The following is a 71,760-nucleotide window of genomic DNA, read 5'->3' as shown; positions in this document are numbered from 1 at the left end:
GAAGATGTTCATTTCCTGAGGCTGGGTGAGTGTACTGAACAGTCCTTTTTTCCAGCATAAAAATGGAAATGTAAAGGTTAGAACACTATGGTTAAGAATGATTTTAAACAATATTTTATGGCATCTGAAAGAAACCCTTTTATCTCTTACATCTTCACTTTTTATTGTCTGGACTTTTATGAGCTGTGTGCTTGAACTAGACTCAAATCCTGGGTGCCACACTCAAAATCATATGGTACATCTGTTTCTCTGGCCGAGGACGTGGTGGGATTCTGCATATCAAAATCTTCCCCCCACCGTGAAATCAACACACTCACATTTGGTGGAAGAAAAAGAAAAATGCTCATGATCCATGCCTGTGTGAAGAAGGGAAGTCTTATTCAGCTCTATGTGGGCAGAGGACAGGGAGGATATGGGCGGCCACCAGGAGGACCCTTGATACCCTGTTTAGTGCCCAGAACTTCCTGCATGGGCACACATGTTCCAGAGGAATCCCCAACAGTGCTGAGCACAGAACCCTAGCATTACCATGTTGCGGACCTTGAACCTGACTGCACTCTCTGGGCAAAAGGAAATGCTCCATCGATATTTCAAAAATCAACCTATGTCCAAAATTTGAGATGAATTCTGTTCTTTCACAGTACCAAAGAATTGTGTCTGTGTGTGCGTTACTGCAGATCAAACGCAGAATCTTGCACGTGCTAGGTAAATGCTCTACCTCTGAGCTACATCTGCAGTCCCAATGATTTTTAATAAAAACATTATTATTTTAAATTAGCAGAAAGTCAAGGGGGACCCATGTGTTGAAGCAAGAACTAAGTCGGTAGGGTCATGCTCTTTTGTGTGTGTGGAATGCAGTGAATGAAGTGAACTTTGCCTGGTAGAAGCAGGATTCTCTTCCAGAAAGAATCTGTCTTTACAAAACAATTTATTTTACTAAAAGTGAACTGAGAGCTGTCACCTGTGTTTTAACCCAGTGCATTTCAGGGATGTTGTCCAGAATTAACCTAAACCATACCACGGTGGCTGGTGTGGAATCAAGACACAAGAGATTGGGGGACGGAAATGGAACCATTTGAGAACGGTGTAGTTGGCATGTAGGGCCAACTGAAAGAGGTAGTTGGCAATTATAAAAGAAAAGTATGTTAGAGTAAAAAGAGGAAAGACATCAGATGTCACGCTTTAAAAAAAGATAAGTCTAGAATTAATATTCTAAACAACAGGGAGTCATTGATACTTGTGAGCAGATCAGTCACTGGAGTTCACAGGTGCTGGGCTGCCTGCCCCTTAGAACTTTAGCGAGGGTCTGTGGGCTCACCTGTGATGAGACAGAGCAAGACCTGCCCCAGCTTCAGTTGCCTTTCCTGAACTGGCCGCCATGTTGCCTGGTGAACACCTGCAGGAGATGTTCAGCTTCTCCTGTTCACAGCGACATAGGACACTGTGCTTTTATCCTCTGCCTTCTGCTGCACAGCAGTGTGGGTTTGCTGAGACCATGTAGGTCTTGTGGCTCTCAATGACTTACTTCTTCCATTTGGAAGTTTGTATGATACTAGCTTTGTGGAGAAGGGCTTGGGGTGGTGATTGGCTAAATGACCATTTTTCCTCCCTGCCCCACCGGCTTTGTCTCTTTCCATCCAGGTGTTCTTTTAGTATGAGGGAGTTTGGAACCATCTTAAAAGGAAGCATCCACTGCCAACGTCACAGAATCTAGAACTGAGTTTGGCTGGGTGAGTGCGCATGTGTGCAGAAAGCAAGGAAATGGGTGAACCCCACATCGGTCTGATCTTCAACAGCATGTAGTTATGAGAAAAAAATAGAATGATAAAACAGTACACTTTAAGCATAAATTCAAAGAAATGAAGAGTTCAGACCTAGAGAGGCCATGAGGAGCGTAGCCCCCGATGAAGAACAAAGGGCTCTGTGAGCTCTCTGGTTCAGTATGGCCCAGAGCCCCTGGGGAATGATGGCTGTCCCCCTGGTGATGAGGGACAGTATTGTCTCTCTGCATTCCTCTCCTCAGTTTGTCCTGAAGACTCCAGGAGAGAGAGCAGCCAGTTCTCATGGATGCTTCCTAGGGAGGAGACTGTGGAGTGAAGGCTAATGACATGTGAACAGCCAGGAAAACGGGGGAGTTGGAAGGACCAGCCTTCTAACTTGTGAAATGAATTCCACAAGATAAAAAATGGCTGTGTGCATAGGACTGACTTGGAAGGGAGCCCTCGTTTGGGAAGGTAGTGCCTGGAGACAGAAGGTTATTAGAGGTGAGAACGCTGGGAGAAAATCATGTCTTACAAAGCAAAATAACATTTTTTAAAATATGAAATTAACAATCTACATCAATACTACTGAGTTCATTCATGAAACAGAAAAGCCTATTATATGCCAGGCACTTAGGACACCATGGTTCCCAAGGGTCAGCAAGATGGCCAGGAGACCACAGTGAAGCTCCTGACCAGTAACAGAGACTGCAGTTCATCCTAAAACTCTCCACCTAGACTATTTTTCCACTTAAAAAGGAAATGCTATATTGTTTAAATAATTTGCTTTCATTACTTAAGAATTGGAAGATACATATAAATGAAGCAAAGTACTATCTGAACCAGACCATGTAAATACAACCACTATTAACCTTTTAGTGTTTTTCTATCATTTTTCTCTCCTTTGTTATCCTAGCTTGTGAAAATACTCATGGCCCATTAGAAAATACAGTTTTATTTCTTATGACTACAAGGTAATCACATTTATCTTGTTTTTATTTTAGAAAAGCAGAAAGTACTTCAAACCCAAAGTATAGAATAAAAATCACCCAAAACTTGTTGACCACAGATAACTACCACTGCTATTTCAAATGAATCCAACCTTGCTTCAAACTATAAACATGACATTTGCTGATGGGGGACGGGGTTGTGGTTATTATCAAAACCAAGAAAATCGTGTCCATACATTTTGGAGCCTGATTTATTCACTCATTAGATTATTTAAAAGCTACTGTCAATGCAAATTCTCCTGCCAACATGATTTATAATGTCGGTTGAGCATACATCAATGGATGGAAAATGATTTCATCCTCTGAATGGACACTGAGTTTTTAGGTTTTGCTTTTTTAAAGTTGGCAATGTGTTCATTTAATATTTCTCTGCTGAATGTCCACAATACACCAGGAATGGTTGTAGGTTCTGATGATAGGAGAAACAAGGTAGACAAAAAAAAAAATCTCTGTTCACAGATTTTTCTATGTACATCTTAGAATATTTCCTTAGAGTACATTTCTACAAGTAAAATGATTGGACAAAAGGGTTGTACAGATTTGACTTATACTCCCACAAATACAGGATAAAAGTACCCTTCCTCTCACAAACAGCTTTTGTATTTGAGATATGAGCAATAATTGATAGGAAGGAATTCTGAAGGTGAACCTCTAAGAGGTGTGCTGTGATTCAAATCTACCAGGAAGAGAGAAGAAAACCCTCCAAATTAATCATCAAGTCATAAAATGGAAGCACTCAACTACAGACCCAGTGTGACTGAGTTTCAGTCTTGGCTCTGCCACCCACTAGGGAATTGCTTTGGGAAAGTCGTGTAGCCTTTCTGTGCCTCAGTTTTGTCATCTGTGAAAAGGGAATAATAATAGAACCTATCTCGCATAGGGAGATCTAGATAGCTTTCTATAGCCGAATTGTACATAAAACAAAGTAAACCAAGTTTTCTGATTTGGAAGACAATTGTAACCTGCTGATCCGAAGCAAAAATTATAAAGGAATGTCATAAATAAGGTTGAAATGCTGAACAAGCTTGGGTTTTGATCCCCCTTCCACCACTTGCTGTTTAATCTGGCTCTTCAAGTCCCATGAGCAGGGAGGACTTACCACCTACTCAGACTGGACCATCTCACCATGGACGCCAAGATCCACAGAGCACTGTGGGATAAACGTGCTGCCTGAGGTCTTTTTCTGAACCAGTGATCTAAATGTAACTGTCTAAAGCTCTCAGTGCCACTGGTTTGAAGGAAAGTGCCAAAATCCAGAGAAACAAACGGCCCACAGAAGGAGGATTTCAGGAGGAATTTTAACTGACTGTGAATTCTGACGTCCTTTCATTGGTGATTAATGACACCGGGGAGAACAAGCCAGCCGGCACCTCTGTTCATGGAGGAAGCTATTTTAAACATCCCCCATTCTAATTAAATATTTCTTCTTTGAACATTTGCAACCTAAAAATAGGTTTGATCTGTCCACTGGGGGCCACTTCAGTCAATACGGAATTTAATTAGACTGCCTGAAGCTAGACTATTATTCTCCAAGGTTTTTGATACTGGCACTAACTCCAGGACAGAAGCCCAACCTACAAGTGCCTGCTAAAGTGGAGGACACTATTTTCTATAAAATCCTGAAAACCAGAAGAGACTGGAAGAGAGGCATTTATAATTGACTTCATATTTATAATTAGTCTACCAGGGTCTTGGAAATCTAGTAATTGGTGATCATGAATATATTTCACCCATTCACTTAGAATATATTTGATAGGCTGGGTGTGATGGTGCTTGCCTGTAATCACAGTGGCTCGGGAGACTGAGGCAGGAGGATCATGAGTTCAAAGTCAGTCTCTGCAACTTGGAGAGGCCCTAAGCAACCCAGTGAGACCTATCTCTAGACAAAATATTAAAAAGGACTGGGGATGTGGCTCAGTGGTTAAGCATCCCTGGGTTCAATCCCCAGTATCAAAAACAAAAACAAAAAAGAAAGTATTTGATAGACTTGGACCCCAAGTCAACTCAGAAGCAACAGCTGTATGTCCACACACCTACCTGATGGAAGAGCAACTCTGCATCTGCCACGCCTTGCCAAGCCTCTCCCTGGGGCATCATTTTAACTGAATTAATGTCAGTTTTGTCAAACGACTTACCAGGTAATTCATTAAACTGCTGGTCTTTGGGCAGCCTTGAAGATTGATATTTTAGCAACATATCACTGATGAACGTGGAAAGTGTCTCGAATGTTTTGATGCTCAAAACATTGCAAGGTCCTTGGTTTATATCTCTCTCTAATCATTTACCCATCCATCCATCCATCCATCCATCACCTGTCAAGCACCTATTAGAAGCATGTAAATGGTGACTAAATCAGACCTAATGGTGATGACAATCAAGAATACTCTCTAAATATTGTCTGAGTCTCAGTTTCTAGAAGAACTTGAGAAGAACTTGAATTCAGGGCTTTGAGTGCACACAGCTATGCTGTCTCTCTAATGATCAGCCACACACTATCATTCTTTTTGATCTTTGTCAGCTTGATGGGCAGATCACAGTATCTCAGGTTATTTTAATTTGTGAGGTTTTTGTTTATTACTAGTAAGGCTGAATCATTTTCCAAATATTCACTAACTATTTACACTTATTTTGTGAATCATCCTTTATATGCATTTCTATTTACACACAAACATACACCCACTACATATTCTATATATTCTCTACACATTTTTCCATTGCAGTTTTTCCCCCTCAGTGATTAGAGAATTTTCTACATTAAAGAATTAACCCTTTGTCAGCAAATAATTCTGTAAGTTTGTGGTTTTCGTATGTTCCTTAGTTTTTTTTTAAACTCCTACACAATCTACTTTCTATTTGTTTCCATTTTAGTAATCTGTTTAGTTACATTCAAGTTCCCTAAACTCTGTGATTTCAATGTCATATGTTTTTCTCTGACTTAAATGTAACTCATCCAAGATTTTGAGATGAGGTGAGAGGTAAGGTAAGAGCTAGTTGTATTTTTCCCCAAATTTGACCAGTGGCCTGATTTTTGCTGAAATTTTCAAATGTTTCTACTGGTGTCCAAAGACACAGCCTGGAAGGGGCCTCACTGAGTGGTCCACAGCACCAAATGACCACCAGTTCAGTGACCACAAGGCAATAAACAGGTTCCATCATAAATTAAGGAGAAGAGAGACAAATATTTTCCCAGAGTACTATTTTAAAAAGTATTTTGTGTCAAAGCTATTTCAGGGGGACAAACACTATTAGAAAAATCATAGAAATAGTGACCAAGTCAGTGGTCACGAGAGATGAGGATCAAAAGGACCACAAATGATACAAATGCCAGGTGAAATTGAAAGGTTGATTCTCATTTTTAAAGACCAAAAATAATTTTCCTCATTAGGACTAAAATGTTAATGAACAACATTAAGATGTCAACTTCCTGTACCAGGAGGAGGCACCCATGACCTTTCCCTGCAATGGGATTCTGAGAGTCTGGCCGAGTTTCCAGACTGGAAACTCACAGGGAGCTGGGGCTTCCAGCTCCACTTGGAATCATTTCTGGACCCTAGAAAATACAGCTCGTGTGTGGGTGGTGGTTGTCCTGGCTAGAGGAGAATGATGGACTTAGGGTCCAAAGAGTCTCACTGACTGCTCTTCAGATGTCCTATTTCTAAAATTGGGTTTTTCTGTTCTTTGTCCCTTTACTCCTGGTTCACGAAAACATGATGGTCCCATGTTTCAAAGATGTCCAGTAAGCTCCATGTGTATCTCCTCTCCTTTCTTTCATTTCTTTAAACATCTACAGAGCATTTTCTATCTGCCACGAACTCCAGTACAGCTGGAATACTGTAATGGGAAAGATAGACTTGACCCTAGACCTCCTGGAGCTTATATTCTAGATATGGGTTGGCCAACTACAGTCTGAAGGTCAAATTCATTTCACTGCATATTTCTGCAAGGCCCATGAGCAACAAATGGCTTCTATGTAAAGTTTTTTTAAGAAAAATCAAATAATAATATTTCTTGACACATGCAAATTACATGAATCTCAAATTTCTGTGTCCCCAAATAAAGTTTTATTGGAACACAGTCAGACCCATGCATTTTACACATTGTCTAACAGGAGCCCTTCACACTGAATGGGAGAGTTGAACAATCATGGCTGAGGCTGTACAGCTACAAGGTCTAGAGTGCTTTCTGTCTGGCTCTTCACTGAAATATTAAGTATTATAGAAGGCACCAGATGAAGCAGGAACATAAACAAGATGGCGAGAGACTGTAGAACACACCATGAAGGACGTTATTGGAGTGAAAAAACAAGGAGACATTGATGGTAGAGGTCAGGGAAGGCATCAGTGGAGAGATGTAACTTGAAATGAGACCCACAGAGGAAGAAAAAAATTCAGACAGCAGCATTGCAAGGACTGAGACCCCGAAGGAGGAAGAGCCAGAACATGCTAAGCCACATGATAATGGGAGGCAGAGAGAGTCCAAAGGACGTGACCAGTCCCACTGCTGCATTGGAAATGGGTTCTACAAGGGTATGACCAGAGGCCCAGGAATGGTTGACTGGTCCCATGGTCCAGGAGAGGTCGAAAGCTATTTCAGATCATGTACAGATGGGGTGGCCAGGAAGAGGGGAAGTGATCCTGCAAGAATGGAAGTGCAGAAACACAGACAGTGGATAGACCTAGACATATTCTGGAGGTGGATTCCATACAATATGGTGCTGGATTAGATGTAGAGAAACAGAAGCATCAAGAGAAGGAGCAGATTTCCAGCCTAAACTCAGCTGCAGGCACCACTGTGGAGATGGGGAGGTCTGGGGTGTCGCCTTTTGCACAGGAGTATGGAGAGAAATTCAGAATTGGTTTTGAAGATAGATGCTCAAGGAAAGATGTCTAAGAGGGCTTAGACCTAAGGGTTTGATATTCAGAGGAGAGGGTGAGGATGGAGATAGGAAATCTGACAAGTTCACCTTCTGAGAGTGTATGTTTAAGGAGACATACTCTGAACTGGTGCCTCCTTGCCCAGGGGCAGCAGGGTTTCTATGGCCAGCAACAACCAGATGCTCCAACAACACCCCACCCCTCCCATCCTGATACACATCTGTTATGGTTTGGCCGTGAGATGTTCCCAGAAAGCTTATGTGAGACAATGCAAGAAGGTTCAGAGGAGAAATGATTGGGTTGTGAGAACCTTAACTCAATCAGTGAATTAATCCCCTGATGGGATTAACTGAGAAGTAACTGGAGGAGGTGGGGTGTGGCTGGAGGAGGTGGGCATTGGGGGCGTGGCTTTGGGGTATATATTTGTATCTGGAGAGTGGAGTCGCTCTCTGCTTCCTGATCAACAAGTGAGCTGCTTCCCTCCGCCACACTCTTCTCCATGATGTTCTGCCTCACCTCGAGCCCTGAGGAATGGAGCCGGCTGCCTATGAACTGAGACTTCGGAAACTGTGAACCCCTGAATAAACTTTTCTTCCTCTACAGTTGTTCTGGTCAGATCTTTTAGTCACAGCGTGGAAAAAGTTGACTAAAACACACATCCATCTGGCCATCTGAAAAACATTTGTAAGAATCCTTTTCATTGCCTTATCTCAAATAACACACGTCAGTCACTGCCGACTGTCCTTAGGCATGGAGCAAGTGCCTAGGCAGGGTTCCTGGAGGGAGGATGAGTTTTCATTACAAGAGGTCACCACACCTCATTATACAGGGCTCATGAAAAATGTCTCCTACTGAACTTGAAACCACCGGGGCCTTGGTAAACCAGTTCCCTGGTTTAAACAGGAGAACTCTATTTGGAAATACCAAGGCAGCTAGGGACATAAGAGGGCTTCGTAGATTTCTGTGAGCATTTTGAATCATTTGGGTCACTGAAAAACTAGTGGAAAGGTCACCTCTTAGGCACCACTGGCTTCCCATCTTCCTGTCAAGGATACAAACACAGAACTAACTGATTTGTACCCTAGAGACTCCCTCTCCACTCTTTTAAGATCAAAGACCTCCCAGATCAGTTTTACAGGAATTGCTAACCAACCCCAATGTCCAGTACAGACCTAAGGGCATGAAACCCCCACCTCTGCCCCACAGCCCTGAGGACACCCCAAGTACCAGGACACCATCAACTGACTATCTTGACAAAATTCAAGGTTTTATGCACTGCCATGGAGTCACCACTAGCCCGAACCTAAAAGTTGGGTTTTGTGTACTGGGTCTTCTGCCAGGTGGCTGTCCCCTCCCCAGGTCAGGCTCATCTGTGGCGTGCAGCAAGCCCGTTCCCTATTTCAGAAGGCATTTGGTGAGCATGGGTGGGTGTTATGCTAGGCCTAGGGCCACAAATACTTTAAATAATATTTAAAGTAAATATTTAATATTTTAATTAATATCTTAGCACTCTCCTGTTCAGGAGACGTGATGAGAAGCTGCACACCAGCTCCAGGAGGCACAGGCACAAAGGGGCCGTGCTGGGTGTGCTCAGTGTGGGCATGGTACCTGAATTGCCTCAGGTCACTCAGCAGTCCTATGACAGAGGCAGCATTACTGCTCCATGTTAACAGATGAGGAAACTGAGGTTGAGGCAGAGCAAGAGACGTGCCCAATGAATTCTCAACAACAAGCAGGAACTCCGACCCAGAAAGGTCAAATTCTGAGGTCTGTGCTCTGTCCCACCCGACAGGGCCTCCGGGCCAGAAGTGGTCACCAGGGAGGTACATCCTGTGATTCCAGTGCCAACATTCAGCAAGCCCATACCTAGAGAGCCTTCCCCAGCTTTGTCTGACACTTCTGTGCTCTGCCACTTTCTCAGCTTCTCTGGACAGCAGCAGCTCTGGATGCCCAACCTAGGAAGATCCTCAGAAGCCTCAAGGCAAATCCTCTCATCTTACAGCTGGGAGAAACTGAGGCAAGCAGTGGAATGATTTAGTCAAAGTGTCTCCAAATATTGGCAGGAGAAGGGCTGGGAGTGTAGCTTAGTGGTACAGCCCTTGCCTAGCGTGAGCCAAGCCCTGGTTCAGATCACCAGCGCTGGCGGGGTGAGGTAGGCGGGTGGGGGAACAGTAGGAGAGCCAGGCTAGAATCTCAGTGAAGTCCAGCCTCTCCTGATCTCATTCTTCTCCATCATGCTTCTTAGGCTTTTTTGATAAAAAATATTTTGAGTTGTAGATGGACATGGCAATACCTTTATTTTATTTACTTACTTCTATGTGGTGCTGAGGATCAAACCCAGCGCCTCCTATGTGCGAGGCAAGCGCTCTACCACTGAGCTACCACCCCAGCCCAGTTCTTATGCTTTGGTTCTTTTTTCAATAGATGAGAAAACCAGGGTTCAGGTAAAGGAATCCCGCCAGAAAGTAGCAAAGACTTAAACCATTTATTGCCAGAGGCAACAGCGAGACCAGTTGAAACCAAAAATCAGTTGGAGATGAGTTTGAACTTTTCTGGCTATGTGACCTTGAGCAACTGACCTCACACCTGCAACCCAGGAATAAGCACTGAGGCGCCCTTGACAGACCATCGTGAGGATAAGGGAGACCAACACACTCACAGGGTTGAGCACACTGCCTGGAGAACAGCAAGCGCTGCAGAGATGATAAACCCCAGTGAATGTTTATTGGGCAACTACTGTATGCCAGACACAATCTCAGATGCACTTAATTCTTCCTTTTTTTCTTTTTAGATATCCATGACAGTGGAGTGTATTTTAACATATTCTACATACATGGAGTATAACTTATTCTAATTAGGATTCTGTTCTTGTGGTGGAACATGATGTGGAGTTTCACTGGTCATATATTCGTAGGTGAACATAGGGAGGTTATGTCCAGTCTGCTGTCTTTCCTGTTCCTGTCCCCGCTCCCTTTCCTTCATTCCCTTTGTCTAATCCAATGAACATCTATTCTTCCCTCTCCCCCACTTACCGTGTTAGCATCTGCAAATCAGAGAGAGCATTCTGCCTTTGGTTTTGGGAGACTGGCTTATTTCACTTAGCATGATAGTCTCCAGTTCCATCCACTTACCAGAAGCAGTTGTTCTTCTTTACAACCTATTGGGTGGATCCTATTACCCTACTTTGGGGGAGGGCAAATTATGGTATGTGGCTCACCCCTGTCCCTGGCTATTAGCAGGTGGAGCCAGGATGCAGACCTGCAGTCTGGCTCCTGAACTCTTCCCTGCCAAGTGATACTCCTGTCTACACCTGCCTTCCATGTTGGAGTAAAACTGACCTTGGGAGGGCGTGATTGGCATTCTTTCCACCACACACCACACAGGCTGACCTTAAACCAAAGCTGAGGTCATGAACAGGAAGAAGAACCAGTGGGCTGCAGGATCATCCTGGGAAGGCAGGCACGGAGCATCACCTGGGGCTGCCAGAACACTGAACGCATCCCTGGCCAGTGAGACTGTAATAGCCAGAAGGTCTCAGATCAGGCCTGGATCCCTGTCCTCTCAATCCATCTGCAGATGACCCTACTCAGGAAAAAGCACACCTGTGTTTGGGTGGGCTCAGTGGTGTGACTAAGGTGTGGGGTGGAGCCTGATGTTTGCAGATCCCAGAAAAGAAGGTCTTCTGGGATTGGGAGGACCCAGCCTGGTCCTTCTCTGCCCAGCAGTGGGCAGGGTTAGGAGAGTCTGCATCCTCACTTTAAATGAGAGCTCGTCTCCTCTGAATACAGGAGCAGTCTTACTCAGAGTCTCACCCATCCAGCGCTTATCACAGCAACTCTAAACAGGAAGAAGAAGAATATGCTAAATATGCTGTCCCCCAAGAAGGAAGAGATGCACTCTATTTGGTATGTGACAGCAACTCAATGACTTTCTAGAGGAAGGATTTTAAGAGTGATGTGAATGGGACCACAGCAGACTCATGAGGTCTTCCAGGGTGCCATGCCCTCCCTCACCACTGGGCCTTTGCACATGCTTTGACTGTGTCCAAAATACTCTAATGCCCTCCTTTTTCATCTAGTCTCCTGTCTCCAAGCCTGGGTCAGGTTAGTTTGTTTTAAGCTCTCATAGGTCCATGTACATTTCCTTTGAAACAGAAGTTCCTAAAGCATAGTCCCTGAATCAAGACCTTTTCAGAGAATCCACTGAGTCAAAAGTACTTTTATAAGCTATTAATCATTAAGAAAATACAGCTTAGAGCTAGGGTTGTGGTTCAGCAATAGAGTGCTTGCCTAGCAGGTGTGAGGCACTGGGTTTGATCCTCAGCACCACAGAAAAAAATAAATAAAGGTTAAAAAAAAAATCTTAGAGTGATATAAGTCCTGAAAAATAAAAATAAAGAAAATACAGCTTAAATCATAGTAGATGCTCAATAAACATTCAGAAAATGAGTGAGTCAAAGCCCCACTGATGGATTTGAGGGCAAGGGTGTGTGTGTGTCAAACAAATCCCATCGCTCTAAATGTTTCTCCTTGGGGACAGAAGGGGAACAGAAGGAGCAGAGATAATCCCTTCCCCTGGAACAGGGCAAAACCATCTGGCCCAACATGGAGCTGAAATGTGCAACTTCCTGCTCAGCCCAGCATTGTTTCTCATGAGTGCATCTGGAACACATTAGAAAGGGGTCAGACTGGTTTGGAAAGTGTCTGGGTACCTCTGGACACAGGAGGTGGAGCTGGAAATCAGTAGAGAAGAGGATGGCTCCTCGGTGAAGTTCACGGTTACGGTCAAGCACTGCCCCATGCCAGCCCCTGACAAGAACCCTGGGCTGTGCCCTCAGTCCTTCCCTACCCATATGGAGGCCTCTGGATGTGCCCTTCTCCCTTACAGACCCCCTTTCAGTCTTGCTTTCGTAAGACCTCCCCACTTCACCTCCCTCATTAGACCCAAACCACAAACTCAACCCAAGCCCTGCTCCATGAATAATAATGGTAATAACAGTAACTGCAACCCATAAATGACTTCCCATTGATAGACCTCATGTTCCATGTAAAGACCTTCATATATATTCTCTCATTTTATCCTATGAGTAAACCCTCAAATCTTAAATATTCATGTCCCCATTTCACAGACGAGGACACTGAGAGCTGATTTCCCCCCAAGTCATAAATTTGAAACTCAAATCCAGAATTACCAGACTTAATTTTGCTTCCTAACTTCCACACCACACAGTCTCCCAGGAACCAAAGATAATCCCTCTCCTCCCAAGTCAAGGAGACCCAGAAGATTGACATCAGAGGTAAAATCCTATCCATGCACCTGGTTACCTGTGACAACCAGTTGCTGTTGTTTTAAATTAAGTCTCCTCGGAACTTCAGCTGTAGCTCCCAAATCAAATTTAGTTTCGAATTAAATCTCCCACACTGCCCCCTCAAGTGAACATGGCATAGACTAAAAAATCTATTTTCTCAGCCCAGTTCAACTCCAGAAACAGGAGTTCTTCGGAATAGAGAGAAGTTAAGTTTTTGTTTTAACAGCCTGTTTCCCTTGGAATATCCCTGAGAAATTTGAGGTTAATCTTCAAATCTGGGTGTGCAGTGGAGACCACCCCAGCCCACAGGTTCAGTAGAGCAGTGAGGAAAGATGGCGAGCAGGGCCCCTCCTGCCCCATCAGAATCAGAGAACGCGGGTCTCCAGTCCATGCCCACCTCCAATGGCAGTCAAGAAGGGAATTAACTGAAACCATGGGGAAAGGGCATATCCATGGTCAACATCCCCGCAGATTCCTCTAGGTCTAGACCTGCCTTGTCCAGTACAGCAGCCATGAGCCACCTGGGTGTGTCTAGCCTGAACTAAGATGTGCTACGTGAAATCCACCCAATCTCAAAGACGTACCACAAGACAAATATCGCAATAATTTTCAGACTGATTAAATATTGAACTGTCTTTGATGTATTATGGTAGATAAAACATATCATTGAAATTTTGTTGTTTGTAACAGGCTATTGGCAAATTTTCAGATTGCTTATGGGCCTAGCACTGTATTTCTATTTGATAGCACCATTCTGGATACAGGATATGGTAACCCCTGGGGCCAGGAGCCAGTCACAGCCACACCTTGGGGTTCCTTCCTCCATCCCCTCAAGCCTGGCCACCACTGTCACCAGCCCCACCCTCCTCCTCTCTTTAAAGCCTACCCCTCCCTTGCTCCAGGAGCTCCCCAGTGCTCCCCAATTCAGGTCATGTCAAGCCCAAGCTCTGGTCGCTCTCCCTAGCCTTCTAGGCCACCCTGGTTGATTAACCAGCCCCATCCTGACCACAGTAAGTAACCCTGGGAGCTACCTCCTTCCAACTTTCATCCCTCTGCCTTCCTGGCACACCAGGGCCGCTGGTAGAGAACAGTCCCCTTCACCCCCACTCTTCCAGGTCTTTACCTTCAGAAGTTTGCAGTAATTGTTCCTTCCCCTCCTCTTTAATGAGCTCCTGGCTCCCGGGTGCAGGGAACATGGGCCCAGACTTGCCCCTCCGTCTGAATTGGTGGCTGCCCGGCCACTCCTACCTCACCTAATGCCCAGCAGGTGTGGGCCCACTGAGCCCAGCGTCTCACTGCGGAGCTGCACACCTGCCAGGCACTGGCATTGCGCAGCCGCAGGGACCGGATGTTTCCTGCTCCCGCAAGTTCTCCCCCGGAGCTCTTTTGCTAGTGCCCATCTCCCTGGCTGCCCCGCCTCCCAGGATTAGGCTCCGCCTCCCAGGATGCAGGCTCCGCCCACACACACTCGGGCTTCATTCGTGGAGTTCCAGGCTTTCACTCTTGCGGACTCCAAAGGCACTTGAGGCTCCAGGAAGCCCCTCTGGTCCGAGGTCCTTTGCTGCCCACAGCACTTTCACCTGTAATGTTGAATCCATGCAGCTGCTTCATGTGGAAAGAATTATTCCCATTTTACAGTGGAGAAACCAAAAAGACTGAGAGTGACAGAGGAACTTTCTCAGCATCAGTCAGAGCCAGTCTCTGAACCCAAGCAGCTGGGCTCTAAACTTCCGTCGGAGTGAGTGTCAGGAGAGCGCAGATAGGCAAAGTTTTGAATTCCACTTTCTAGCCCTGTGACTTTATGCAAGCTTCTTTTTTTTTTTTTTTGGTTGACACATAATATTTGTGCCCATTTAGAATATGTGGTACAAGGTGATGTCTTGATTCATGTATATGTTGAATAATTAGCAAGTTGGTAATTAGCATATCTATCACCTTAAACTTTTACCATTTATCTACAGTGAGTTCATTCAGAATTCTCCCCTCTATTTTGGATATATAGTGCATTATTGTTAACTATATTTACCCTGCTATGCCATAGAACATCAAAACTTATTCCTGTCCCCTACATGTAACATGGTGCTGGGTGGCCAACCTCTCCCTGTCCTCTTACCCTGCTCCCTCAAACCTCTGGGAACTATCATTCCACTATCCACTTCTGTGAAAGCAATTTTTTTTTAGTTTCCACACTAGTGAGGTCATGCAAACTTTGTCTTTCTATGACTGACTTACTTCACTTAGCAGGATGTCCACCAAGTTCACCACTGTTTTTGCAAATGACAGTGTTTTACACTTCAAGTCTGGATAGAGTAGGAGAGGTAGATAGATATGGGTCTATACATACAATTACATTTTCTTTATCCATTTTCCACTGATAGATATTTAAGTTGATTCCATATCTTGACGATTATGCAGAGTGCTACAATAAACATGGGAGCACAAGTTTCTCTTTGACATTTGGATTTCATTTCAAACTTCTTCACCCCTTTATGCCTCAGTTTCCTCCTTTGTAAAAGGAAGCGAATATGTTGGAGTTGTGAGGGTTCAGTGATCAGTGTAAGAAGTGTATCTAAGACAGTGTCCACAGGCATCACGGAATATGTGCTCTGCAGTGGTAGCTGTTGACATTAATAATCACCCAGCCTGGTCTTCCACTAGGCTGTGAGACCTTGTGATATGAGCAGTGGACCCAGGGGCGATTCTCAGTCCCCCTGATTAAGTGTGTAGCAATGGTCTGCAAGGATGCAGGACAGAGGGGTTTGGATGATAGGGTTAGAACTGACAGTGTCCCTCCCGATGTTCATAGGCTGAATCCCTAGCCACCCCCCACTGGTGGTGTATTAAGATGGTGCCTTTGAGAGGCAGATAGGGTTGAATGAGGTCATGAGGGTGGGCCCCCATGATGGGATTAGAAACAGCCGAGAGCTTGCTCACCCACACTTTCACCCTCCAGGCCCCCATGTGAGGACGCAGTAAGAAGGCAGCACACGTGTTTTGATCAGCTTTTTAGCTGCTGTAACTAAAAGACATGACCAGTACAATTGTAGATGAGGAAAAGTTTATTTAGAGGATCACAGTCTCAGAGGTTCCAGTCCATAGAGAGCTTGAGGTGAGACAGAACATCATGGCAGAGAGAAGCCGCTCACATGATGATCAGAAGCAAAAAGAGACTCCATGTGCCAGGTACAAATATATACCCCAAGCCCCCAGTGCCCACCTCCTCCAGCCACGCCCAGCCTGCCTCCAGTTACCACTCAATTAATCCCATCAAGCATCCATTCACTGAGTAAGGCTCTCATAACCCAATCATTTCTCCTCTGAACTTTCTTGCATTGTCGCATACATGAGCTTTTGGGGGGACACCTCACATCCAAAACCATAACAATATGCAAGCCAGGAAGGCAGCCCTGTTACCAGAAAACACACACACACACATTGACAGCCTCATCCTGGACCTCAGAAAGGGAGGAGTGATGGCGACCAGCCTTACAGGAACTCCAGTCCTCAAGGTTCCTCAGGTCAAGGCAGGAAGTCAGCCTCCCCACCACCTCCCTTGGATACCTTAACCAAGAGAGGGTTGTAGGGGGTTGTGCATGAAAAAGAAGTCTGGGCACCTACTGGACACTGACCAAGCAGGATGTTCTACTGAAGGCTTTCACCCCATGGAGTCTGGAACATGCTTTACCAAAATAAGAAAAAAGAAAAAAAAAAAAAAAAAAAAAAACCACAGCACAGCACAGCTGCTCTTCCCCAAAATGAAAGGAATAGTGCACACTGTAGAAAATATTGTTAAATATAAGGAAGAAAATATATGCTAAATATATGCTAACCCTCCCATTCAGGGACAACACACCATCCATATTTTGTGCATTCCCCCCATCTGAAGACAGAAACCTTCAAGATCCTTCCAGAGCTGGGTTCATGCTGCATATGCTCTTTCATGGCCTGCCTCTCCCCCTCCATATTCTATCAGAACCATTTGCCCTGTCATTAAAATTCTTTATAAACCACATTTTAAGAACAGAATAATATTTTATCATCTGGTTGTGTCATAGTGTACTTAGCCACTTCCCTATCGTTAGACATTTAGGGAGTTTCCAATAACACATAACCATAAATAATGCTGCAATGAACATGCTGCTACATAAATTTTTATTCACCCACCTATCCCTGATTACTTCCTTATGATGGACTCCCAGCAGCAGGAATACTGGGAATGACTGCATGAGTCATTTTATGAGTGGTGGATGTCTAAGAATACTCTTCTCACCACATGCTCACCAGCATTGTGTATTATCTCTTTTTAATCTTTTGCTAAGGGGTTATGATACTTTTTTGTGCATTACCTTGAATTCATGAGAAATATACAGTATACAGGTTCTGATAATCTGGCTTTAGGGAACTTTTTTTAAAGTGAGAGAGATGTTCTAATGGATTTAACCCCAGCCAAGAATAGACATTTGTTTTCAAGAAATGCAGTGTTAAGTTTAACTATGACTTGTGATACTAACTTGCAACAAGCAAAATAAATAAAGCAGAGGTTTGAACAGCTTTACAGAACAGAAAAGCCAAAGGGGAAGCAAAGGCCAACATTCATTGAGTGTTTCCAAGTGACTTGCTCTTTACATGCAAGATCATATTTATTATTTAATCTTATGAAATAATTTTTCTCCTAGTTCTGTGTTCAGAAAAACTGGGACTGAGGAGGGCTTATAATCGACCTAGATCACTCTAGCAATTGCTGTGTGGACAGGATTGGAAATTAAGTCTTCTACAAGTCAAACTCTACCACCACCAGCTGCAGGAAAAGTAATGGGTAGAATTCAAGTGACTAGAGAATAAAATAGCCCCATACATCCTGCTTACTTGAATATATTCTTCTGGACTTTCTCCCATGAAATTAGAGGGAAAACTTCATCTAGCAGTTAACTAAATTACCACCCACTGAAACAAACCACAAGTGATCTTGTACATTTGTTTGCATTGATTTTTTTTAAATGTACACAAAAATTAAATAAAAAAGAAAGTTATCCAGCAAAGGACAAGTATGTGTTAGAGGGAAAGGGAATGCCATTCAAAAAAAAAACTGAGCCCTCCACCCCCACAACGAAAAGGGAAAAGGTCCCTATTTTTGGGTAGTCAGTGGTTCATGAAATCCCCAGTTGCTGTATTACATGGCTATGATTATTCAAGATATGCCAAAACATACAAAACTCTGTCTTGGAGAAAATAAAAATTAATCATCTGAAATAATTTGCTACTGTGAATCTGGTACTACCCTCATGTAATTGAAAGTTACATTCATAAGGTGGAAGTGATAGGATTCGATGTTGGGAGGGGCTTGTTGGGCCTGATTTAGGAAGGAATGCAGCAGGGAACTGAGGAAGAACAGGACAGGAGATCGCTGATACTGACTTGAATGCTTTTTACCAACCGGATGGTTAGACCAATAGAAAACTCAAAATACAGCAATGATTAGAATCATTAGAATCTATGATTAGAATGATTGATTCTTCAGTTAACCAAGAGTGTTGGACTCAGACTCTGGATGTTTAAAAGAAATGCCTAAAACCAACAGAGACAGAGCAGTTGAATAAAAGGATTGAAAAAGACAAATACCAAGCAAAAGATTATCATAGCCATCTTAATACCAAACCCAGTAGATTTTGAGGTGTGAACATGAGATGTAAAGAGAGACACTAGATAATAACAGAAGTTTCCCTTTGCCAGAAAGATATCAAGTGCATATGAGGAAGTTGCCTTCAATTCATTTGCATCTTCAAGTCCCTGGGAAAACAGACTCATAGGAAGTGGGCAGCTCTGTTCACACCAAGAGGGAAACACAGGGTAGCTAAAGGAGCATCACACACGGGGGACACATACTCATCCTTTGCCAGCTTCCTCAAGCAGAAAGGCCTCCCAAGGCTCAGCACTATTTCATTTTCCCAGACTCCTGGCCAAGTAGCCTGACTTGTGCTGTTACTGGCACAGATTTTCAATCACCCTCACTCAATGTCCCCATTGCCACCCAAAGGTCCAGCCCCAGATCAGATACCAACAAGAATCCAAATGCTCAGGACCAAATAACTATCCTTTGATCCTCCTAATCATGGTTTGGATTTGACTCATTCCCCTAAAAAGCTTAAGTTAGGCAAGGTAGCAATGTTCAGAGGGGAAATGATTAGATTATGAGAACTGTAACCTCATCAGTGGATTAATCCACTTGATAGAGAATAATGTGAGTAGATAACTGAATGGTAACTGTAGACAGGTGGAATGTGGCTGGAAGAAGTGGGTAACTGGGGTTGTGCCTTTGGGGATTATATTTGGTCCCTGGCTCCTCTTTTTCTCTGCTTCCTGGCTGCCACAAGCTGAGCAACTTTCCTCTACCACACCTTTCCGCCATGATGTTCTACCTCACTTCAAGCCCTGAGCAAAGGAGTCAACCAACCATGGTCTGAACCTCTGAAACTGTGAGCTGAAATAAACTTTTCTTACTCTAAATCATTCTTGGTGGGTATTTTGGTCACTATGACAGAAAGTTAACCAATATTCTCCTTCTTCCCCAAGTTGCACCATGTGAAGTCATGAGTCTGATCTAGATTCTTTGGTTCATTCTTCATTGATTTATTCATTCAGTAAGTCAATAACTGTACACTTACTAGATGTTAGGTACCATTCTAGGTATACAGGAAAAAATCCTTGTGAGTTCCCAGTTGGATTCTCAGGAGCCAGCCTAAAAGATTGCTCCTTTTATGACATCTTAGGGAGTGAGGTATGAGATTCCAAATTGCCAAATACTGCTGAACAATTCTGGACTCTTAGGAGTTTACTCTTCCCTGGCCTTCAAGCACAAAGGTATCCTTTACCAAAGTGTCACGGGTGGGGGTGGTAATTACAAATATGTCAATCATTACTTCATCTAGCCACTTTTATATTTTAAAAAACATTTATCACAAAAGTAATTCATGTTGATCATTAAAATTAGAAGATTAATTTAAAAATTCTGCCACTTAGAAGGATTACTGGGAACACTTTGGTGCACTGTTGGTTCATTTCTGTATGTACATACGATATATTTTGCCTGCTCATTGCCACTGTGAAAGAGGACATTAAATCTGGTTGCAAAAAGAGAATAAGGACCCTTGGAGACCATCCAGTTAGACACTTGAAGCAGCCCTTAAATACCACATGTTCACAGGGTTAAAGGTAAGTGTTTTATTAAAATGTTGCAAAACCAACAGCATACTCCACAGTAAGAGATGCTTCTGCATGATTCCCCCTTAAAGGAAGGAAACTCTAGCTATCTGTTGTGTCCTATGGAACAAATTTCCTCACTGCTCCCCTGAAGGTCACAAAATAACGCAATGAAAATGGCATTGCCCCCAAAGGAAAGGTGTTAGCCTGTCTGAACACTTCATTAAAAGTCAGTTCTCTGTACTCTTCCCGGTCCCCTCTCCCTCTCTCAGTGCATAACATGAGATCTAACTTGTTACATTTCTAAGAGCACAATACAGCATTGTTAACTATAGGCACAATGTGGTCCAGCTGTTCTCTAGAACTTAGGCGGTTCACAAGGCTGCAACTGTATACCTACATACCCCCGACCCCCTGGTAATTGCCATTCTATTGCTTCTATAAGTCTATTTGCGATACCTTATTGTTTTAGCCTGCTTTTACACTGCTAAAGGACCCAACTAACACAATTGTAGAGAAGGAAAAGTTTATGTGAGGGCTCACGATTTCAGGTCTCAGTCCTTAGCAGGCTGGCTCCATCCTTGGGGGCTCGAGGAGAGGCAGAGCATCATGTCAGAAGAGAGTGGTGGAGGGAAGCAGCTCACTTGATGATCAGAAAGCAGAGAGAGACTCGGTTCACCAGATACAAAATACATACCCCAAAGCCACGCCCCCAATGCCCCACCTCCTCCAGCCACACCCCACCTGTCTCCAGTTACCACTCAATTAATCCCATCAGGTGATTAATTTACTGATTGGGTGAAGACTCATAACCCAGTCGTCTTCCCTCTGAACCCTCTCGCGTAGTCTCACACATGAGCTTTTGGGGAACACCTCACATCCAAACCATAAGGCTTATATAAATGGAATCGGGCAGCATTTTGCTGTGCAAGGTTTATTTTACTTAGTATAACCTCCTCCAGGTTTATCCATGTTATCTCACATGGCGGCGTTTCCTTCTTTTATAAGACTGAATAATATTCCATTGTATGTACAACCCCCTTTCTCATTATCTGCTTATCCATTGGAGACTTCCATTCTGCTTATCTATTGGTGGCTTCCGTGTCTTCACTAGCATGAATAATACCGCCACTAACATGAGAGTGCAGCAACGTCTTCATGATCCCCTGCTTTTAATTCTTTGGGGTATATACCCAGTGGAGGGATTGCTGGATCATACATATGGTCCTTCCAGGGAACTCAGAACCCAGGAATCAGCCTGCAGCCGCCCTACTCCCCGCCTCTTCTTCCCAAACTGTGCTGATTGGACAATGGACAGACAACTGGGCCAATCAGATCCTCCCACCGGGAAGGCAGTGTTCAATCTGAGAGCCAATTGGTGGGTTGACCAGCAATACAGGCAGGAGCACCGAGCTCCAGGTGGCTACTTTGGGATCACCTGAGGAGCCCAGAAAAAGACTTCCAGGACTCACTCGAGCATAATGCACCTGCGTATCCAAGGGAGGGCCCTAGAATTGGTATTTCACAAATATCTTAGTCAATTCTGAAGTCATGTCAAATTTGGAGACCACAGCAAAAGCAAACTCACGAGTTCCTGCCCTAAGTCCCCCAAGGCGGCCCTGATTCCTCCTTGGATTCCAAAAGACCTCGAAAGTTTCTTTCAGTGTCGTTGTCGACGTCTTGTTGCCCACTCTTGCCTCCTGGACCTCTGACTCTCTGCACACCTGTGGCATTCGGCCAGCTGTTTGCAATCTGTGCTGTTCTCCCGGTTCCTCTGCCTTTCTGGGAAGGAGCCTCCCGTGTTAGGACCAGAAAGTGTAGTTCTGTACAAGGCGCGGAGTGCGGGGGATGGGGGTCCCTAAGAATAAGACAGCTCATCTGAGAATTCCAAATTTGAACTGAGAGAACGTCCCTCTGTAATGTCTATTTCTGACAATTCCTCTACTAGAGAAAGACAATGAAGGCCAAAATTTCTCTTTGGAGTGTTTATTGAGTACCTACTAGGTCCAGGTATGGTTCTAGGCCAGTGCTGTCCAGAACTTTCCAATGATAGGAAATTCTATAGCAACACTGTCCTTTCATGATTACAAAATGTGGATAGTTCCATTGAGGAATGGAATCTTTTCATTAATTTAAATTGAAATTGCTCTAGGGGGCTCATGGCTCTACTCAGTACCGTTTTAGAGACTTCACCTAATTAAATCTGCAAGGCAGGAAGCACCAGCTTAGTTTTATAGATGAGGAAATTGATACTTAGAGAGGAAAAGTGATAGGCCAGCAAGGATTCAAACCAAGGCAAATTCAATCCAAGATACAAGAACTGCTCCACACACCGAGTAAAACTTTGATAGGGCATAAAATAAAAGTGAACATCCCATCTCTCAGGCATCGGTTCTGTTTTAGTTACTAAGCCAAAACAAAAAGGAAAGCCACAGAGCCGGACACACACTATCAATTCCGCCTAACCATGCAGATGATCCGGCCAACCGTCTTGGCCTCCGACTCCAGCCGTGCTGGCTCGACGTGGGCCTTGTGGTCGAGTATGTTTTATTGCATGGCGAAGACTCCAAGAGAGCTCAGCCTCCAGGAACAAAAGTGATTGCAGGGTGAAAGGGAAGGGGGCCAAGAGGCCGTCCCTCCCATCGCCTAGGGTGGACACCCCGTCCATCAAGCTGTCTTTAAAATACAGCGCTCTGTCGTGGGGAGGGCCCACGGCCTGGGAAGTGTCTCCATCCGCCTCCCCCACTCACCACGCCCAGGGGACCCTTCTTTTCTGACAGTTACGGCCAGCCATTCAAATCACATTACACTGTAAGTGGATATACAAATCGTCAGCCCTAGTGAAATTGAGGAGAGGTGAAAACACTTAGAACTGGCTTCTTGGTTTTCAAGTCCCCGATCCAAGTGGTTTAAACCTCTCGTGGGAAAGGTACGTGGAGGGTGGGTCTTCTGCCAGTGTAAGATGCCAACCCAGCCTAGGGTTTCTGCCCTGGTTCCCCCTGGAATTGCACCTATTAGTAGACCAGTTTCTCCAAGAAGGGGTGGGTCATTCTAATTTCTGCGCCCGGCAAAAGACCTGGCACACAGACGCACTAGGGACATGTGGAATGGAAGAATAAGCCCAGAGAGCCCCTTGCTCAGGCCGAATCACGTCAGTCAGAAGAGGCCGTAGCAAAGGAAATCCAGCTCCATGCCAGAAATTCCTCCATTAAAGACTTTCTGGGGCTGGGACCAGGGGGTGAGAAATGCTCTTTTTATACCTATTCTCTCAGTGAACACAGGCCCATGGAGACACTGAGCCGAGCAGCAAATTCAACTAGCCACGGAGTTATCTGCCACCAACTGATGTATCAGGCGGCTCTCTCTGGGACAGAAAGGGGTCCCAGCCAAAGAGAGGGCTTACAGGTTAAGGTGATAATGTAATACCATTGTCAAGTGATGAGGTGGGTTGCTCTCTGCACAAACCACTTGCTGTGTAATTCTCCCCAAGCTCCTGCATGGGGGACAGGGTTTACCCCTTTTACCAATGAGACAATCAAAGTTCAGAAAGGGCTGAGCATGGGTGGCACACCTGTCACCCCAGAAACTAGGGAGGCTGAGGCAGGAGGATCACAAGTTCAAAACCAGCCTCAGCAACTTAGCCAGGCTCTAAGCAACTCAGAGAGACCCTGTCTCTAAATAAAATATCAAAAAGGACTGGGGATGTGGCTCAGCAGGTAAGTGGTTAAGCGCTCCTGGGTTCCTTTCCTGGTCCAAAAAAAAGGTTCAGAAAGGTCAAAAAACTTGGCAGGTGTTTCTGATTCCCAAGTACCTTGTTTACTGGTGCCCCACCCCATGCTGGAGAGGCCGCTGGGTGGGATAGGATGCATGCTGAGTGTGGGCGGGAAGAGGACCTGCCAAAGAGGTGTCTTCTCAGTATCCTGCCAGGGCCAGGCTGAAGCAATGAAGGCCAGATTATATTTGCTTTCGTTTTATTCTCTAGCACCTGAGTTTAAGGTCCTGTTTTCCAGTTCAATACAGGATCGGCTTCCTGGGTTTGATTTCACTGATCACGCTCATGGGACCCTCTCCAAATCATTCCTCGCATGTCAGGGAATGGCCCAGAGAGGACAAAAGATTTTTCCCAAAGCCACATAGCAAAGTGGTAGCCAGAACCCAGACAGTGAAAGTGTTGGGGGAGCCAGACTCCAAGTCTGGGTCCAGGATTCTCTCCACCTCGCTGGGCTCACCTACAGAGGTAGACCCCCTTGCCTGATAGCCATGGAGCCCTCCAGTAATTTAAGAATGAGGAACTCTGATGTGACTTCAAATGGGAAGAGAGACCAGGTGACTTTGGGTCAGGAGTAGAACCTTAGGCTGCCGGCCTTTCTGGGCTTCCATTTTTCTCTCCCCTGTGCCTTAAAGGCTCTGGATCCTCGTGGGAGGGCACAAGCGATATAATCAGAGAGACCTGGCTTTGCTTCCTGCTAGCTCTACAGTTTGAGGAGAGAATCTTCTGGAACTTTCTTTCTTCATCAGTAACAGGGGAAGAGTCACATTTCCTTTTATCAGATACCACAGAAGCAAACGAAATAATGTGAACACAATAACCTAACGGGAAGCTCAATAGATGGGTTTAGTATGTGGGGCCCAATAAGCCTGTACTTATTATATTTACTTTCGTTTTATTCGAAACGGTTGAGAGGTGTTATTTTCATTTTATAGAGGAAACTGAGGCCCAGAGGAAACTTTTTTTTTTTTTTGGGGGGGTGCTGGGGATTGAACCCAGGGCCTTGTGCTTACAAGGCAAGCACTCTACCGACTGAGCTATCTCCCCAGCCCCCAGAGGGAACTTGGTGGCTTGCTACTTCAAGAAGCGCTCTGGGGCCCAGGGCTGGGTGTGCTGAGGACGCTGGTCCAGGACCCTGGAGCTGGTCTCACCTGAGCTGCATCCTCTCTCTTCCCAGCCTCGGAGGCTTTCTCTGTAGACAGGAGGGAAGTCCCCACACTGCTGGCGTCCTAGGTCTGTCCTGAGACGCAGGAAAACATTCTGCAGCCTTTCCCACAGAGGGGGAGAATTGGCAAGTCAGCGCTGAGGCTAAACCCCGCCTCGGCCTCCCTACCTGTGCTTCCCAGCCGGAGCCTCATCAGGAGCCTTCAGTAGCCGCCACCCCATACCTTGAAGGGAGAACCCTGCGATTTGCTGACTCAGGGAAGTTCATGATTGGAAGCCCAGGATGAGATGAGAAGGTGGGATACCAGTGATGGCCACTACCATCACTCCACCTAGTCCATGACAGGCCCTTTGTTTATGGGATTAGCAACCTCACCATCACCCTATCACATTGTCACTGCTCCATATTATAGATAGGAATACTAAAGTACAGAGAAGTGAAGTAACTGCCCAAAAGACACACAGCTAAGAAGAGCAAAGCAGAGAGCCAGACTGTTTTTGACTGCCAATCTTTATCATGCTTTTGGAGATGTTTGGGGGTGGGTGGAGAAGTGGATCCTGTGGGTGCCATCCAGAGGAGACAGAGCACCACTGTTAAACTGTAGAGCCCTAGCCCAGGGGTAGACTATATGAGGATGGCTGTGGTGTCTCCCATCCTGTACAGATGTCCCTCTGCAGTGTGACTTTGTCATCCTCCCATTGAGAAGTGGCATTATCCTCCCTCCACTTTAAACCACAGCTGTCCTCAGACTTGCTTTGGACAACAGAGGGCAGTGGAGGTGACATAGCATAACTTCCAAGTCAGCCTCAAGTGGCCTCGAAATTTAAGTCTCACCTTCCTGGACTCTGCCACCACGATGTGAAGGAGACCAGGCTAGCCTCCTAGCGATCACAGTTCAGGTTGCAAGAAAGGCCCAGCCGTGCCAGAACCCACTGTGGATCCGGGCGTGAGGCCACCTGGGTTGATAGTCTCCAGCCCATGTGGGGCCCCAAGTTGAGACCAGCAGACTTTCCCCGACTACGGCAGCCCGAATCACCGACCCACAGACTCATAAGCAAATACGATGGTAATAGTGCCAGCCACTGAAGTTAGGTATGGGTTGGGTAGTGTGTTTCTTCAATAGCTACCTGATAAAGTGATTGACGTTATTTCTCCCAGCCTGTTTTCTCATCTGTAAACTGGGGACAATGTTGGATCCATACTTAAAAACTTGTTATGCTGAGTGTATAAGATGAAGCACAGAGTCTGGCATAGCGTTGGTGCCAGCAGCTCCAGTTAGGGCCTCTGAGGCAGTTATAGCCATTGACACTGGCATAGAAGAGGTGGCAAGCATTTGGCTAGGATCATCTCAGTCACAGCAACGTGAGGCCCCTAGGTTCGGTTGGAAACCTGGGACTGGGGGTGGGGTTAAGTTAAGTCAATGCAACACCAAAATGTCCCCAAGATCATATAGGCTTTGAGATTCCATTGCCAAAATGAGAGCCAGGAACCAAGGGCACTAGCCCTTCACAGGGTTTTTAAAGGTCATCTGGACATGTCCAGCCCTGCTGAGAATGGTGGCCAGTTCCTGTTCCCCAGGAGGGAGGCAGCCTCCCCATCTCATGGAGGCCTGCCTGCCCCAGGGCTGCCTCATCCCCCACCACCTCCTGCTTCTGCACTCCCCAGCTACCCCCAGACTCCCCTCCTGGGATGGTGGACCACAGCCTCTCCCACCCTCCACCTGTGCTCCAGTGCTCTGGCCCACCCTTCTCCCACTTACCCTTGAGAACCTGTATCCATCTTTCAAAGCTCAGCTGAACACCCCTTTCTCTGTGGAGCCCCTTGACGCCCCAGGTCCGGGCTGGTCTTTCCTCCTTGGCTCTCTGTGCCACCCTGCCCTTCCCGAGCTTTGAAACTGTGCCTGCTCTTTATTGAGCACAGGTGCTCTGGGAGGGCAGGTATGCCCTTGGCTGTGCTCACCTCCGTAACTCCTTCCCCTCAATCAGTGCCCAGCACACAGTAGGTAGTCATTAAAGATGCCCTCCTACTACGTAAGGACTAAATGGATATGAATTGGGGAAGCCTTTAGAAGAATAAACAACGACAACAAAAAAGAAATCAGAAGCGCGGAGAGGGGAAGAGACTCGCCCAGATCACAGGAGTTGCGTCACCATCTCGTTGAGGGTCTGTCCGCCTTGAATGAATGAGCCCTGTTTTCCTAGGCGGCTGGGAGATTTCCCAGGTCAATGGAGGAGGGAGGGTTCTTGCTGATGAGTTTTCACCAGTTAGAACATGTCCAACTTTCCCAGGGGATGGAGTCTCTGGATGCAATGGCGTGCTTCTCAGGGGCTGCTATCTCCCGGGGGTAAATCCATGGGTAGGAGACCCCTATGGCATTTGGGAACTCCATGACAGCCTCAGGAAGTACCAGGAGGGGCAATGTCAAAATGATTAAGTCAGATTCCAAAACCTCAGTGACATAAAATAGAACTTATAATATAGTTACACCCCGGAGGTGGCTCCGTGCTGCAATGGATAGCGCATTGGACTTCTAATATAGTTAAACCCCGGGGCCAAGGACAGAGTTTCTGGTTGGGTCTGGCTGTTCTTCCTGTGGTGAGTCAGGAACCCAGGTCTCTTCCATGTTGAGGCTCCATCAGCCCCTAGGACTTCAGACTGGTGAAATCAAAAGACATAGTGGAGAATTCATAGTGACTTCTCAAAACCCTGGGCTCCAAAACTGACAGGCAGCACTTTACGTCAACTGGTGAACCGTGTCCAGCCACACTTGGATGCAAGCAGCCAGGAAATGCAGTCTCTGGTCAGGCTATCATTTTCCTATGACAGCCCCACCTCTATAGAGGGAGAACATGAATATTTAGTGGACAAGTCAGCTCATGGGTCAGACAGGAACTCTCCAAACTGCCATTCTTTCAGTTACCAAATGAGAGCCAGAGATTCTTGGGACTCTTAAGTGAGAGGAAAGATAAAACCCTTAGCAAGTGCCAGAGAGGAATAAATGCTTATCAAAAATACTTGCTTCAGTGTTTTTATTGTTTATTTGTTAAGTTAGTAGAAATGAGATTTTTCTGAAGACAATGGTCAGAAGACAGCTGGACCCTCTCTTCCCTTCATCTGCCTCCTCCATATTTTATACCTTCCCTTTCCCCTCTTTCTATCCTCATTCTGTTTCTGTGGTCTGTCTTTCTGTCCCCCACCTCTTGATACAAGTTTCAGGACTCTCCTGTCTGCCTCCCAGAGTATTAGCTTCCCCTTCTGTTTTGGTTTTGATATGAGGTAGCCCCCAAAATCTCATATGTGAGGCAATAAAAGAAAGTTTAGGGGTGAAATGATTGTTATGAGAGCCTTAAGCTAATCAGTGCATTAATTCACTTGAGTGGATTAACTGGGCAGTAACCAGACAGGTAGGGGATGTGGCTGGAGGAGGCAGGTCACTGGGGCATGCCTTTGGGGTTTATATTTTGTCCCTGGTGAGCAGAGCCCTCTCAGCTTCTTGGTGCCGTGTCCTGAGCTGCTTTCCTCCACCACACCCTTCCCCCATGATGTCCTGCCTCACCTCAAGCTCAGAGTAATGGTGCCAGCTACCTATGGGCTGAGACCTCTAAAATTGTAAGTTCCAAGTAAGCTTTTCCTCCTCTAAAATGGTTCTTGTCTGGTCTTTTGGTTACAGTGTGCAAAAAAGCTGACTAAAACACCATCTCGTCACCCAGGCTGTGAAGTAGATTAGCCACCCCCATGGTGGCCATATGTCAGTAAGGAGGACAGACCCCAGCTCTCCAGACAGCATAACCAGGTAGCACACCCTCCTTCTGTGGTCACAAGTGTCAAGCAAGCAGGCAGCTCTTGACATCAAGGGAACACATGCCCAGAGAACCTGCCAAGGAAAGGGGTGCTCTGTACCAGCACCTCCAGCTGGCCCAGGGGACGGTAGCAACTGCTCAGTGAGGGGAAGTGGGGAGCGTCCTACCAAGTGGGAGTTCAATGGCACATTTCCTTCCTGCCGTTCTTTGATTATAGTGCTGCCAATATGCTAATGAACATCATACATCTCTCAGCGGGGCAATGATCCATCATTCACCATTTCCCAAACTTGTCTGGCCATGAAACACTTCCTGCTGAGCATCTCCCGGGGTCTGAGAGCAATGGAATGCTCTCTAGAAACTGCAGCTCAGTGACAAGTACCCGAGAACAGAGCTCACGTTTAGCTACGCAGGGGCAGGCTGGCTAGGAAATTGAGCTGATGATGGATTGTTTTGAAAACGAATTCCACCTTTTATTAAGTTGATACTACTGTGGACCTTCTGTAGGTTATGTCATGTTATTTAAATGTCTACCCAAAACGGGTGGTTGCTTTTGTCCCTGTGCTTCAGTTGAGGACGCTAAGATCAGAAAGATTCAAGAACCTCGTGGAGGGGACGCTGCAGGTGAGTAGTAGAGTGAAACCCAGGCAGGTGTACGACTTCCATACACTTGTTAAATACTCACTGGGTTGTGATATGCTAGATGGTTCTCTGCACTGAAAGATGAATCTGTGTTTGTTCGTTTCTCTGTTTTAAACTCATTGGCTAGCATATAAATGCACCTCATTTTGGTTTAGACCGGTGGTCTTCACCCAGGGTGACTTTGCCCTCCAGAGGACATTCAGCAATGTCCGGAGACATTCTAGGGTGTCACAAATAGACAGATGCTATTGTCATCTAGAGATCAGGTATGTAGCTAAACAGCTCACAGTACACAGAAACCCCCTGTACGGAGACTTGACCAGCCCAAAATGTCAACGGTACTGTGGTTAAGAAACCCTGACTGCAAGGAAAGACAGTGTCAGAGCACAAAAGCCTGCAGAGGCCAGTTAGTGACACCAACGACTGGCTCGTTGGACCTGCCTGGCCCTGTCCGAAAGGAAACAATGACTGCTTGGATGCAGCTGTCACTCTGTGGGCCTCATGACACATGTATCCAGGTAGCCAGCCTTTTCATTTTCTAAACCAGAAACCCAAATTTGAATGTGAAAATACTCATTGTGGAAATGTTGGCAACTAATTTAAGTGTTTTTTTGTTTTTTGTTTTTTAAGCCATGCCAGTCAAACAAAACCCTTCTGGAAGTGTTGAAAGTGTGATAGACAGCAGATCACAAGTTTGCAACCTCCCCAAACATGAAGGGTGCCTCCCCAGCACAGAGCCCAAGGTTAGGGGTGTTCAAAGCAGCAGCGCCCCCGCCCCCAGGTTCCTGGGCTGAGACCTCAGGCTTTTTCTCATGTCCCTTTCCTTCTCCTTTCTCCTCCTCACTAAAATTTTATTGAGTTCTTACCTCATAGAACCTACTCAAAACACCCATTTTATCTTCACAAAAATCTGAACAGGTAAATAGTCATACTCTGTCCCATTTTAAAGAGAAAGGATTCAGAGGCACAGAGAGATTATGGAACCTTTCCCAGGTGACACAGCAAGTGGCAGTACTAGAATCTGAGCCCAAGCCATCTGGCTCCAAAACCTGTGTTCCTAACTATTAAACCTGCCTGGGATGTCGTGCTGGATCTCCAAACTCTGCACAGTGAAGCTCACAAGGGCCTTCTCCCTCTCGTAAGTCAACCAAGCAAGCATCAGTCACCACTGTGGTCAGCTGGGTTCCCCAAGTGATCCGAACCTCAGTTCCTCCATCTAAAACCGAGGTTTTCTACTGGGAATGATTGTGCTGCCCAGAGGACATTTGGCAATGTCTGGAGACATTTTTGGTTGTCTCAGAAGGAATGGGCAGAGGTCAGTCATACTGCTAAACACTGCACAGGACAAAGAATGATGCAGTTTAACGTGTCAATAGTACCGAGGTTGAAGAATTCCGCTCTAAGACGCTCACTGGCAACCATTGCAAGGAAAGAGACAAGGAGCAGAATATCTCAGACACTGCTTCCTTTCTTTCCTCAAATCCTTCTACCTTTCTTTTCTTGACCCGGAATTACATGGCAAACCCATTTCTCTGTGCTTAAAGTCTACATCCAAAAACAACCTCCCACTACCACATGCACATATTAGCAGCGGCCGCAGAGCAAATAAGAAATAGAAAAATTAGCAACAGGGAAAGAAAAAAAGAGTATTAAAGTACAAAATAAATCCTGGAGAGTCAGATGTAATATTGTGTACATGCCTGAAATGTTAGTGTTTTGTTCTGGATGCCCTAAGACATAACCCGGACCTCATCAAACTTCAATGGACACCCGTCTCAGCTAAACACACACACGTGACTACACTGGATTTCATAAAATGATTTTAATAGAAAAGTACAAGATATGAACAAAAATAAATAATCTTTATCTCATTTCTAACCCAGCAAATGGTACACTGCATATAAAAATGGTCTAAGATGCAATTTTTCTCCATTCCTTTTTTGCTTTGGAAATCCCAAGACGGCATTTTAATTCAAACTTCTAGATTCAAAATCGATACATTTTAAAAACTCAACCCAACCTTTAATTACTCAGCATCCATTTTTTGATGATGTTTTTCTAAAATAAAACCTTATCCAATCATCCGATTGAAGTGTAAAAGTTGGCGTCGACAAGTAAATTAGAAGACCCCTTCTCTGATTTTTCATTCCTATGTCTCCGTTTCCTGAATAAACAATTTATTTTATCACCTTTCAAAACACAGCATCTTATGTTTACCATTCCATAGAGAGGAGACTAGAAAACACTTATTTTAAAAAAAATAAATATTTTAAAGTATACTTTTTACAGCAATAATGCAGTATTTAGGTCTGTGCCTTGGTGCTCATTTCTATTAAATATATGTTTCAAGTTATAAGCAACTTTTCTAACTATCTCTCTCTATATTTATATTATGGGCCACTCCATCTTTGGGGACTGGTTTTGCCAATGATCTACAGGCGTCAGCTCCTACCAGCCTTGTTTGGCGGACTCAGCTTCCTTCTATCATGTCATATCTGGGGACACCAGTGGCTTGCATAATGTTTTGTAAACACAAATTGAAAACTAGTAAAGGCAAAATCATCTGAGAAAAAGTTGGGGGAGCTACTGACACCCTTGCAGTGCCAACCTAGAGGACAGCACCTCAAAAAAACTGAACAGAGATGCTGGACTGAGACACAAAAATCTTGCTTTTGCTTAAGGCCACGATGGCCATTTTGAACATGGCTCTGTTTGCCGCTGCCTGTATATAAATTTTTCGTTAATTTTCCTGTATTGGGAAGATCTTGAATGCTCTCCAGGATGAGAGGGAAAAAAAATATGCTGACGCTGCTACATCCAGTATATGTTTTTGCAATAAAGAACACTGGTCAATATACAACGGAGGAAAAACTGAAACAGATGTGAGTCCTAGAACCACAAGCGTTTGAATTTGCCCAGAAATGCTATTTTAAACACTCTATATGTTGGCCTACTGTTTTTTTGTGGAGTAATGTATTCTTGGCGTCCTTAAAAGGTTTCAATATGTTACAAGGTTATCCAGAAAGGGAAAAAAAAAAAATGCACAGGGCTAATGTATCAATCTGAGCAGTGCTGGCCAGAATGTGGTGTACATTTTCATAAAGCACAAAAACTTGTACTAATTGCAGACTGGGGCTTTCTTTTCATAACAACTGCTTTCAAAGGGGCATAGAGTCGCCACACCTGCTCCACCATAGCTCAAACATAGAGGTGCAAGAGTTGCAGCAGTAAACACAAAGATACCTTGTGTTTTTTTTTTTTTTTTTTTTTTTTTTAAGACTAAAAAGCTGGTCATGGATAAAGGCATATGCCTTTTTGGTTCTTCTCTGGGATGTTACAACAGCAACACGCTCTAAAACAATTAAGTTATATGCATCATGCTAAAAGAATGTGAGCAATCCTATAACCAGCTTTAAGCCATCTGCTTGCTTGCTTTTTTTTTTTTTTTTGAGAAACACATATAGGAAAAGAGAATTCCCTTTTGTTCTGTTACATATAGAACTCTTTTGAAGCTTCCAAATAGTTTGGTTTTGGTAAAAACTCTCCCCTCTTCCATTATTTTAACATGTAGTCATCCTAAGCTATCCCTCATGACTTCTCCAAAAACCTCCACATGAATTATCTGAAGGACCACTGAAACCACTTACCAATATACAAGGAATATTTTATTTATTCTATCTTCCATTGGCATAAGCCTTTCAATGTTTTTTTTAGACCAGTGAAATATACAAATCACACAAGATGGAAATATGTACATTAAAAGTACAGAATAAAGGCCATAGAAGATATACATAATATCTGAATGACATGTAGAATATCTTACATTAAATAGTTTCTTTTAAAGCTAGGATTGTTAAACTCAACTCTGTTCATAAACGTGAATCACTAAAAAGGAACACAATCTGATTTAGCAAATAAAAAAAAAAGTACTTCATGGTTTTTGAAGAATAAAAACCAAAAAAGTGACATTTTAAACTCATTAGTGCTTTTTTAATTTCAAGATCTTTTCTTTCAATTCACTGCAACTGAGGGGAAGTGAATATCCTTGTGCAATAAATTAAGAGCCATAGCTGGCTGAGGTGACGTGCAGGTCACCAAGCCTATGGAGGGTAGGGGTGATGTGCATCTTTCCAAACCTTTAAAAGCATGTGAGTCTGAGATAGGAACACACTTGATGGCACTTTGGGAAAAGAGGTATCCTTATTTAAAAAAAAATTTTTTTTTTTAACTAGCTATCTGTATAGTGGACCGGGTTTTCCTTAGGGATTGTAGTAAGTGCCACCAAGTCTCACAGACACCAGTTTCTGCTCTGCAGAGCAAGCTAAGCAAAGTGAGAAGAGATGATAATGCTTCTGGGTTGGATCTCTTACCATCCATGTCTGTGATGAACAAATAATGCCCTCTCCACAGAGTTTGCAAAAAAAGGAAGCTGGAGAAAAGGAGTTGGACAGGAAAGAGGAAAGCAATCTCCAAATCAACATGCACTTCAGCCAGTCAGACTGTCAAGCTTCCTCAGAAACCAGCTTGCTTCCTGGTGCTCGGTAGGGCCACAGGCCAAGCTCAAGACTCAAAAGAAAAAAAAAAATTTTGGAAAAATCCCAACTGGATTGCAGTGAAGGACGACAATGCTCCCGACAGAGAAATAAGCCCCGAGTAAACAATAAATCTAGATCACTGGCTGCACCAAGATATAATTATATTTATATTTATATATGTATATATATATATATATGTTATGTACAAAAGACTTTGAGATATCAGGCACCATTAAACCACATCCCCCCCTTATAAATGCAACTGTTCAAGTATATTAGGAACAGTTTTGGGGTACACCTGCAGTATAATAGGAAAAGCACGAGTGGATAGTCTAAACACAGGATTATAACAGCAAATCACTGGGACACCTCTGTGGACTCCGAGTAATGTCATCAAAACATATGAAGTTACTGCACTTCAAAATAAAAGTTTGAGGGAAAAAAAAAGTCCCTAAGTAGCACACTGTTTTCCAAGTGGAACTTCTCATATTTCATTTCCTGTCCTATAATCAAAGGGGACCCAGCGGAGCTGCCGTTTGGAAGCGTGGCCAGCATCACATCACGGCACAGAGGGACCAGAGAGGGCTAGGGGTCAAGTGGGAAGGTGGATTTCACTTTTTTTCCTCAAATGGGTTTTCTGTTCTGGTGCAGTGTGGAACTGCCTGCAATCATCTTGCTGTTTGGCCTGAGGATCTATGAATGGAATTCATGCATTATTTTCATTAGTAGTATTTATGAACCAAGTATCCCTAAGAAAATTACAAGATTTTTTTTCTTTATATTCAAGTCAATGCTCTCTCCCCAAACAAAATATTATCTAGAATCATTTGGATCAAAATAGTAGCCAGAATCACTTGGGGGATAGCACCTTCAAATCATGGCCTCCATTTAGAAGCTTTCGGATATTTTAATTTCTGGGGACTTTCCTCTCTGCTACCCAAGTTACACCAGCTATTAGAATAAGACCATCTGTAGATGGAACATTTGAGAAGAATAAGACATATGATATACCTTTTTACTTTGAATATCAAGATTCCTGCTTGTATATTTTATCATTTTGAAAATATAAAGGCAGTCTGGCAGCCCCTGGGAAATGGCCGGAGGGGTGGTGCCTCAGTTACCTTTTATTTTGCACTAGAGCATTTATAGCTCATTTTTGGTCATAGAAGCAGAATCTTGCACAGCTCTCCACCATCCTCTTCCAACGGATCCTACCCATCCCATATTTGAGAAGAAAAAAAATATATTTCCTTTACTTTCTGGATGTCTACTACCTCCACACAGCTAAGTTGGGGTGTGTGTTGTATTCCCCTCATCCTATGTTAGCAGAAAAAGTCTTGTATTACCTTTTCAAAGATCCACAAAATAAATATTTTCTTGGTTCCCACCCCCCATTATTGCCAAATAATAATTATAATATTAATAATAAACCACAGAGTTCTTAGATGGTAACAGAAAAAAATATGGTTCTGGTTGCAATTCTTGGGGAAAAATAAAAAATATTTTTTAAAAAAGAAAAAAAAAAAAAGAACCAGAATCACTGTACTTTCTATAAATAAGTGGGTCCTGGGAGTGGGGCTGGGGAGGGGCAGGCGTCCACTATTTGCACACAAACTGGTCCACGATCTCCGTGCACTTCTTGCACTTGACGTAGCAGCACCAGTGGAACTTGCAGTGGCAGCGCTCGGTCTGCACGGTTTTGAACTGGTCGTAGCCGCGGCCGCAGCACATGAGCTCGCAGCCGTCCATGCCCTCCGACGTCTTGTTGCACAGGCGGCCCTGCGTGCCCAGGGAGCCCGTGCTCTCGTTGCGCACGCAGTAGTCGGGGCTGGGGTCGATGTAGACCAGGTCCTGCGTGGTGGGCGAGTTGAAGCGACTGTTGACCTGCACCAACTTGCCCCGGCTGTTGAGCCGCATGGCCGCGGCGCTGTCGTACTTCTCCTTCAGCGCGTCGCCCACCTTGCGGAAGTCCGCCAACTGCAGCCAGCACGTCTTGAGGCTACACGAGCCAGACACCCCATGGCACTTGCAGGCCACGTCGGCCAGGTTGTACACCGTCTAGGGGCAACAGGGATAGTTAGTGTGCAAATTCATGGAGGATCCAAGATGTGGGCGTGGGTTCTATTAACCAAGCTCTTCTCTACCTTCTAATGGGGCTGGTTTCCCCAGCTGAATTAGGGGCTGTGTTACTTCTTCATTCTCCACTCACTACCAGGAGTCTGGTGTGGCCTTCTTTAAAAACTAACAAAATAAATATGCTCTTAGCCCGCAGAGTTTTCAAATGGGGACAGGGAGAAAAAAAAATCATTCCACTCCAGAATCATTGCTTCTTTTTTAGGGAAACCTGTAGCATGTGAACATGCATCTCTGGGACTTCACAGTTTCTTGTCTGCGTTCCCTGAATGACTCCCCACTGCCAGCCCACCACGCACCTGCTCTTATCACCCCCATTTCAACAAGAGGAAAGTGAGACCCAGAGAGATGAGCTCCTCCTCCAGCCACTGGGAAGTGGAGATGCTAGGATTTGAACTCAGGAAGTTGGACTCTGAGCCCAAGCTAAGGGACTTGCCCATGGTCACCCAGTTGGTAAGTCTCAAATTTGGAAAGGGTCCATCCCCAGTGGGACTGGGGTTCAAACCTTTATCCAATCCTATTATCACTGCTGTGTGCCAGGCACTGCTATAAGAGCCCTTGCACCCTTGATCTCGTTCAATCTGGATTAGATGACAATGCAGTGGCACAGAGACAGTAGGTGACCTGCATAGGCTATGTGGCCAGAATGTGGGCCTAGATTTCAGGTATATTCATTCCTGCTTCCTGCATAGTCCCTAACCTGCCCACCACCCCACTAGGCCGAAAGCATACCCTGGAGCCAGGTAGATGTGGATTCTGTTCCTATTCTGCCCTTGAACTTAGGCAACTGCCTGCACCTTGCTGAACATCATCTTCCATCTGTGCAGGGGACTGTGAAGTACCAACCTCTCAACACTGTTCGAAGGATAAAATCAGGGGAGGCCCTCCAGACACGGGACAGCTGGTCTTGCTCCAGGGTGACGGGGGCATGGCGGCTGGGCCCTTGCCCAGGCATCTCTGGCCTCCCAGTAGCCGTGCCCATGGGTCTGGTCCCACAGCACTGTGCCCAGCAGTCTGGGAGGTGGTGGTTGCCTATTTATAGTCCCTACTGCCCACAGTTCCTTGTGCCAGCGACCTTGTAGAAGCTGCACGGCGTGGGTGTGCTGGTGAGGGCCGGTCGGGACCTGGAGGCCACTTCCACCCGACAGCTCCCTTCCTCCTCTGGGGATTCATAAGGGGCTTTCTTTTAAAAGGGGCCAAAGTGTACTCTTTTGGCATAAAGACTTTCAGGCGCTCAGCGAGTCAGAGGAAGGTTTTGCAAACATATTTAACCTTTGCTCCCCTTTGAGGAAAGTAAAAAGCTAATGCCCAGGGGGGAAATTCTAATATGATTTCCTGGCATAGTGCCCAACTTCCCACCCCTATCCCCACCATCCTGGAGAAAAGCTGTCTTCTATGTAACCTCACCCACCAGGATCTAAACCCAGCTCACCACTCCAATGACAGAATACACCCCAAATAAAACCCACTATTAAAAATGTGGATATTAAGTGAAATTATCATTTTAAAGGTACATTTCAAAACCTCCAAAGTCCCCTCTTGTCACCTAGAAACCCCCCGACTCTCTCTCCATGGTTGTCAAGTCCCTGATGATTTATTTCTCTATAGGAGGGAAGTGTAAGAAAGTTCTAAAGATGGCCGAGAGCGTGGAATATGGGTGCACCACTAGATGGACACAGAGTAGTCAGCCACACCTCTGTCCTAGAGGTGCTTCTGGTCAGAGGCACAGAGTGGGGTGATGTGTTCCTGATGAGGGTGAGAGCCAGGCCATGGGCTTCCAGAGAGAACAGGGCTGAACTCTAACCATGTCAACCTATAGTGCAGGCTCTGTGGCAGAGGAGGCTGGGGACAGGAGGCCACGCTTCCTCTGGAGTAATTATCTGAGCCCCAAGGGCAATGCAGGCAAAAATGGGCAGAGTTTTATCTTTCCCTGACACCCCAAATGTTTTACATTTGAGAAGAAGGTAAGTTAGCTGGATTTGTCTATGCAATCTTTGACTTCTCTGTATCCTTTACTCCATATTTAATAATTCAGTTATCATTTATCAAGCACTAATTGCCGGCTGATACTAAATAAAAACCTTATATTGAATCAAATTAAATTATTTTGTCAGTCAAAAATGGCTTCGGATTGCCAATGTCATATGGTTCAACCTACCACATGAAATCCTTTAGTCCTTACAACAACCCCAAGTGAGAGTCATTGCCATGACCATTGACAGATGTGGAGATATGGAAACTGAGGCTCAGAAACCAAAAGGAGCAGACTGATGTGTTTTTAAACCTACAGTTCTCTAATTCCAAAAGCTCTGGCCCTTCACCTCTAAGCTATGACACAAGAGCTTAACACAAAGGAACCTAGGCTTACATTGCAATCCATTAATTTTCTTCCATGGTCATGAGTGGTTCTCTTGGCCTCAGTTTCCCAATCTTTGCAATGAGGGTGTGGGGCCAGAGGGCTCTAAGGCTCCTTCCAGTCCTGTATGGTCTACTCTGTGATTATCTTCCTTTTTCCTCACCCCAAAATACAGAAGAGTGAAATCTCTGACCAGAAAGTTCCTGGCACCTACCTTGGGTTCTGTGAAAAAATAATGGCCCTGGTTTTCACTGCTGCCAAAGTTAAGAAAAGTTTTCACCCCTTCATTTTAAAGCAGCCATAAAGTGCCATGTGTTTAACCGCAGGAAAAAAAGGGTCTTTTTAACTATTGTGGAGTAGCTTTTCATATCCCCACCAGGGGAAGGAAAGAGTGGGGTCCGGGAGACTCATGAGGGCTGCAAGACCAGTCTCATTGGGCACTGCTGGGGCTCCCTGCTCTCCACAGCCACCCTGTGATTGGCCCGATGGTCAGACCTATAACATTCCACACTGCTAAAAATGCTGTCGTTTTCCTAGAAAAGCCCTTTTTAAAAACCCTCAACCCATCAGGCCTGCTATCTAAAGACATTAGGAGGGCAGAGAGAAGGAAAGGAAGAGAAAGAGAAGGCCCAGAGCCGGGGTGAGGCCTTTCTCAGTGGGGTACCCACTAAGATAAATGCAAATTCTCTCTCCAAATTGCAACCCAACCACACACGATCCAAAAGGAGGGCGAAAGTTATTAACATTTTTATTTTAAGTTGCACGGGGAACTGGCTAACAAGGCAGGGAAGATCTCCCTGGTCCAGCAGCTGGCTGGGACGGGCAGGTGGGATGATTCACCCCAGGGTCCCTCTCAGTAGTGTGCACCCCCCTCTCCAGAGAGGGACTGTGTGAAGGGAAGAGATGGGAGGTGACAGGGAGACAGGAGACAGAAGAGGCAGAGAGACAGGAAAGGATGAATGAGACAGAGAAAGGGAGAAAGAAGCGGAGCCAGAGGTAGCCAGGAGCGGGCAGAGGCCCAGGGAGCCGCGGGGGCGGGGGACAGCAGGCCTGGTGGCGGGCGAGGCGCGCTGCGGACTCACCCTTCGGCCCGCCTCGTTGTTGTGCAGGTTCATGAGGATGCGCGCGCTCTCGTACGAGCCCTTGGCGTGGATGCGCTCCCGCTCGCGCGCGTCCACGAACTCCTTGGCGAAGCGGTAGCCGTAGTCGATGTTGTCGCCGCAGCCGCCCCACAACCAGTCTCGCGGCAGGTCCTTGGGGCGCGCGGCGCGGCTGCAGCCGCAGGTGGACAGCTCGCCCTCGCGACACGCCCGGCTCATGGCGTTCACCACCCCCGCGGCGCTCACCGCGTACGTGAAGGCCGTCTCGCGGCTGCCTGCGGGCGAGGACGCAGGGTCACCGGGTTGCCTGCCGGCCCAGCAGGCCTGTGCCCCGCTGGGTGTGCGGAGAAAGTCCCCCCTGGGCCTCCTGGAGAGGGAAGAGGGAGCCCCAGCAAATGCTAGCTGGGGCGGGGGGCAGGAGCCCCAGCACTTCGGGCCTGGACCCTGCTGGGGGTCTGGGGGAGTGGGGACAAGGAGAATCCCCACCCCACTCCAGCCCACGCACAGGTGTGCAGTCCCTGCTGAGGGCCAGGGTGAGCCCCTGACAGACCAGCCCTGGATCCACTGAGCCCAGTGCAGATGGAACCCTGGACCTTCCTGGGGGGTGGGGCCAGGGAAAGCGCCCACCACACTGCAGGCCCCGAAGCGGGGCCTGCAAGATAAACCTCAGGCTGGACCCTTACACGCGCCCTGTCCCTAATTTACACACAGGCTCTGGGTCCACCTTAAGGGGGAGCTAAGAAAGATCCCTCAACACATGGAGAAGCAACAAGTAACAAAGTAGAGATCATCTTTGGTATCTTCCCTCTGACATTTCAGAGCCTAAGGCAGCAGTGCTGGATTGATTTTCTCTACAGTTCTTTTGAAGATATTCAAACTTATTTCCAAAAGTGTACATGAAAGAAGTCACTGAAGGAAAGTGTGGAATTGGGGTAGACTTGTTACCCTTATTCTAATGTTTGGTATTATTTTCATTTTGTGCAGGAGCATAGAATTTGCTAGGCATAGAGCCTCTGCAAGTCTTAGACCCCCAATCAAAGCCAGACATTGCCTGTGGCCACAAGAGTGGTGGTCATACTGGTTTTTGCGGGGCACCCCCTTCCTTCTTCGACAGTTGTAACCTCTCCTTCTGTCCCCATCACACAGCACGAAGTCTGCCTCTAGACAAGGCTCTTTAATTTCCCAGAGGACGGTTCTAAACCGTTCATAAAGAGTGACAACTGAAAACTTGCTTTTTAAATCCCAAACTGATTGGCTTGATACTTCTCACTCAAAAACATGAGTGTCTACTTTTCAAATACCCTGCTGTTCTCTAATGCCACTTCTGCATCCACCTTCCTGCCTCTGCCTCAAAGTGTTAGACCAAGAGCAAAACACACACACACACACACACATACCCTAGGGGAAAAAATATCTTCCAGTAAAAAAATATCTCCCTATAAAAGTTATAGGAACTCTATTTGTAATGAGAAAAATGGAGGCCATCATAGACTACCTCAAATTCCATCTGCATGTGGAGACATTTCTAGGTGTAACAGGAAGCCACTTAATAAAAACTGTCCCATGAGAGAGAAAGCCTCAAACTCAGTTGAAGCTGGGCCTGGGACTTGCAAGAACCAGGGGCCTCACTTTCGTCAACTGTAAAATAAGGGTACTGAACTAGATGCTCAGGGGGGAAAGACCACTCTGGCACTGAAATCCCTGTACCAGATCAGTTCCTCCTACAATTACTCTGAGAGCTTGCTAACAATCATTTTTGAGGGAATGAGAAGGTAGCAGCAGGACAGCTGATAACAGGACCTAGCCCCACACAGGAGGGTGGCCAGGCCCACGATGTATCCAACCACCCATTGTGTAGGAGGGTGGCCATGCCAAATCAAGCCTCCAACAGACTGCCCTCTCCTTGGACATCCCTGCTCCACACTTGAGATGTGGCCATTCGTGATATCCCCTTCCAGGAATGGCTGGTGGCTCTGATTCACCACAGACCTTCCCCCTCCCACATTTTAAAAATGAATAACTTGAGGAGTGCTGGTAGTTGGCAGGAGGATCCAGAAAGTTCCTGTGTCTAATCTATCTAGCTCAGATTAGAGAGGCAGAGAACACTGGGGGAGTGGAAACAAATGAGGAGAGCAGACAGATTCTGGGGAGTTATTTGAGGATTAACACTGATAATACAGAAAATGCCACGGCCATGGAGAGGAGACTTGCAGAATAAAGAAATTGTGGCTAAAGGAAGAGGAGATAAAGTGATCCTCTGAGGACAGAGAGAAATAAGACACTGTCCTTTGAGTACACAAAGCATAAAAGGGCTTTTACACAAAACAAACGCTGCTTTTTTTTTTCGTAAGTCTATCTTGAAAACACAAATAGTGCTTTTTTTTTTTTTTTTTTTTTTCCTGTCAGTCTTCTTTTTTTTGCCCCAGAATACAAACCTGGTAGACATCTCTAAGCTGATTGGGCACTGCAGCAAAAAAAAAAAAAAAAAAAAAATGTCACTTTGAAAAGTACTCTTTGGCTAATGGCCTGTGGATACAGTCATCCGGGTTGGAGTACTGCTGATTCAGGGAGGGTTCCCTCTGTGTGAAATCTACAGCTGCTTGGATCCTCATACCCCTTAAAAATGGTGCCCTCCTGACATATCTTTTCACAGTGTGGAAACAAAGACAAGACGGGGACAAAAGCTGGAAGGGAAGGGTTAGCATGATGAAAAATGAGAGTTTCCAAAACGAAGAGCGAGCCCTTCAAGAGGCGATTGTGCACGGTGCCTCCAAGCCAACTGGCACCTTAGAAAAATGAGTGGAGGAGGGAGGTCAGAAGTGGCAGCTGAGCTTCTCAGACACTGGCCCCTCACACAGTCAGAGTCGCTCAGACAAGAATTGACTCTCACCATCCCTGGGTTACAAAGTGCTTTGGGGTGCACGCACACCTTTGGGAATCAAGGGTCTTTTAAATTTTCTCTGAGCTGATTATCTTCAAACATACCCTGAAGTAGAGAAGTGAAAGCAAAGAAACTTTCCCCCATTGGATTTGGGTCCATGTTCCTCTTCCATAACAACCTACTGTATTTTTCCTGCTCTCCATCTCTTCCTTCGAATAAGCAAGAAAGGGAAGGCCCCATCAGTGTCCCACCACAAGCCACCCAGCAGCAGCCTTCTGTTCCGAGACACCAGGCACTGTGGGACTTTGGCCAGGGAGGATTCGGCATATGCTCTCATCTTCCAGCGACATCAGCTGACTTGCCCACAGCATCTAGGAAGGCCCCTTCAAGGCTGTCAGGAGGTTCCCCACCTACTCATGTCCCAGCCAAACAGCTGAGGACCAGAGAGTGTTCTTGGGAGGGACAATTAAATGTAGGCCTTTGTCCCAAGTGTTCTGCTCATTCCCTGAGGAAACAGCCTCTTTGAATCTTGGATTGCATTTAAAATAAATCTCCAGCAGAACTTAAATTCACTTAGTAAATGATAGCTTATTCTGAACATTTTGGCCCCAAACAGGCCATGTACGGAGATGAGAAGAGGACATTAAATCAAAGCTGTGTTCAAGTGACTATACAGAAAAACAGTTCCAACTGCTATTTTTCTTCTAGTTACCATCAGAGGTGTATGATTTTTTGCTAACTCATATCCATGCACAAAAAAAAAAAAAAAAAAAAAAAAAAAAAAAGAATGATCCCATCATCCCATCATTTAAGAGGCAGGAAGCTGAGGAGGAACATACAAGAAGAGGGTGAAAACTTATTCAGACAGAGTTTTAAGAGTCTGTAGCTCCCACACAGTATCAGAATGCAAAATTAAGCCTCCACCACGTCCCCGGTTAACTCCATAACATGAGTCTAAATGCAAGGACCACTTCTATGTTCCTGAAGCTCAGCCCCTCCATCCAAACCCAGTATATACATTAGCACATTTCAATCATTAACTGAAAGAACAAAGCCCCATGAAGCTTGCAAGCTGAGGCTCCAAGCCACTTTCCCAGTCAGTAAGAGGAATGGCTTCCAATTTCATATTATTTTAGTTTATGAAGCCCCTTGGCTCAAACAGCCACTGACAACTCTATTTTGTTCTCAATGAATGCACTTTTCAAGGTTTTGTTTTGTTTTGTTTTTAAGCATTTTATCCATCTGTGATGGATATTAAGCTAACTTTTATCTTTAGTCTGTGTAAACAGTTAATTGCTTTGATAAATTGCTTCTTATTTTCAATCACCACAGTCATATTAATTATAAGGGCTTGTTTGCATAAAAGTAAAGAGACCTAAAATATTCACGCTAGGAAACACTCATAGGACCACATCTGTCAAGTAGGATCCTACACTATTAAACCAAACCACAGGCAAACTGATTTTTCAAATTTTTTGCCTTGAGTTCATTTTAAATGCTAGCTACTCCCTGAATGGAATAGCAAGTTCAGCAACATATTTAAAATAAAAACCCTGATCATAAGCAATACACTTAAAACATTTTTTAAGTTCCTAGATTGAGAGCCCACACATGTGATTTTCTGTAAATTGTCAAAATCACCCATGCAAATTGGATCATTTCTAATTAAAAGTTTTCTGGGACCAAAAAATAAGCTTTTAACATATATATCATTGTGGTCTCAGGATATATCTATATTAAGATATTTAATATAAATATATTTATAATAAAATCTTGTTCACTTCCAACTTATTCAGCATTCTGAAAGATGATGGTTTTTAGTTTGATGCTTGGTCCATTTGAATTGTGGCTTAAGAAACTTCTAACAGTCAAAAGAGTTTTTATGTTTAACAGGATCTAAATGACTGGGCTTTCCCCCCACCATTTACTTCTAAGAAACTAGAATAAGTGTTCTGCTTCTACTTTCAACAAAATGCATTTTATAAAAAGTAGGTGTTGAGGAAAATGGTGGTGTCCGTGAGGAGCCCCTCCTGATCTGGTTAAAGGAGTCAGAAACTTAGGATCAGATGTGGGGACCACTGTAATAACAAAAATCTCCAAGCCATTGTCCAAGCTGGAAGGTGCCCTCCTGATCAGCCCACAAGCAAACATGGAAGACTTTTTCTAGGAAAAAAAAAAAAAGTTCACATATATTTTAAGTGGTTTCCTACCTATCTGCATAACCCTGCCAAAGACAGAGGTGTTATCCACAGTGCTGCAGTTCCATCTTCGATGTCGGAACTGATACTGGCATTCTTTGATGCCTGTCTTCGCGCCTTCTCCAATGTACTGCATGTGGTCCTGATACAAGTGGCAGAGTTTCTTCTGTCCTTGAGAAAGTCCTGCCAGCTGGCTGCAGAGAGGCTGTGCTCCTATGATATATACTTCTGACATCTGAACAGGGTTATTCATACCTAGCGACCTGCAAAGGGGTGGGGGGAGATGTGCATTCAAGATTTACGTGAACTCTCGAGGTGGGCCCCCCGAAAGCATGTCAGCAATACATAGTTTAAAGCACACAGATGCTTTTTCTCTCCTGCTTGTCCTCATGACAAAGTATGAGGAGGGCTTCATAAAACTCCTCTGTTTAAACTCCACTCAGAAAACGGAGGTATTGTGCAGTCCCCATCCCGCCAGCTGGCTCTTCAGTTAGCGCTTTCACTCCCTTTCTTGCCCTGGTTGCAATGTACCTGAACCAATATTTCCAAAATCCACCCGGAAAAGGGAGAAATGGCAGTTTCAGGGACTGCCTTTGACATTAGAGAGAGTGATTCACTTTGCCCCACAAATTGGATCGATCTGCCTTGAAAACACATGAATGCTGAAAGTGGACACAATTAGACACGGCTGGGAGATAGCAGTTCCCTTCAACTGATGGAAGAACAGAGGGACAAGTATACAGACTGAAGAAAATTCGCCATGTTCCTGGATACTTTAAAAGGGTTCCTTATGTGATTGTGAAGGACTCAGCACTGGGTACCCAATGAACAGAAGTCATGTTTGACAGACAGAAAAATGCTATTCATTTACAGGGGGAAAAATATCCAGAGTGCCGTCAAAAATAATCCTCTGGATATATTGCAGTCTACAAGGTCCTTCCAGAAAGAAGAAAGAAACCCCCATTACGGACATTTGACTACTTCAAGTTCACCTCCTTTTGATCAAATTTCAAGCCCAAACACTTCTCCACTTGGAGTAGAACTGTCTTCCTACTGCTACTCTGTAGGTTAATAACTTCGAGTGACAAAAAATAAAAGTTGAAACTCATTTTTACTACCTAGAGGTGGCAAAAAGTAAATTTTATAGATAGGCTTACAATTATTAGAGAAGTGAATTTCTGTTCCCTTTTATTACATGATGTTCTACAAGCACAGGTCTGAACAAGGGCCTCATAGAAAAAGGCCTAGATTTATAGGTTCCGATTCCCTATGGAACTGAAGATAAGCTTTACAATATATTAACAAGTTAAAAGAAAATACTAAGTTTAGAATATGAATAAATAAAATATATTATACCCACATGGATTAGATAAATGCACCTACACTCACTATCCAGTTTTAAATGTTGCAGCATCTTACAAAATAACTTCTGTTTTTTTTTTCTTTTTTTAAAAAAGGAATATGCACATAGAATGAACTTACCACCAAGAATTGGCTTCTATTACAACCTGGGCGAAGGAGAAAAATATGGCCAGAGCCATTAGGAAGAACTTGGAAGACATTGCACTTCCAGCCGTCCTCAAAGCCACTCCTGGGCTTAATATTCCAATCGACTTCTGGAGAGGGAAGAAAGGAGCAGATGTTTATTGCCTCTCAGATAATTTTCAAGCATACAAGTTTAAACAACGGAAGCATCCGGGGTCTCTTAAGTTTACTGTTGATTGACTGCGCTTCTCCTCCGTGAGTTTTTTTGATGGCAAGATATAGGCAGTTTCTTTTTCCAAATTAATCCACCCACGCAACCTCACCAGGAAATCTGATTTCGCTGGGATCCTGCGCGCGGGGCACGCCAGCGATTACAAACATGTCTCAATGCTGTTGAGTCAAAGCCCCGGTGCCAGGCGCTGCCTCCTTCCTGCTTGCTCGAGTCCCGCACCCCCTCGCTCCCCTCTAGTTCGCGCAGAGTTCGGTCCCTCCTCGGGAATTCACTCGGGAACCCGCCGCCACCCTCGTCCTCTCCCCGACCTGGGCCGAGCAACAAGTGGAGCCAGAATTAATTCCATGGGCGGGCGAGAGGAGCGCGAAGGCGAGTGGAGCGCGCCGCGGGCGGCTGCGGAGGAGGCGGGGTGGCCAGCGCGGGGGTGGGGTGGGGGCAGGACGCGGGAGGGAAGGGCAGGGGGTGGGGGGCGAGGCCCCGGGGACCAACGCGCTCGAGAGTGCCCAGCTGGGAAAAGCAGCTCCGAATTAACATCGTATGTTTCATAATCAGTTTACGGGCCGATTTGGGGAAAGCCACTTCCAGATGGGGAAGAGCAGCCTGGGTTTCCTTTAGGACGCTCTTCAGCCAGATTGGGGCGGGGAGAAGGAGATGAGGGGGGCCTGGGGGAGAATGGGAACAGAGGTCTGCTCTCCCAACCAAAGAAACCGGAAAATGTTGGCCCCCCCACCCCCAACCAGCAACGCCTGAGGCCTCCTCCTCAGATTCAGAGAAGGGATGGAACTCCAGAGGAAAGAAGAGGGTCTGGGTCCCCTCGTTCTGGGAGGGAACACTTTCCCTGCCCTTCTCACAATCTCCCCCCAAATTGATTTTTTTTTTCACTCTCCTCCTGCCCCCCATGCCCGGCAGCTGCTGTGGAGGGAGGGAACAGGAAGCCCAGAAGGGACTCCAGTTTCTCTTGGTCCTGGTCTGGGGTTGTCGGCCACTTCGCGATCGTGGCACCGAGAGCGTGGCCTTGGAACGCTGCCACCCGCCTCCAGTCTAGCCTTTCTAGCCCCCTTAGATACAGTTAAGTCAGCTCCGAAAGGCAGGGGAGTGGGGAGAGAACAGGATGGTTGCGGATGAGTTCCTGGCAGGGCCAGAGATGCGCTGGCTCCCAAGCCGCAGCTGTGCCCCAGAGGCCAGGGCTCAAGGCCTCGGGCGGCAAAGGTTCCCTTCATGAAGAATTTCAGCGGCAGGAGTCGGCCTTGGAAGCTTCCCCTGCCGTTCCTGCCCACTGGTGATTTCTCCACCTGTAGGCGGCGGCGGAGCTTGGCGAGCGCGGGTGGGAGGAGCGGGTTTCCAAAATCCCATTTTACTTTTCTGATAAGTGTAATTCTGCCGCGCTGTGCCGCCCGCAGCCCCAGAGGGAGCCCCTTCCTCGGGAAAGGAAAGAAAGGTGAGCCTCGTCCAAGCGGCGGAAGGCTCTGCCTGGAAACCAAGGTAAAAGGGATGGAGAGGACCCAGGCAGCGCTGAAAACGCTAAGGGGCTCTGGAGCGTGCCGAGACTTTTCCCTGAGAGCCAGTCCTTTTGGTCCAGACACCTCCGGGCTTTTCGGAGAGGAAATGTTCTGTGGTCCCCAGCGCCAGCTAACCAGGGCTCCGCGCCCATGGCCCAGACCTCCTCTAAAGTACCGCAAAGCTGGGGGCGCATCCTGGAGAATGGAAATCTGGGGTTTCCCCAGCCAGGGAGATAGTCTCCCTCCCCACCCTCGACTGAAGTGTCAAGTTTCCTCCAGGGGAGGGGGTGAGCTACAAGGTCTGCTTTCCCGCGCAGCCCAGGCTGCAAAGTCTACTTTCCTCAACCAAAGTCGCGCGCGCGCGCACACACACACATTTATAACACTCACACTCGTGCACATTTACACACTCACACGCGTGCACACACAGGTTCCGACGTCTTTCCAGTCGGTGACCCAGTTCCCTGCCCGCCAAGCTCACTTTCGGAGCTTCGCTGCGGGCGGGGCGCGTGGGGCGGGGCACCAGCAGAGGAGAAATTGATAACAGATTCGGAGGATTACAGCGGATCTCTTTGTTAGAGCCGAAACCACACAAACCGAACCTACTTCTGGCCCGACGCCCCGGGACGAGTCCACCAACACAGTTCCCAGAACCGGGGCCAACTAGGAGTGGAGCCATCCGGTCTCCCGACTCGGGTATCTCTAGCTCCAGTGTAGGGTAGGCGGGAGTGTCCCAACCGGGATCGGACAGGAGAACCCCAGCGAGTAGCGCCTCCACTTAACCCCGCGCGCTTGCCCGGAAACACCTTGGCCTTCTTCCCGCTCCAATTCCATCGCAACCCAGAAAAGGCCCCACAAGTTTGAAAGACTCAAGGAACCCACAGCGAACTCACTAATAAATACATCCACTCTGTAGGGTAAAACATCCCCATCTGTTTACCAAGAGATCTGATCCGAAAAGACAGTACGAAATGAGACTTCTCAGGAGACTGTCACACCAAAGAAAAACAAAAGTTCTGATCAGAAGAGTGAGCTAAATATTTTCGAACGGAGGCCCAAGGAAGCCGACTCTGTAAGGACCCTGGGAATCTGTTCCTTCCGTGCAAGGAGAGGAGGGTTGGGGGCATTTGCGAGATTCGACGCAAGGATGGGGTAAGGTGAAGGAAGGGCGTTCGCGAGCCTTCCTTACCTATCCAGAGCAGTTCTTTCTATGGTGTGGCTCCCTCGTAAGGAGGCTTCCCCAAAGCCTCCACGTAGGATTAAAGGTGTCAACTGCGGGGGATGATGAGGGGGTAAGGAAAAGGAAATCTGATGAGGAAAATTGATCAGAGGATGTTCCCGGACCTCAGCCAAGGAGCTTCAGAATGCGCGCGCAAACGCGCCCTGTACCCGAGTGCAGCGACAGGCGATGCCTTGAAAGACATGATGAAAAGCCTGGGCACAGAACCTCGACTGTCCGCCACTGGGCCTCTCTCACTCGGTCTGGGCATTCCCTTCTCCCAGGGCCCAAGTCTAGGAGTGTAAATGATGAGGGACGCCAACTAGGCGGAAGAAGTGAGTTTGACCCGGGCTCGCGGTGACGAAAAGGAAGATGGGAAACTCCTAGAAGAATCTCGGCTCTTGGTGGGAAAGAAACAAAACAAAACTGTTTTCCCCACGCTCTTCTCTCCCAAAAGCAAGGAGAGACATGAAGAAACTTGCAGAGAAAAATCCTGGTCGCAACCACAAACCTGGGACGTCCTACCAGGGGAATTCGGAGAGGAGAGAAGAGATGCTGAAGAATGGGTCGACCGAGGCCGGTAGGGGGTCCGCTTTGGAGGTTATCAGACAAAGGAGTCATTGCTCCCCCATGCCTTGTGCCTACGCGCAGGGGAGCTACAGCCACCCCACGCAGTCCTGGGTATGTATTCCCAACAGCGCTGTGTTGTGTGCCTGTGTTTGCAGGCGATGCACTTGGGGTAGAGGGGAGGGAATAGCCCGGGAGAGAAGGCAGAGGTTGCTCCTGGAGCCAGAATCAGTGCAAAGGAGGTGAACAGCCTCTGACCACCCTGGTCTTAGAACTGATAGCAGGTCAGGGGACTGGAGGCTCCAAGGGAACAATAGTCTGTTCCTGGTTCTCCCGCTTACTGCCCTTTGTGCTTCCCCTCCACACGGTTCTTCAGACCCCAACATACATACATACACACCATCACCACCATTTACCCTTCCTCCTACAGGTTGTCTTAATCTCTCTGCACAGGCTCAATTCTGCCCAGAGGTGAGCAGAGTCAGTGGAGAAAGAAAATTAAAAATCAGTCCAACCTCCAATTTTTTAGAAACACTTTCGCCCCCGCTTTTTAATAGACGAAGAAGTTGAGGCCGAGAGAGGGAAAACAATGCTTGTGCAGGACCACAGAGAAAATGGGTGAGATGGCTGAGGCCACACCCGAGTCCTCCAAGGGCCACACTCTCTTCTACACCCAGAAAAGGTACCAACACTTCCACCTGAAGCCCCTTTTGCTGGGTTAGACCCACAACCCCTTCTTATTGCAGCAGCGACGCAATGCACTAATCCTCTAGGGACCTCAGAGGGGCCATGCTGGCAGAGTGGGGCCCAGTGGTCTGAAAGGATGAAGGGGAGCAGAGTGGGAGGGAGAGGGGAGCTGCAGCAGGCGGGCTCCAAGGAACGGAGTTCGGCGGCGTCCTACCTTAAGATAACCAACAGGGGGCAGCCGGTACCGTCCGGCGGGGGAAGAAAAAGCAGAGGGTACCGCTCCGAGTTCTGCGCGCACAGGGCTAACCCCTTGTGCACCGGAGCGCTCGGGGAAGGGAGGGGAAGGGAAGGGTGGAATGGGAAGAGAAGACAAGGGAATCAGGCTGGGCTCCTTGGGAGGGTCTTTCCTTGGGTGGGAGGGAAACTAAGGTTAGTATGTCAAGTCTTGAGAACAACCGATCCTTTACCACCACCCCCCCCCCCGCTACACACACGCAGGGCACGAATCCACGCACTCCGACACACGCCCCACTTTCGACTGCTTCTCCGTCGCTGCGCGCTCTCAGCTTTGCCCCCTCGGAAACTCCCCTGGTAGAGGCTGTCTAGAAAACAAATTTCCTGGTGGTTCCGCAGCGAATGCGAATGTTGGCGAGCCGGCCAAGGGCTGAGCAGGCGTGATAGCACAGCAGGGCCCAAGTTACTTCCAAACAACGAGCTGTCCATTTAAAGAAAGTCGAGAGAGAGAGAGAGAGAGAGAGAGAGAGAGAGAGAGAGAGAGAGAGAGAGAGACCCTAAGCTAGACAAGGATTGGAAAGTAAAACAGGGCCGTGTGGACCGGAGTTTTATTTTATTTTACCTTTTTGTGTGCAAGAGGGAAGTTGTTTGCTTTTAGGAAACATCTTAATTCCAATTCTAAGTTTATTCTCCAGAAAACTGAAAAGGGGAAACACCAAGAAGAATAGAAATAAGGATCTAAACTTGGAAGGCAGAAAGAGGAAAAGTTGTTTGGGGGAGAGCAAGTTATATTGCAAGAAGAAACGTTTAGCTTTTCTTAAAAGTGAACTCTCGATGACCCTCGGAGTGTGTGACTCGGCTTTAACAGACAACTGACAATTAAAACAAACACGAGTTCACAAACTGGCCCCCGCCCGCTCGCCCAACGCGGAGGCCCAAGTGTTTCTAAAGGACCAGGCAGACTGCGCACAGGCGATCCGGGCGCTCTCTCTCAACCCACGGGATTAGAGCCACCAAGACCACTACTCCCCGCCCCCACCACCACTGCAAAGTGCCTCAGCTCACCCAGTGGCGGCTAATAATGCTAATAACGCGACCCTGTTCCCCGCGCCGGGGTGCGCGCTGGCCCCCAGCCAGGCACTCTTAAAGGCGCAGGGGCCTATAACGCTCCTGTTAGTTGGCCGGGACTAGCCTGCAACCTGGCCTCGGTCGGGAGGGTGGGGGTGGAGAACGCACTCCTCTGAGTAGCTGGCCCCCAGTCCAGATGCCAGATCTCCCAACCAAATAGTTCCCTTCCCCTTTCGGGTCCCGCCACAATCCTCCCGGTGCCCGCGCAGTGGGCGCTTAATAAATATTTGTTGAATTGAATCATTATCCTGTTCCTAAATATACACAACGTAAACTACACTCGAGATTCTCAGGGTGACAAGAGAGTCGTCCGTGACCACACTCAGTCTTTCTGCCACCGCTCTTCCCCACTTTTTCTCCGAAGTCGAAAAGGTTTGCAGAATGCTTGATGCGACGAGAAGAGGTCTCTGGAGGACGCAGAGGCAGCAGAAGGAGGGTTGGGATGCGGGGGATGGGGGGACGGAGGCGAAGAGGTAGGAGACCCTGCCAGCGACGCTGGAGTTCAGAGGGTTGAAGAAAGGGAGGAATAGGAAGAGGTGGAGGGAACAAGGTTAACTTCCAAAACAAAAAGAAAAAAGAAAAGAAATAGAAAGGAAAGAAAAAGAAAGAAAGAAGAAAGAAAGAAAAGAAAGAAAGAAAGAAAGAAAGAAAGAAAGAAAGAAAGAAAGAAAGAGAAAGATAGATGGATGAGTGGCGAACGTCGGCGGCGCACAGAACACCTACCTTCATGGCGAGGGGGAGGGGGTGCGGGGAGGAAGTCGCCACCCGAGCGAGGGCAGCCAAGGAATCCAAGCGGAGCGGCCGGGTTAAGCCTAGGGGGACGATCAGGAGCAGGGCTGCGAAGTCCTACTGGGCGCGTCGGGTGGGCGCAATGAACCGGAGCCGAAGCGGGCACTGGCGCCCGGGCCTGGGCTTCCGAGCCGGGGTAGCACTGAGAAGCGCCCAGGAATCGAGGGGGCGCGGATGAGCGCGGGCCAGCAGCAAAGGCAGGGCCGCGCCGGGGCGCAATGAAGGAGCCGCGGGTCCGGCGAGGGCGCGCAGACGACTGCTCCGCGGCGAGGCGCTCCCTCTCCAACGTCCATCAGCGACGGCGGTAATTAGGGCTTTCCAACCCCAAATGTGGGCGTGATTGTGCAAAAGACTTTACAACAAATAATAAAAAAATTCTTCACAAGAGGGTGAAAAAAAAAAAAAAAAAAAGCCCCGCTACTCAACTCTGGCCTGAGGCGGGGGAAGGGGGGGCGATCCTTGCGCCCAGGTGCCCCCAGTTCATTCACACCAAGGATTCTGCAAACTTCTGGCGGCTCACGCCTCCTGTTCTCCAGCTCCTCCTCTCCCGGTTTGTGGCCGAAACGTCTGCTTCCAGGGGCTGATCCTGCAGCCGAGAGTTAGTGTGCGGACGTCTGTGTACACACAGAGACACACACCCAAACACACACACCCACTGCAGCTTTGGGGCCACAGAACAATCAGGCGCGCATGGCTTTTTCTCCAGGAGATGCCGCTGAAAACGCACAAGTCGCCATCAGAGCTGCAAGAGTCGGAGCCAAATTTTGTCCTTTCATTTTAGGGTCTGGCAAAAATGGGGAGCAAAATGAGTGAAAGTCGGCCCCTAACTTTCTGCCGCGCCGTTGGTTGAGGGGGCAATGGGCAACTGCCTCCGGAGAGACGTTGGCTTTCCCTTTTTCACCCCCTTCTTCCTCTCTTCGGGTTAATCTCCCTCTTTTCCCCGCCTCTCCAGGGCGAAGGCGAAGAGGAGTTAGGGCACCGCGGGCGCGGGGCTTTGGAGGAGCGAGCGCCCGGGGCTCCACATCGGCGACTCTGCTCAGGCGGTCCGTGGCGGGCAAGGCTGCCCACCTCCTGGTTCCGTGCCGGGGTTCCGAGGGGCGGGAGGGGGCAGCCGAGCGGTCCAGGGCACGGTGGCGGCGGCGGAAGGAGCTCACTGGGCAGCGGCGGCACGGAACCGGACTCTGGGCGACGGAGGCGGCGCCTCGGAGCCTGCAGCAGCTTTCCACGCGATCCTGTGCCCCAAAGACAGACTGACCGACCGCGGGGACCGCGTCCCCCCCCCACCCACCCCCCGGCCCTGCTGGCCAACTGCCTCACTTTCTCCCTCCCTCTCTTCGGACTCCTCTTTTCCCTGGTGTTCTCAGGGGGAAAAAAATATATGATTTTTTTTTTAAGTTGCAGTACCAAAGGCGGCTGGAAAGAGAGAGGGAAGGCGGGGGTGGGGGGGCAGAAAAACTCTAGTTTGCCTGTGCGCATGCGTGGTGATACCGGCCTATGACAAACTCCGCAGGATTTTAAAGCCGTATTACGGGCTGGGGTGCTGGGAGGCGGGGTACACCACCCCGTGGGCCCCCTTCTCTAGGCTCCCCATCCCCCAGGCATCTGCTGAAAGAGAGGTCCACTCCGTGGTCGCTGCCTGCCCGCCGCCTGGCTGTCTCCGCTTCTTCCAAAGCCGCTGGCTCGCGGGAGACCGAACCCCAACTTTCCAGACTGGACCCCTTGGCTTGTCCCAGACAGCTCCCTTGGGTTCCACAGAGGCTGCTGCCCTGATACGGAACATCTCATTCTTACCCCCGGGGAGGAGTACCTAAGCTCTGCCGCTAGAGGATAGGGTGGCAGCAAACATCCTGCAACGCCCCAGCGTAGCGGGGGGTTCGGAGGGCACGATCGCTCGTCTGGCTGAGACCCAGTGCAGCCAGGCGCGACGCGTGGTCCTGCCGCGCGGACCTAGGCGGCTGCTATCAGGTGAGAAGACCGCGAAGTTTGGTCAAACAGGGCTCCCGGAACTTCTAGACCCTTTCAGATGCCCGCAGTTGTTGCGACTCTGGCGGGGCGGGGTTGTGGGATGTGTGTCCCCCTCCCTTCAGCACTCGAAGAGCGCCACCCCCAAAACAGTGCCTCACACTGCAGCGCAATTCTTGTTCTCCGTAGTTCCCATCCTCCAGCGGTCAAGGGTGGAAGATACACACACACACACACACACACACACACACACACACACGAATCGATTTTCATCTTCTGTGGGCATGCACTTGATCTTAAGTCGCAAAGTCTGTGGCCTGGGTACTTCGGGGTGGTGGCCCTTTGGGTTTGTTCCTCCTGTCCCCCATTCCTACCCTCAGTTAATTATCCTAGGGCGTGCAGGCTGAGGCTCCAGACTTCGTCCTACCTCCGGCAGCCCTCTCCTGGCCCTAACTTGTCCCAAATGACTGTATGCCTCGCCCCTCTCTTCTCCTTTGCCTGGAACCAAAAATGGCGGTGGAAGCTTCCCACTAAATGCAAAGAGATGGACGCCCCTCCTCAGTTCGCCTTGCTTTCTTTCACCAAGTGCGCATGCTGCCTTAAGGAAAAGAGCCCAAGGTTCTAAAAGCTCCCCTTCACCTCCTGTGTCTCCTTTCTTCTAACCCTCTCTAGGCTTTGACCACTTGGTGACCTGTGGGAATTTTACACTTTTCCATTCTAGCTTGAAATCTGCCCATGGGATGCAGGGGTACTGAAAAGAGTTGTCTGTGGGTCTCTCGAACTCCTCCTTCTGGCCTTCCCTGACTGCCCAGCTCTTCTGCCCAGTGGCTGCACGCTGAAATTCCCCCTGGCCACCCGAGCCCACATGCCCTCTCTGTAGGAACCCCAGCTCTGCCCCGGGGTGGTGGATGTTGAGCATCTAGCTTCCTGTGACATAGCTGAGAGGTTGAAGAAAGTTAGTGGCTGTGAATGGAGAGGAAAGAGGGCATGGAAGCCACCTGGCACATAAACGCCCTAGAGTCTAGAGGCAGTTCTCCTGGATGTGCCCATTCTGTAAAGATACAAACAGTAAAGAGACACCACTTACCCAACCACAAACTTTTTTTAAAGTTGCTGTTTTCTGAATCATCTGGATCATTACCTGCTGCTCTTCAATTGCCTTTGCACACCAGATAGCCGCACAGTTCTGGGTTTCTTGTTTTGCACTTTTCCCTCTAGTGGAAGATAGTGATGGCTAGTGGTTAAGGGTGCCAACACTTGAGTAGAGAGTTCCAGTCCCTGCCCTGCCATTCTCCAGCAAAACCCTAGATGAGTCATAAGGCCCCCTTCTGAATCTCCTTAAACACAAGCCACAATAACAAACAGAAACAACATGATATACCTGGTAGGAGTCACTGAGAATGAAAAGGAATGACCTTGAAATTCAGGGATTGGAACCGGGCTTGGTGACACACACCTGTAATCCCAATGACTCAGGAGGCTGAGGCAGGAGGATCGCAAGTTCAAAACCAGTCTCTGCAACCTAGTGAGGCCCTAAGCAACTTAGTGAGACCCTGTCTCTAAATAAAATATTTAAAAGGCCTGGCAATGTGGCTCAGTGGTTAAGCATCATTGGGTTCATTCCCAGTACCAAAGAGAAAGAAGTGGGGGTGGAGGAAGAGAGAGAGAAGGAAGGGAGGTAGGGAGGGAGGGAGAAAGACAAAGAAAAAAAGAAAATCAGGGATCTGTGAGAACACACCATGATAATCTCATGTCAGTGGCACTGAGTTTGGGTTGGGCGCTTACTTGGTATTCAGTACCTGCTCTTCTAAAAAGCAACTCTGAAAAGAGAGGTTTTCATACTCCTTTGGTGGCAAAACTGGACCTCACCTGACAAGACCTTTATAGTCTTGAGTTATTCCACTTGGGGTAGAATATGAAGAACTACAAACACACACGATTGCCAGGTACTTCTCCAGACCTCACTAGGGTTTGCAAACCAAGAATCATGCTGTATTTTAGCCTTCAAAAATATTTCAAAATCTTTAAAAAAAAAATCTATCTGGTTCCAAAGACTTCAGATAAAAGGAAGTGGATTTTCTCTGATGATATTAATAATGGGTGTTCTGAGGTTTGAGCTCACAAGTAATCAACTCCTTATCATCAGGACTTCCTCTCTGTTTTCCACGGCTGTGGCCCCAGTAGTCTGAACAGGGCCTGGCACTTAGGAGGTGCTCACTAACAACCGAGTGAATGAATGGGTGTATGGATGAAAGATTATTTCAGAGGGTGATATCAAAGAGAACCAACTGGGAATTCCTTTGAGCCTTCAGTGGGAGGGGGTGGGAGAGGCTGCGCTGAAGAGCCAGGCTCATTTGTAAGAACCCATCAGTCCCATCGGGGATGTTGCCTGGTTTGGTTGGGAAATGAGCAGACAGTTGGAAGCGGAGAAATTGATGCTCTCTCTCCACGAAGGCTTGTGAGCCACAGTCCTCCAATATGCGGGATGTCTCCCCTTGCAAACCCTGGGTGCAATCGGGTGTGTGCTCTCCAATCGAGCCATCTGAAGACACACTGGCAAGGCAAGGCATTGATCACCCTGTTCCTCTCATTAAAAATGTTTTTGAGCCTCTGGAACAAATACATCGATATTTTTTGGCTGCCGCCCCAACGGGGTTATTTCACAAAGCAGAGCACAAGATAAGGAATTTATGAACGATGGCATCCCTGTGTCGCCTTTCCCAGCAGGAGAAAGCCCAGCCTGGGTTGTCATTCTGGGAAAATCTACCCCCTTTTATGCCTAGCAAATAATGTTTTATGACCCCGGGTTTATGGGGGTGTTTTAATGATCTGCTGTAGAAAGCGGTTTTCTCTCCAGTCACTAGAATTTGTCAAGAAGGGCTAGAGGCCATAAAAAAGGGACGGGCCCCAGGGACAAACAGGCTCCATCTTCTGAAATAAACTAATAAAGAGCCCCAAGATGTTTACTCCTTCACCTCAGAGTCAAGACCAGCGGGGCTGTGTGAGGAGGCCCCGCAGATGGAGCATTAAACAGGACAAAGAGGCCGGAAAGGGTTCGGGGGGGCTTCCTTGCCACCACATGGCCACAGTCAAAGTAATCCCATCACATTATACTGCCACCGGTTGCTGGCCTGTGGGGGACAAAGGCTCCCTTGAAGTTGCAGGACAGTTCTGGACTCTGGACAGACTCAAGGAGGCTCCTTAAGAATTTCGAGCTCTCCTTGGGCTGGGCTTGATCTAGCTTGGAAGCCCCCTTTATTTTCAGACTCTGTGGTGCTGTTTTCTTTGTGGGGCCTGAATGGATGCTTCGATTTCGGTTTTGTTTGTTTGGGTTTTGATTGTTTTGTCTTAAGGACCTGGGGGTTAGACAGACATGAGTTTGAATCATGGCTCTGCCTCTTGTGGATCAAGCTGTCACTCAGCCTTTTGAGCTTCCATCTCCTTCCCGGAAAAGGGAGAGAAGAAGCAAACAGCTTGTTCTAGCAATTGGGAATGTACAGAAAACCTTGATGCAGGCTCTGCCATGGGATAGCTTTGGGAACGGGCAGCTACCATGATTATTTCAGCATTGGACATGTCTGTCCCCAGGTCCCTGGGTGAAATTCAGAGACAATTGAGGAATCTGAGGAAGACCAGGGGGTGGGGAGGGAATACTGGAAGAGGAAAGAGATGTGACAGGCAATTATGCGATTACCCACTCTGGCTGCAAGAAGTATTCCATTCCAATAAGGTTAACTGATAAGTGTTGTAGTAATAATGTTGAATAATAATAATTGCAGGTGATGTTTATTGAGCTCTTTCTACATGCCAGACACTAACCCTGCCTCTTTATACACACTGCCTGGTTTCATTCTCACTCGCTCATGAGGTAGATTTTCTTTGGTACTTGAGATGGAACCCAGGGGCACTTAACCACTGAGTCACATCCCCAGTCCTTTTCTGTATTTTATTTAGAGACAGGGTCTCACTGAGTTGCCTAGGGCCTCACTAAGTTGATGAAGCTGGCTTTGAACTTGAGATCCTCCTGCCTCAGCCTCCTGAGTCACTAGGACTACAGGCATGTGCCATCACTCCGGAGGTAGATCTTTCTTTTTTTTCTAATATTTTTTTAATGGTCAATGGATCTTTATTTTATTTATTTATTTATTTATTTGTGGTGCTGAGAATCAAACCCAGTGCCTCACACTTGCCAGGTAAGTACTTCACCGCTGAGCCACAACTCCAGCCCCACCTCCCAGGTAGATCTTATAATCTGCATTATGTGGAGAAAAGAGACCATACACAGGTCATAATTCTGATAATGGGTCAGGAGCTGGAATCATGGCAGCTTTGGATTGACTCAGCACTAACCATGCAAACCCTGGGAACACCTGGCTCAAGTACAATTCAACAGAGTTGTCAAAAGATTTGAGCTTTTGTCGTTAATTGGCTTACCTTGAAGCCAGGACTCCCCTGCCCTAGCCCACCATCACCATCAAGAATGGCAGCATCCAGTTGGGGCTGGGGTTGTGGCTCAGTGGCGGAGCGCTTGCCTAGCACGTGTGAGGCACTGGGTTCCATCCTCAGCACCACATAAAAATAAATACATAAAATAAAGGTGTCCATCTACAACTTAGAAGAAAGCGGGGAGGCAGCATCCATAGTTGGCAGTTCAGCCTGAATCCTTACCTTTGATGGTAGTGCCCTTGGAATTCCCTGTCCTCTGAGAAGAGCCTGGAGTGGGGCTTCTCCCGAGGGATCCCCAAAGCAGCAGATGAAGATAGGAGGGCCCGCTCTCCCTGGGTGCAGCTCACACCAAGCCACTTCCCTGCTTAATATCGTTCAGGGACACCCCAGAGCTTATCCACACAAGTCTAAACGAATTTACCCGCCTGCGAGGTTCATCAGGGCGTGTCTGCTCTTACCTGTGCTGAGACACTGTTCCTCACTCCCTTTGGGTCACCTCCTGCCTGTACACATCCATCTAAAGCAACCCCGTTTTCAACCCCGGTTTCTCTCCCCATGATCGGCTACCTGCTCGCCGTTAAAATGCCCTCCTTTCATCCCGGTCTAAGGTGATCTGATTTCATTTACATGCATGTTTGTGTGTTTTCTGTTTGCCCTCACTAGAAGGCAAACTCCAGAAGGTGGGTGTCTCTTCTGTCTTGTTGAAAACTGTGACCGCCAGGGACAGACACAGAGAATGTGTTCCAAAAAACAAACAAACAAAAACAACAACAAAGACAACAAAGAATGAAGCAGTGATCTTGCCTATGGCTACATTACTGCTAAGCCAGAGTTTGAAATGTGACTTTGAATATCAGGGACTTAACCACCAGACTTCACCTACAAAGCAAGACAAAGCGGATTTCTTAGAAGGTTCTCCGTGGTCCCCTCAAAGTGCTCTCGCTCTTTTTCCTCGGCCTCTCCCACACAGGGTTGGCCTTCAGTGGAAAGAGTCTGATAAGGGAAATAATTTTCCTCTGAAGAAAGGCAGTATTCCATTTGTTCTGACTTTTCACAATGTGGAATTCTTCAAACTGGCATAGTCCATCCCAAGAGGTCACTCCGTGTCATCTGTGTGCAGCTGGCAAGCCACAGGTGGGGTCCAGAAGAACATATAGTGACCTTCTTTAGGGAACACAAGTCCTTTTACCCATAGGGAGAAGCTGACTTTCCTAAAGAAACAGAAAAAATGACTGATTTTATTTCATCATCAATATTATTACTATTTTTTACTACTACTATTATTATTATTGCAATCATCAATAGTATGTGTCTAAATCTATGTACTAGAAATTTGGGCATCTAATTAAGTTCCTCGCAATAATTATTTTTATTCTCAAACAATCCAGTACACAGTCATATTCCTGGGTACGTAATATCAAGTTGTTAAACTGCTTAACTGAGTTCTATGCTTTGGAAGGGAAATCTAGAGAGGTGTTTCTTCACATTTGAGACTGAGGTCAGTTGGGAAATTAACTGGCAGAAGCCTAAGAGCTCACTGGAGAGCCTGGCTAATGCTCAGATTTGGTTCTCACTAGATTCTAATGTAGATCAAATCTCTCCCTTCCAGATAAGAAGCAGTCCTTTCACGACCACTTAGAAAGCTACCTGGGGACACATTTAGACAAGGGTTAAGCAGGCTTTGCCTGGGGAAGGAAAGCCCATGATGTCGTGACTGCTTAGGAATATGAACATCTCTTCTTGTAAACTTCAGACATATAACACAACTTTTAAAAAAAATTACAAACGAATTATTTATTTTTAATTGACAGAAATTATACATATCCACGGTATATGATATAATGTTTGGAAATACATATACATTATGGAAAGACAAAATCAACTAGTTAATGTATCCACTCCCTCACATAATTGTGTGTGTGTGTGTGTGTGTGTGTGTGTGTGTGTGATGAGACCTTTGTTTCTTTTTCTGTGCATTGCTGGAAATCAGACTCAGGGTCTTGCACATGCTAGATAAGCCCTCTACTACTGAGCTACACCTCCAGCCCCAACCCCCAAGAATTTTTAAAATCTGCTCTCTTGGAAATTCTCAAGTATACAATACCTTGTTATTAAGTATAATCACCACATTGAATGATGGATCTCTGGAATGTTTTTGGAGGGTACCGGGCATTGAACTCAAGGGCACTCCATCACTGAGCTACATTCCCAGCCCTTTTTAAAATTTCAAGACAGGACCTCACTAGGTTGCTGGGCTCTCCTTGAACTTGTGATCCTCCTACCTCAGCCTTCAGAGTGGCTGGGATTACAGGTGTGAACACTGTGCCCAGCTAGATCTCTTGAAATTACTTCTCTTGTATAACTCAAATTTTGTATCCTTTGATAGACATCTCCCCAGACCCTCTCTGCACAACCCTGGTAACCACTGTTGTGTACTCTGCTTCAATAAATTCAACTTTTAAAAAATTCCACATATAAGCAGGATCATACCATATTTGTCTTTCTGCATCTGGCTTATTTTATATTATTTTATAATGCCTTCTAGTTTCATCTATGTTGTCACAAATGACAAGATTTTCTTCTTTTTCAAGGTCCAATAGTACTCCACTGAGTGTATACCATACTTACTTTATTAATTCATTCACTGATGAGCACCTCAGTTGATTCCACAGCTTGGCTATTTTTGCTCCAATAAAGATAGGGGTTTAGATATCACCAACATACCGATTTCATTGCCTCTGGTTACTGATTTGAATTCTACCTAGAAGAGGAATTACTGGATCATAAGGTAGTTTTACCTTTAGGATTTTTATGAATCTTGCAACTCTTTTCCGTATTGGCCATGCTAATTTACATTCCCATCAACAAATATGACATCTAATTTTTTATTCAAACCAAAGATGGAGAAAAATTTTAAGTAAGAATGCCACATGGTAGCAATGTTTCTAAATGAAAAGGACAAAGTTCAGCCCTTTGGTCAGTCACTTGGTCTTCTGAAACTAAGCTGTACACAAATTAACCAAGAAGCTGACTGCATTTAAAAAAAAAAAAAAAAAAAAACTTTTCTAGGTTGTTCTGACATCAGAGACGTTTCCCCTTATTGAATTTTAACTTAAGTTAACCTAGTATAATTTTTTTCTCCTATGCAAATATTCCCAGCCTCCTTAAAAGAGACCTCAATTCTAAATAACAGAATTAAATCCCAACTCCATTTCTTTGTATACTTTGCAATTATAAGCAAATGATGCCAAATGACGTGACTCTGTTATGACTTCCCAATATGTCTCCATAACCAAGAATTTTGGATAAAAGCTGCTTTGCTCAGTTTAATCCTCAATGCATTGATCTCTAAGTGTTCCTTGAGGTCAAGTGACAATTCACTGAGTTTTAAAAACATGAGAAACACTCCCAGCTCAAAAAGATCCCAATGTCACTGAATGTATTTAAGTAAGTGGTTTTGACTTAAGCAAAGATTTCTACTTAACCCAGAAGAAAAGCAGTCACTCTTTGGAAATACCACAGAATTCAGGAAAGTGAAATGAATAATGGCAAAGGATTAGATCTACCTATTCCGCGGGTACATATATCTACCGAGTATATACAGGAACGAGATGGCCGCCCTCATGCTTCATCCGTGACAAACCCTTCTTGCTCAGCGCAGGGGCAGAGTCCTCCCCCCGTGGCCCTTGCTCCTCAGTCATGTGCATATGTCATAACAGAGATTAGCTGGTACGCAAGCGCCATCCCTCCCTTGGTCTGCACGCTCACTTCAGGAAGGTATGAGAATATCTCTTGGCTGCTTGGAAATGGGATTCGATACATAGGACAGCGCAACTATTTCAAAATGCACCAATGGAACATAAGAGCAAATCGTAGACGTAGAGTCCATTGTTGGGACCAAATTATAGGTACAAAAAAAGAAAGAAAAGATAAGAAAAGAAAGAGAAGGGCAGCTTAAAACATATGGAAAGTCATGGTCACAGGAGTGACCCATATGCCATTCAACCATTCCTGAAAGTCTGCTCGTTTGACGTGTATTTACAGACCACACGCTGTGGCTCTTCAGTGGTTCATTTCCCAGGCATCAATGGCACATCCGTTCATTCATTTCTCCATGTTGTATATGGCAGACCACGTTGGCTTGCCCATTTTAGTCAATAGTTAATTACTGAGCACTTACTAAGTGCCAGACTTCAGGAGACTCAAGAAAGTCTCAAATGTGTGGATGAGAAGGAGAGTCCCCAAGATGTACGTGAATGTGCTCTGGATGTTAGTGCTGCTGGGGTAAGGGCGCTAGGCTGAAGCCTTAGCTCTGTGGTTCTGGAACGGGATTTGAAGGGTTTACAGCCCAAATTCAACACTAGGAACCGCCCACCCCACCATCTTGGTCTGACTGGTTAACCCCAGAAGTTTGTCCAAAGAGGTCCCAGCAAGAGAGTGAGTCTGTCACCAATCAAAGATAAACACTCTTGTGGCTGAGTTTTATTGCTATTCATCCAACAGGAGGGGCAGAGAACAGGGCTCTTTGCACTCTGTTGGACAAGGCTGGTTTAGAAGAAGGAAAACGTGTAATCCAAACAGCCTCTTTTTTTACAATCTTGACTACCTCATAGAAAAATAGAATTTCCCCCCACCTCCCTTGAAAAGTGGTTACTCTGGACTGTGCTGAGCATTTTACATACGAAGTATCGCTGAACCTGACCTGAATGTTAGTAAGGAGGCTTGTCATTGCGATGTTACGGATGAAGAAAGCAAGCTGGGAGAAGCGAGGAAGCAACTTGCCGGAGGTGAGGTCGAGGAGGCAGAATTTAAATGAGACCTGCGGTTCAGGAGCCAGGATGCCTGGGGGCCAAAGTGAAGAAGAGGAGAAGAAAGGGAGGGAGAAAAGCAGAGGAAGGAGAGCAAGAAGCAAGAGAAGGGGCAAGAATGGAGGCAAGGAATTGAGCAAGGAATTAGGGTAGACAGCAAAGATGCCATGACGGTTCTCCCTCAAGGAGAGAGGAAGCGAGGTGTGTGGTCCACCCTGTAATCCCAGCAGCATGGGAGGCTGAGGCAGGAGGATCTCAAGTTCAAAGTCAGCCTCAGCAACTTAGTGAGGCCCTAAGCAACTCAGTGAGACCCTGTCTCTAAATAAGATACAAAAAAGGGCTGGGGATGCAGCTCAGGGGTTGAGTGCCCCTGGGTTCAATCCCTGGTACCAAAAAAAAAAAAAAAAAAAAAAAAAAAAAAAATGCGTAGTGAGGAAGGATTACACCTGCTCCCTTCTCTTTTGACTACAGACGATGAGTCGACAGAACATTAAATGTTGTGAATTGTAATCATTTGCAGGTTGCATGCACCTGATAAACCATTCCTGGGGCCAAAATTAGATGGCTTCTTTGTTCTGTTCTGTTTTGAACCCATTCTTGGAGTCACAGACATTCTTTGGTTTGGTTCTGGCTGTCATCCTTTCATGGCATCTGTCACTGTTCACGATGAAGAGTTTTCATCTGGGCCATAAAACCATAACCAGCTGGGTGAGGTGGAGCATGCCTGTAGTCCCAGTGACTGGGGAGGCTGAGGCAGGAGGACCTCAAGTTCGAGGCCAGCCTCAGCAGCTTAGCCAGGTCCTAAGCAACTTAGGGGACCCTGTCTCAAAATAAAAAAATAAAAAGAGCTGGGGATGTGGCTCATAGATTAAACACCCATGGGTTCAATCCCTAGCGTCCCACATTCCCCCCAAAAGGAGAAAAAAACATATCCATACCCTTGAACAGTGTCACCCAAGTTAGGGACTTCTCAAGTTGTTCATCATCCTCCCTTCCTTCTTTCTTTCTTTCATCATCTCAGTTTGTGCTGGGCATCGTCACCTGAAATTGAAAGAGTTCTGAGAATACCACAATGTTTATTTGTTTTTACGGAAATTAATATTTAGTTCAAAAAAGTAGAGTAAGATTTAGGGTTCAATGGCAAATACCTGTTCCCTGTCGGGGTTTGGACCAGAACCACAGCGACTAAAGGAGACCATCCTTAGATTCCTTGAGGCAGAACATCTTGCCAGGCCAGAAAGAGACCACAGGCAGAGCACACTGTCGTGTGAACTCTGCTGAGAGGAGACTCTGCATGTGAGGCGGTGGGTCCTAGGAGCCTGTGAGGATGCGCTGCTCAGATCTGAGTCAGGAGACAGCCCGAGGGGCTTCTCCTAGGGCTCCTGAGGCTGAGGGACAGATGACACAGCTGTGACCTCCACCCACATCTAGAGGACATCTGGCTTTGACATATTGAGACTATCAGCGGTAATGTCGGCAACCGTCTTAACCATGGAGATGCTTGATTTTTGTAGATTTTCTGATGCGATTTCACTTGGAATTATACATTAAATGGCTTAAATGAACTAAATTGATTAAGGGTTGTCTTTGGCCTTATGACCCAAATCTCAGACAGGAGCAAGAAGGACCTTAGATGCCCTATGCCCAAGAAGAATAAAATTTAAAAATATTCATGTTTAGTTTGTCCATGTGACTCTAGCAATTTACCACCCCCCCACACACACACACTTTTTACAAGAGCTGAGGATTCGACTCATGGTACAGCACTTGCCTGGCATGCATGAAGCCCTGGGTTTGATCCTCAGCACTGTAAAACAAAACAAACAATAACAACAACAACATAAAAATCCCACAATTTACCATGAGCCCCCTATGTGCCAGACAGGGGTACAGAGGCAGGCAAAATTAGATTAAATATATGTATCTTTCTTGCCTAAGAGATTTTCCTCCCTCACAGTAGTGAATATATTTGTTTATTAATTCCTTATTTATTTGCACCAACTTATATAAATATATGTATTGTATATGACAAAGTAAAACTCAGATAGTGGAATGTTCCACAAAAGAGCTCTTCTTTGAGGGCAAACTGTTTGGCAAATCAAAAATGTTAAAGTTAACATGTTAAACTCTAAGACGCCTCCAACATCTCCTTATCATCACTTTTGCTGAACATGAAAAAATTCGTGAGTTTCTTCCTCAGTAAATATAGCCTGGGATACCCGGTTGGTCCAGATTTTAAAGATGGCACAACAGTTACCACCACACTGTCCAGTATAGTAGTCACAGGCCACATGAGGGGCTGAGCCCTTGAACTACTTGGAGATAAGATGTGCCTAAGTGTAAAATTTAAACTGGGTTCCAAAAAGGGCACAAAAATTGTAAAATACCTCACTCACCATTTCCATATAGACTAACACCTCAGAATGGTAACATTTGAATTCATTAAATACTAATGACATTAATTTCTGCTTCTTTTCACTTTTCAGAGAATATGGCTACCGGCAATGAACTGACGTACAGGACATGCGTGGTTTTTCTCCAGCACTGGAGTCAGGGTGAGGACTGGAAACCAGCTTTTGTGCTGAATGGAGGAGCAACGCTGGATAGGTTACTGAACCTCCGAAAAGCTCACTTTCCCTGCGGTAAAAGGGGCTTACCAGCACCCACCTCTGTGGGCTGTGGTGAGATGAAATGAGAAAATCTATTAGCAGCATTTGGCATAATGTTTGGTATTCTCAGTAAATGTCACCTACTCCAAGCTTCTCAGCTCTGTGGAACCTGAAGTCAGGAGACTAGACTAAATCCATCATGACAGAAAAATGTACTATGGGAATTCGCATAAATCCCTGACACAAAGCTGTTTCCTTTTGATTTGTCATTTTCCTAAATCTAGGGTACTCACAAAAACAAGGCTAACGTTGATGTCTGGCCGTGATGGCCATGTTCTGGTTAAGCATAAGCTTTGACGAGGTGGCTTTTGGTTAACTATGAACCAGTGTGTGTTACAATTCTTCACGACACTAGAGAATAGATGCAGGAGTTGTCATGTTACCATGGGCAATATTTCCTGACAGCTTGCCATGTTCTAGACATGGTGTAGGAAAGTCGAGTGATTTGTCCAGGGTCACCCAGAAAGGAAGTGGCAGAGACAGGGCTCCACCCAAGTCCGTTGGACTCTGACAAGCAGCTGATGTGATGCTAAAGCTGAAATGCTCTGAGCAATCCCAGTGGCCATGAAATTGTAGTTCTTTCCTTGTAGTTCCAGGTACTGCTTAGAAGAGAATATTTGGTTCACCTTGGGAGTTCCAGACTGTTCTGCCAACAACCAGATGGGAGATTTCATAGCAATGAAAAGTCTTGCTTTCAAAAGGGTCCTTAGCTGTAAGGCAGGGGAGACCATCCCTCTGTGATAATGGCTCCATTCAACGAAGCCCTACCCATCCACGGCCCTAAAACATTCCCGGAACCGTCAAAGTGGTAGAACACTTTGCTTTCTCTCTCGAGAATTTTTCCAGGACTTTACAAACATGACCCTGTTAATCCACTCAATACCCAGACGAGATAGGTAGTTGGAAGTTATTATTATTTTCACTTTCAAAATAGAAAATCTGAAGCCAAGAGAGATTAAACAATTAGTCCAAGGTCAAATAGTGAGCCAGAGACAGACCTGGGAATGAAACAATTATCTTCTGAAATTCTAATCAAATGCACAAACCGATTGGCTGACTACACCACACGCTCAAAACCAGTTACATTCCTTCAGCAGAAAATGGACCGGCTTGAAAGGAGATGTCTAAGGCTGCAGCTGGCTGGATTTGTGTGCACTGATTTAATACCAACGTCCAAATTGACATCAGATTTTTTTCCAAACTATTAGCTAAACAAGAAGCAAAAGAAAACTAAATGGGAAGAAGAAAAAATATGTCCTCACTCCTTGCTGAAACGTGGTATCCATCTTACCTAGTTTTGCTACATTTTATCACACAGACCTAGGAGAAGGGGGAGACTGGTTTACAAGAAGCCCTGCTTGCTCGTTCTTTTCTTTAGAGATAATCTGTGGCACATAAAAAGGTTTAGGGGTCAGTTTGCAATTTCTTTGATGTTGAGACAAAGGAAAGATGAACATAAACTATCTTTGGATTGTACAAAATCTGGAATCCAGTTACTCACCTTTGAGTTCAAGGTCATCCTTCAGTACCCTTTGCTCTTTCAGCTCTACCTTTTGACAGGAGGTGAAGTGGTACGAGCTAAAGTCATAGAGCGGGAGAAGAGAAAACTCATTGGGGAGCTGGGCAGAGTCCACGCCTCAAGCTAAGGATTCTAAGGGCGTGCACACAGAAAACAGGTTGAGGGGACAAAATGCTCTGCTGATGATCTCTCTTGTCTAATTTTGCAAAGGGGCCCATCACTCCAAATACCTGGAGCAAATTTTTATTCCTTTCTGCCTACTTGAGATTTGGTTGTTGAAAATCAACTACTCTTATTATCGGTTTTGAATGATATGGGACAAGGTGAGATTTCAGTGAAACTGTTAATATTGGAAGGAAAATATGGCCCGATTCATTAACTTGATGGGGAGACCCCTTTACAAATGGCGACACACCATGCTCTGGACTTATTCTGTGAGCACTCACAGTGGCCACCTTCAGATTTTCTTGAATTTGTTTCGTTGACTAGCCCAATCAGACTTTTGGAGAAATTCTTCTCCTGTGACTGTAATTTCTGGAAGTATAAGAGATTTGGGGATTGATCACCCTAAGAAATAATAATTCTGTCCCTGTACTGCTCAACCTCCTTGGATTGTGCTGTGTGGTGGGCTTTTCAGAAACACAAAACGTGACCAACATCTATTGTAGAAACGCTCTCTTTATATACAGATACTACAAGGGGAAATTTCTTAAAGCATATCCATTGTCTTCTTTCCAATAAACATTTGGAGGAATTCTAAAGCAAGACAATTCCTTCCATGTAACCTACCTCCACCTACTTTTCTGTCAGTTGAAACATGCTCAGAAACCAGAGAGATCGGGGCCCAAGTCCAACATTTTGCAAAGGACTGTCTTGAACATCTCCAAATGGAGTTATGCTGTTAAGACACCAAAAGTCCTAGCTGCTGGCTTAGGGTGTTTCTGCAGAACCCCTGAAGTTAGCGTGCTTGACAGGTGTTGAAGAACATGGCCCTGTTTGCAAGTAACCATGCTATAAAATCAACCAGGAAAGTTGTGCCCTGGTTTCTGGCCACAAGCAAAGATAATGGTTCCCAATTAACCCCTGGCTCATCCTAATGCCTGAATTCTTACAGATGTAGGAATTTGCAGCGTTCAGAAAAGGTCCGATCCAAACTAAAGGCTTCGCTGGTGCTCAGGCCACATCAGCATCAGTCCTATTTCTGTTTTTCTAATCGTGCACACATTTCTTATCAGATAAGTCGGGCATATTTTTCCTGCTTTTTAAAAACCTGGTGTTTTATTGTCCAAAATCCTTGCTCTTGACTCGAGTTCCTGTGTTCTGTGGAAGTACAAGGCGGTAATTACACAAGTCTTTCCTTACTTGTCATTGGCAACAGTCACCAGGGGAAATTTATAGCCCCCAATATCCAGAACTGGAAACTGCTATTAAACATGGTCACGGAAGACCCTGACGTGGCAAATGGGATCTGAACAAGGACCAGCTCCACAGCAGTTCTTCTGAGAGAATGGCTGGGGGTCAGCAAGGGACCATCTGCTTTATTTAATTAAACATTTTTATTATCTATGATATTAGTACTGCAAATACTAACTTTATCGTTCCCACTTTATTTTCAGGATCTGTTATGTGGCTGGCATTGTGTGAAGTGCCCGTTCGGATCCGTGTAATCCCTGCAGCTCGGGAGGCTGAGGCAGTAGGATCGTGAGTTCAAAGCCAGCCTCAGGGAACAGCGAGGCCCTAAGCAACTCAGCGAGACCCTGTCTCTAAATTTAAAAAATACAAAATAGGCTGGAGATGTGGCTCATTGGACAAGTGCTCTTGAGTTCAGTCCCCAGTACCCCCTCCCCCAAAAAAACAACCTTCTAGGATTGAGTGATGATTTTAGGGTGAGGAAGAAACAGAGAGCCTGCGTAACTAACCGAGAGCGACTGCTTAGCCAGTGAGGGAGTCAGGATTCAGAGGCTGTGAACTCAAATACATTCAAGGTCAGGCAGGTAACACACTATGTGGCCTTAAAGAGAGAAAGGAGGACACTGGAGAAATGGCTCCCCCAAGCTCCTAGACTCTAAGCCTACCACCACCGCCTGTCAAATTATTTATTTTCAGTCATTTATTTTGAAATCTTTCAAACTTACAGAAAAGTTGGGAGATTGACGAAAGCAACATCCCTCTCTCCCTTCTTCCATCCCCCAATTCTGTCATTTCACATGGATTCATCCTCTTTTCCTTTTATATATGTCCCCACGTGTGTTTGTGTGTGTGTGTATGTGTGTGTGTGTGTGTGTATGTGTGTGTGTGTGTGTGATATCCCATTATCAGTTTTTCGGAACCATTTGAGAATAAGCTTTGGAGGTGCCTCGAAATTCTCCAGGGTACATTTCCCCTAAACAGAACATCCTCCTATACAACATCACCTCACCCTTTAATCAAGGAGACCAGACTTGATGCAGTGCCTGCCATCTAATCTGAAGACACTGATTGAACTTCACTATCTATTCCAACAGGTGGACCAGGACCCCCATCCAGGAGGACACATTTTTTTTTTTCTTTCTTTTTTTTTTTTTTGGTAGTGGGAACTGAACCCAGGGCCCTTAACCACTGAGCCACATCCCCAGCCCTTTTTATATTTTATTTAGAGACAGGGTCTTGCTGAGTTGCTTAGAGCCTTGCTAAGTTGCTGAGGCTGGCTTTGAACTCATGATCCTCCTGCCTCAGCCTCCTGAGCTGCTGGGATTACAGGCGTGCGCCACTGCGCCAGCAGGACACAGGGCATTTTGTAGTCATGTTTCTAGTCATGTTCATGTTCAGTCTGGAACAGTTCTCAGTTTTTAAGACATGGTGATGACCAAAGGAGAAAGATGGGAAGCTTTGATTCATTCCCCCAGCCCCAGTTTGCCAAACTCTGTAACTGGAAACCGGATTAATGCCTCATGGCATCAACATTGCTTAGGGCAAACATTTTAAATGAGATATAACAGACAAGCCAACACAGGGCGTAAGTCATGAGCACCTCACTTGCTGGATTTTGACAAACTAAACATAACTATGCAACATGTCTAGCTCAAGAATCTCAGTTCCTAATCCCTTAGGTTATTTTGTCTTCTCCTGAGTTTTATGTGAATGAGATCACACAGTAGGTTCTTTTTTGTCCGTCTGCTTTCGCCCGGCATTGTGTAAGATTCATGATAGCTTGGCACGTGTTCATCTTTATCCCACGACACTTCTGCTCTCAAATCTACTGCGTGACCCTTGGCCGGACACCTTACACCGGAGCAGCTAAGGAAGGAGCCCCGGGCGCGGCCTCTAAACGCTGAAACAGGCGCGCCAGGGCTGAGTTAGGGCAGAGCTGCTCGTTCAAAGGCTTTTTCGGAACGTGTTCTCATTCTTGCCTCTTTTTGTCTGCGGCATCCCATGTCCCCAGTGGTGATCAAAACAGAGGCCATGTGCAGGAATCTCCAAGAGCCAGTGTGGAAACATAAAGCTGAGATTTTAGTTGAGGTGTCTCGATGGCCAGTCTCATGCTGTGTCCACCTGAACACATATCCTGCTGCTCCTCTCCGGCCCCAAACCTCATTCAGAAGAAACACTAACCATGCCTGCGAGCGGCTGTGCTGCGAGCATTTTGTCCAGCTGTGTGTGGCCAGTTCTGCCTCCCCAGGGCCCATTTTCCTTCCTCACTTGGGGGCTGTGCCTCCCCTCATCATGCAGGTCTACAAGGTTGAGGTGGGGCTCCATGCCTAGTGGGGGGGGGAGGTACGTTCCCTTGGAGAGGGACACAGTGTCTCAGG

The 71,760-nt window shown here is 46.3% G+C and overlaps 1 protein-coding gene across 4 annotated transcripts; it reads right to left on the bottom strand.

The window, feature by feature from the left end:
* Positions 1–32,772: 32,772 nt before the first annotated feature.
* On the bottom strand, positions 32,773–53,872 carry Wnt5a (Wnt family member 5A). Of its 4 annotated transcripts, none has more exons than XM_047532200.1 (5): positions 52,995–53,872; positions 46,211–46,344; positions 44,741–44,991; positions 39,632–39,924; positions 32,773–36,118 (listed from the first exon to the last, which is right to left on the bottom strand). In XM_047532200.1, exons 2-5 carry the CDS (start codon positions 46,288–46,290, stop codon positions 35,660–35,662), a joined length of 1,083 nt encoding a protein of 360 aa, XP_047388156.1. In that variant the 5' UTR covers positions 46,291–46,344; positions 52,995–53,872; the 3' UTR covers positions 32,773–35,659. The 4 variants fall into 4 exon arrangements, with proteins under 4 accessions (XP_047388156.1, XP_047388154.1, XP_047388157.1 ...); XM_047532198.1 differs by lacking the exon at positions 52,995–53,872 and adding an exon at positions 52,503–52,978; XM_047532201.1 differs by lacking the exon at positions 52,995–53,872 and adding an exon at positions 46,754–46,849.
* Positions 53,873–71,760: the final 17,888 nt, after the last annotated feature.

This window comes from Sciurus carolinensis, chromosome 17 (genome assembly GCF_902686445.1).
Source record: "Sciurus carolinensis chromosome 17, mSciCar1.2, whole genome shotgun sequence".
Classification (NCBI taxonomy): domain Eukaryota; kingdom Metazoa; phylum Chordata; class Mammalia; order Rodentia; family Sciuridae; genus Sciurus; species Sciurus carolinensis.
The sequence above is the reverse complement of the archived record's forward strand: the minus strand, read 5'-3'. Positions and strand labels throughout refer to the sequence as shown.

Excerpts from the sequence above, each read along its gene's own strand:
- Wnt5a (XM_047532198.1), bottom strand. Across the intron at positions 44,992-46,210 it reads ATAGAAGCCAATTCTTGGTG|GTCGCTAGGTATGAATAACC; the intron begins GTAAGTTCATTC and ends ACCCCTTTGCAG. Across the intron at positions 36,119-39,631 it reads ACAACGAGGCGGGCCGAAGG|ACGGTGTACAACCTGGCCGA; the intron begins GTGAGTCCGCAG and ends TGTTGCCCCTAG.